Below are 72,089 nucleotides of genomic sequence, written 5' to 3'. Positions count from 1 at the left end.
ATGTGTTAAAGCTAGTGTCTCAAAGCTGTAAGCTAAAGAGGAGAAGATTCTTGTTCTTTGGCTAGTGGAGAAGGCAATGGTACCCCACTCCAGTACTCATGCCTGGAAAATCCCAGGGATGGAGGAGCCTGGTAGGCTGCAGTCCATGGGGTCGCTGAGGGTTGGACAGAACTGAGAGACTTCACTTTCACTTTTCACTTTCGTGCATTGGAGAAGGAAATGGCAACCCACTCCAGTGTTCTTGCCTGGAGAATCCCAGGGATGGGGGAGCCTGGTGGGCTGCCATCTATGGGGTCGCACAGAGTCGGACACGACTGAAGTGACTTAGCAGTAGCAGTGGAATTTTACCATTGAGGTATACTAAAAAATATTCCATTTAGGGTTGTCTCAGCCTGTTTCATTCAGTTCAGTTCAGTTCAGTTCAGTCGCTCAGTCATGTCCGACTCTTTGCGACCCCATGAATCGCAGCACACCAGGCCTCCCTGTCCATCACCAACTCCCGGAGTTCACTCAGACTCACGTCCATCGAGTCAGTGATGCCATCCAGCCATCTCATCCTCTGTCGTCCTCTTCTCCTCCTGCCCCCAATCCCTCCCAACATCAGAGTCTTTTCCAATGAGTCAACTCTTCGCATGAGGTGACCAAAGTACTGGAGTTTCAGCTTTAGCATCATTCCTTCCAAAGAAATCCCAGGGCTGATCTCCTTCAGAATGGACTGGTTGGATCTCCTTGCAGTCCAAGGGACTCTCAAGAGTCTTCTCCAACACCACAGTTCAAAAGCATCAATTCTTCGGTGCTCAGCTTTCTTCACAGTACAACTCTCACATCCATACATGACCAGTGGAAAAACCATAGCCTTGACTAGATGGACCTTTGTTGGCAAAGTAATGTCTCTGCTTTTGTTTCATTAGGACCTATCAAATGATAAACGATTATAGTTCTTAATAATAACACTCAATAATATGTTGGCTGTTTCCCTGGTGGCTCAGATGGTAAGGAATCCTCCTGCAATGAGGGAGACCTGGGTTCGATCCCTGGCTTGGGAAGATCCCCTGGAGGAGGGCATGGCAACCCAGTCTAGTGTTCTCGCCTGGAGAATCCCCATGGACAGAGGAGCCTGGTGGACTACAGTCCATGGGGTCACAAAGAGTTGGACATGACTGAACAACTAAGTACAGCACATGTTGGCTGTTGAAAATCAGACTTTTCAGTAGGGAACTAAAACAGTAAAAATTTTAGCTTGATTTATGGATCTTTTCATTAAAGAAAGAGAGACAAAGCAGTTTTTGTGTATGTGGCATATAAGATGGTGGATGGGAATTTACTTTCCCTTTCTCCATCCCTGTAGTAGTTTTAAGACTTTTTTTTCCTCCTTGGGCTATAATGTTTCCACTTCCAAATTTCAATGTAAGTTGTTTATTCCCCCATTATGTATTTTCCTTTATTATTTTCCGTGCATCCAATGCTAGAAAGTGTCAACATTGCTTTGAGTCCTTGTACTTGTGGCATAATTAGGAGAACTTGCATTTTGAGAGAAAGTGCAATTACTTTAATTGAGAAATTTTATTAATGGACTTTTATCTCATTTCCCTGGTGCAATGGTCCCTAAAGCTGGTTGATGATTAGAAAGCCCTGGGAAACTTTTAGCATATTTTTCACTGCTAATTAATTAATTTCAAGTACAAATGTAGCATGTACTTTTTAAAAAACAGTTCAAAAAGTGAAGAAGGGTAAAAAGTGAAAAGTAAATCCCCTCTTCTCCACTTTGAACTTCTTAGAATACTCCTGTTGGTAATATATTATTGTGTATTGCCTCAATGGACATGAGTCTGAGTGAACTCCGGGAACTGGTGATGGACAGTGAGGCCTGGCGTGCTGCGATTCATGGGGTCGCAAAGAGTCAGACACGACTGAGCAACTGAACTGAACTGAACTGATTGCCTTTCAAAAACTTTGGTACTTAATGCAACCATGAAAAGTGAAAAAAAGTGAATGTGTTAGTCACTCAGTCATATACGAGTCTTTGTGACTCCACGGACTATAGCTGCCAGGCTCCTTAATTGATGAAATTCCCTAGGCAAGAACACTGGAGTGGGTAACCATTCCCTTCTCCAGGGTCTCTTCCCAACCTAGGGATTGAGCCCCAGTCTCCTGTATTGCAGGTGGATTCTTTACTGTCTGAGATACCAGGGTAGCCCTGATACAACCATGGTGGTGGTGGTGGTTTAGGCACTAAGTCGTGTCTGACTCTTGTGACCCCATGGACTGTAGCCTGCCAGGCTCCTCTATCATGAGATTTTCTAGGCAAGAATATTGGAGTGGGTTGTCATTTCCTTCTCCAATACAACCGTTTGCATATTTATATCTACCCCCCACCACCACAAATGTGACCATTCTATATCTACCATTCTGTAATTTGCTTTTCCTGTCCACTGTTTCCTGGACACCTTTTTTGTATAACATGTGTAGTTCCACTTCAGTCTCTTAAATGGATATGTTTTTATTAAAATGATTCTGATTCATTCAATCAGGGAAGGATTTGTGCTTCTCTGAGAAGCTGCTGTATTATTTCTGATACAAACTAATCCATGAACTAGCATTTAGAAACCACTGTCTTAGCTCATATAGCAAAACATGTTTTAAGATATGTCATCTTCCACGTTTGGCTGAAATGTCTTTACATCAAGATTAGAAATGATGTTTTCCTTTCTACTTCCTGATAAGAATGAGAAATGCAATATACAACTGCCCCCTAAGAGATGTTTTTTAAAGACAAAAAATTCTCCTATATATACAAGGAAGAAAAGTTTCCTTGGCAACTGATGGCAAGTATAGAAGATAATGGGTGGAATTTATTGTAAGAACAAGGCAACACTTCTACTGAGAGAATGTCAGACTAAAGTAGTCTAGACAAGGTACTTATAGGTCTTCATGCAGAGCTAGGAATAAACAACTGAGAGTCATAGATAAATGGATGGAGTGGCCAAGAAGTTAAAATTAAATACCGCCCCTCCCTTTTTAAAGCTAAAAGTATTTTCCTTCTATCAAAATCATCTTTGCCTTGAACTTGAGTCCTGGTGAGTTGCCTTGACTAATGTTTCCTGCCGAGGGATGAAGACTTCATTTCTGAAAAACGCTATTCAAAGCTGTGGGTGGAGGTTTTGAGAAGTCTTCTAGGAAACAACTAGAAGTCAAAAGGCCTGCCAAGAAACTTCTCTGGGGCTCCCTGCCTGAGTGGCTTGTCATCGAGCAGAAGGGAAATGTGCTGTTCTGCAAGGTGAATCTTGGCAGGTCAAATTCAGACTTGATAAGAACACTAATTAGAGTAATGGAAGTTAGAGTTCATTTATCTCTTAGGAAAGATTATGAATGGTGTAGGGGTGGGGACTTGAGAATATAGTGTCCATTAAATTCCTTAGTTTAGAAGAAAGAAATTGCCCCTCCAAGCAGAACATCTCCCAGCTTGTGACAAGTGCTAGATGCAAGGAGTTCCCAAGGCCTGAAGATCAAGCTTTATTTTAATCACATCACAGTTTCCAAAATGAAAAAAAAATTTTAAACAGAACTCAAAAGATCTTTTAAGCTCAATTCCCACCCCTCCCCCGCCAAATATCTATAGAGACAATTGGAATAGAAGCTGAGCACTTTCAAAACACATTAGAAATTTCAGTTTGGTTTTAATCAGCCATGGGACTATCCCATTTTGGAAATTACCACTTTAAGAATTCAAACTGCCTGAGACTGCATTTCATAACTATGATAACTATGGAAAAGTTGCATATTTGTATTTCTAGGTTGGTTTCTGAAGAAGTATTCATTGACTTAGGTATTCATTAGTCACTCTACATTGCTTTGGTTATAGTTAGAAACCAAGTTTGCTTGCTAAGTCACTTCGGCTGTGTCTGACTCTTTGCAACCCTATGTACTGTAACCTGCCAGGCTCTTCTGTCCATGGGGATTGTCCAGGCAAGAATACTGGAGTGGGTTGCCATGTCCTCCTCCAGAGGATCTTCTCAGCCCAGGGATCAAACCCACATCTCTTATGTCTCCTTAATTGGCAGGCAGATTCTTTACCACTAGTGCTAGCTACCTGGGAAGCCAAGTTCAGATCAGATCAGATCAGTCACTCAGTTGTGTCCGACTCTTTGTGACCCCATGAATCGCAGCACGCCAGGCCTCCCTGTCCTAACTTGGGAAGCCAAGTTAGGTTAACTTAAAAAAATAGAATATATTAGAAGGAAATCACACTGCTTTAGAGAATCAAAGGAGGAATTTGTCATAGATAAATAATAGCAAAGTAGTTAAATTAAGAAAATGTTTTTTAAGCCAAGAGTATTTTCTTGTATCAACATCATAGTTACCTTGAATTTGGGTTCTGGTAAATTGCCTTAGCTATTTTAGTTAACAGCAGGCCTCGGGAAAAGGGATCCAGGGAAGAGATGGAGCTTCCACAAACAGGCTTTTTGGGGGCATTGCCATCAGGATAACTCAGCCCCAACTGCTTTCCATGCAGGTGAGCTTTCCATGCTCAAAATTCAAATTCTGGTGGAAGGATTGGATTGGCCTAGGTTGGATCACAGCCCATTTCTCAACCAAGTCTTCTCCTTCATGAGCTGTTGTGGCCCACAGTCCCATCAGAACCATGTTGAATGGGAGATGAAGAGTGTCCCAATGGGTTCTTGTGGTAAGAAGGGAAAAGACGTACTTGGTAGGTCAAAACTAGAGCAACCCAGAGGGATAAGTTGGGAGATTAGGATTGACATATGTGCTGTGTGCTTAGTTGCTCAGTCGTGTCTGACTCTTTGTGATCCCATGGACTGTAGCCTTCCAGGTTCCTCTATCCCTGGGATTCCCCAGGCAAGGATACTGGAGTGGGTTGTCATACCCTCCTCCAGGGGATCTTCCCATCCCAGGGATGGAACCCAGGTCTCCCAACATTGAAGGCAGATTCTTTACTGTCTGAGCCACCAGGGAAGCCTGGGATTGACATATATACTCCACTATATATAGACTAGATAACTAATAAGGACCTACTGTATAGCGAAGGGATTTCTTCTCAATACTCTGTAATAAACTATATGGGAAAGAATCTAAAAAAGAATGGATACTTGTGTATGCATAACTGATTCATTTGCTGTACAGTGAAACAAACACAACATTGTAAATCAACTATACTTAAAAAAAAAACTAGAGCAGCCACTGCTATCACCAAGTATATTAATTAAGATGATTTCAGTGGCAAGGAGGAATATCTAACTATTGTGAAAAGTAGAACTTTTATGGTCTCACCACCTTGGAAGAAGTCCAGAGGTCCCGGAAGATACTCAACAAATACTCATGATGAGTATACCGGGAGTTCTGGAAAGACAGGAGGTGTGCCACAAATGAGGGAAGTTAGAAAGGGTAGTAGGGGGATGGAATCAAATAGCAGAATTTATTTCTACAACAGAGGGAGATATTCTCACTCTGAAAGTCAGAGAAAAGGTAAAAACTGATGCTCTCTGTGTAAAAGAGGAACGTGATAAATGTGAGATGCCTTTTTTGATATAATAGGGGTGGAGTCCAAGGCACAGGTGGAAGGTGACCTACTTGCAGAAAAAGCACATATGGCAGCTTTCTTCAAGTGTGGTAAGGGATGGATAATGCCCTTCTTAATTTCTGATGTGTGTGACCACATACTGTGACTACCCTAGCAGCCCAACTCTGATAATAAAGCAAATGAAATAGAAAAAAGGTTGCTGATTTTTTATTTTATTTTTTGTAGTTTCTTTTTTTTTTATTTTATTATTTAACTTTACAATAATGTATTGGTTTTGCCATATATCAACATGAATCCGCCACAGGTATACATGTGTTCCCCATCCTGAACCCTCCTCCCTCCTCCCTGAAAAGGTCGCTGATTTTAAATGCCCTTATCATGCTTTTGCTGCCATAGGCTTTCTCCTATTAGATATAGTTCATTCTCAGTGATGTTGGTGAAGCATTTTTCAGCACCCTTCACTTAGGGGACCTGAGGGTCAAGTACCCACTTCTATTGGCAGAGCCTGAATTAGTATCATGTATGTCCTTGGCCAGCTATGGAGGATAAGAATTTCATTCTGTGCCAATAGGTGGGAATTATTTCCGATTTATTGCTCAGGGGAATTTAGGTCACGGTCTGTAATGGTTGATAAGAGCTCACTGGATAACACAGGGAACTCAAGTTCCAGGACTGGATTTGATAGGATGTGGGACTCTGAAGGATAGTTTCTTCCAGTGACTTTTCTCTTATTGGATATGCATTTCAAAAACAAGTGCTCCAAAGACTAAGAAGTGAAAAAGTAAGGAAAAACATCTTGATTTTTTGCATGAAATTGCTGTGGACAATCTCTGATCAGGTTGAGTGGCTCTTTCTTTAACAAGTTCTCCTTGACTGACTCCATGACTTAGTGAATATTTGTCCAGCATCCATCAGAGAAATAATAGCTTAAGATTACTGAGAGTTTGCCATGTGTTTAGCTATGCTCTGAAAATGGAAAGTTGAATAGAATCTTGACCTGTGGAATTTGTATTTTAGTATTGGTTGGGGGTGGGGTGATGGTGGATAAACAAGACCTAATGATATAGTATGGTAAGGAATGTGCCTGTGGTATAGTGAAAGTGAAAGTTGCTCAGTCATGTCTGACTCTTTGTGACCCCATGGACTGTAGCCTGCCAGACTCCTCTGTCCATTGGATTATCCAGACAATAACACTGAAGTGGGTAGCTGTTCTGTTCTCCAGGGGATCTTTCCAACCCAGGGATCGAACCCAGGTCTCCTGCATTGCAGGCAGATTCTTTACCCTCTGAGCCACCAGGAAAGCCCATGGTATAGAGGGAGGAGGAATTATTTCCTCCTGGGAAAATAGAAGAAGACTTGCTGAGAAGATAACATTTGATGGGCCTTGAGGATTGAATATGAAGATGTCAGAGAATGGAGGAGAGGGAGGGAGGTATGCCGGGCCGGGGCACCTGTGTGAGCAAAGGTGTGGTGGTGACAGCCTGTTTGGAGTGCTCAGAACACAGTGCTCAGGAAAAGGAGATGGAGCTACAAAGGTGGAAGAAGCAGATGATACAAAGGCTCTAACTGTCACCTAGAGAGCTTGGCCTTTGTCTTATTGGCAGTGAGGAGTCAACATGGGATGTAAAGGAGGGGAATGATATGATCAAGTGTGTTTGGACAGAAGGAAGCCTTGGCAGCAGTGTCGAGGATGGCTGCTTTCTCTCCTGGAAGGACCCCTTGTCTTCTCCATCCGGCTGGACCATTCATATTTAAAGGTTCAGCTCAAGTGTCACCCCCTTCAGAGCCTTCTCTGATCTCCTCCATCTGGAACACCATGGAACCCTATAAAATGTGTTTCATAGCACCCCCAAACACCCAGTGGCACATTTCTTTCCTGGTTAACCTGAGGGTTGTGAGGATTGGCCTCCTATCCACACATCCCTGTGTGGTCAGCACCTGGCACTGTCTGCGGCATTTCCTAATTGCTCACTAAAAATTTTATTGTTGAATAAATGAGCATAAGCATCCACTGTCTTTATATTTGCTGAAGCTGGTTATGCATAAAAAGTACTATCGACTGAATGCTTACTCTTTGTGAGATAATTGTGATCTCACTTTATTCTCACACAAAACTATTTGCAATAGTGAGAATAATGTTTCTTTTCCTTCTACTGCTACTACTACTATTATTACTACTACTACTGAAATTTCTTGCATGACTCTTACTATGTGCCAGACACTGAAGTGATTTACATATACTAACTCAATTCTCATGGCAACCTGCTGGTGTAGGTGCTAGTCCCTATACCCACCCACCTCCCTTTTTTTTTTTTTTTTACAAATAAGGAAGCTGAGACACAATGTGTTGAGGTAACCTGCTAGTCAGTGGTGAATTAGGATTTGGGCCCAAGCAGTCTGGCTCTAAGAATCTGTGTGCTTTCCATTGTTTAGATTATGTCCAGGACTTGCCTGGCAGTCCAGTAGTTAAGACTCCACACTTACACTGTAGGGGGCATGGATTCGATCCCTGGCTGGGGAACTAAGATCCCATGTGCCACGTCCATATATTAGGTCTAAAGCAGTTAGGAGGGTTTAGGTTATTCAGTTATAAATGTCAGGACAAAGAACTAACTCCATGTCTATCTGGCTCCAAAGTCCTAAGACTTTAGATTCCTGCTCTGTTTTATATTAAATATAATATGAGTGTTCACCAGGGTTATCACTAGGACATTCAGAAAACTGAATTTCTGCAGAGTTAAACAAAGCATGATAGGGAGAAGTCTGATTCCTAGAGGGTTTAGAAGTAGGGGAGGCTAGAGAAACCCAGGGTGGGTGGATTGAGTGTCTATAAGAAACAGGAAGTCAGAATTGCTTCAGTCTATGGACGGAGGAGCCTGGTGGGCTGCAGTCCATGGGGTCGCTAAGAGTCGGGCACGACTGAGCGACTTCATTTCACTGTTCACTTTCATTCATTGGAGAAGGAAATGGCAGCCCACTCCAGTGTTCTTGTCTGGAGAATCCCAGGGACGGGGGAGCCTGGTGGGCTGCCGTCTATGGGGTCCCACAGAGTCGGACACGACTGAAGCGACTTAGCAGTAGCAGCAGGAAGTTTCTAGACTGAGACATTGTATCTGAAATCAGATTTTAAGACCTTCAAGCTAGGAAACATCTAGTAGCTTAATAGATCTTTTGTGTGTGTTTTGGGCTGGGAGGTGGGGGGTGGTCATTTTTTGAAGCACTTAAAATCAGAAAAGAATGTACTAGTAATCTCTCTGAATCCTGAAAGATTTTCTTTACTAAAGAAGCCTGAAATTGGAAATCATGTTCTTTAGAAATCCCTTTGTGTCCAAACACAGTTCAATTTTCGTGTGCTTTAGCTAATGATTAAATATCTCCCCTTCACCCTTCAGTTCCTTCCCCCTTTTCCAAGCAATTTAATCTTAGCCATTCATATATATTGTTTAGTTAGTCATGGCAACCATGTCCTTTGGTAGGCAAGTGAGCAACTAAATTTAGACACAGTATTGACAGTTTGGCTGTATTAGCCAAAATTTCTAACATAAGTTTTGAGTGATCTACATGGATGGCCAATATCCTTGGAATTGATGATGCTACAACCAAATGGAAAAGTTTCTTTAGCAGGCTAGATTGGTATTGCTTTGTCTTTCAAATGCATTTGTAAGGAAAACATAAGAGGTGACAATGCAGCTCATTTGGTTTCATTTAAGGTAGTTGTTGAAAAAATAATACAGAGGGGAAGAAATTCCTTTGGAAGAAAAGGATTTTTCAGGAGAAATGTGGATGTGAGAATTTCAATATCAAGCTTCCTTTTATTTTCCTGTGTAAAGAAACAAGTACGTAACTATTAAAATCCCATTTTCAAATATTAACTTATAAATGACAGTCCATGGTAATGAAAACTTCATATAAATGCATCTAAACTGTCACTCTAAGTTTTCTCTAAGGTTTGATGGTGTTGTGTAATTTAAAATATGTGATCTTAACTGTAATTCAAGTGAAAGGATATTTACAAGTTTAACATTGTCAATGAATATATAACATTGGAAGTCTTACTTCCTGCTTTTTAAGCCATCAGAGATTATTCAACCATGTTTCAAATCTTAAAAAATAGTATGTAAAAAAATTCATTAAAAAAATTCAGGCAAATTACTTACTGCTCTTGAATTCTAGCTTGATGTCTCTTCAGTTCATCAGGGCAAGCTCGTCCACTCTCTACAGGTTAATAGCTGCTTTTACATCCTGAATGTTTAGCTGCCCAAGGAAAATGCTCACAGTTCCCTTTAGGAAATGAGAAAATGCTTCAGAGAAAATGACATGACATTTTTTATTTTACATGTGCATTAAATTTTCATCATGCTGCCGACCAGGCCTCAAGAAGCAGGATTGATTGCCCCTTAGCTCCAGCAAATTTTCCCCAGTATCTTCTCATTGTTATAAAAAACTATTGACTCCATACAGAACATTTTATTCTAGATCTCACTTGGACCTATTTAGTTTGTAAATTCATGGGCACGCCAGACAACATACAAGCTTTAATAATGTAAAAATACTATGGAATAACCCTAAATGTAAACTGTAATAGCATCTCCATTTATATGAAGTGCTCGGAATAGGCAAATCCACAGAGATGGGAAGTGGAGGAGTGGTTGCCAGGGGCTGGGAATAAAGGCGGGGGATGGGGAGTAACCGCTTAGGTTTCCTTCTGAGATGATGAGAATTGTTTGGATCTAGATAGTGGTGATGGCTGCACAGCACTGTGAAGATTAAATGCCACTAAAATGTATAGTTTAAAATGCTTTATTTATGTTATGTGAATTGTATGTCCATTTAAAAAATGTAGTAACATCAAATTAGGAGGACTGGCAGTGATACTTGGTAAGGCAAAGGGGTACTTAACAAGGAGGTTGAAGTCACATGCCTGTTTTTGCTCTGTGCCTCAGCCTCTTCCTTTAAAAACAGCCAAGTAATTAGACATCACCTGGAGAAAAGGAAGCAGACACATCGTGTGAGCTATAAAATGGGGACACCCCCTCCAAGATACTGCTGCTAAGTCGCTTCAGTCGTGTCCAACTCTGTGCAACCCCATAGACGGCAGTCCACCAGGCTCCCCCATCCCTGGGATTCTCCAGGCAAGAACACTGGAGTGAGTACTTGATGGCAAAACATTGGACCATATTTCCTGGGATCCTTTCTTACTCTGATGTTTCTCACACATTTTCTAGTGGTGTCCCACTTGCTCTTTGATTCTAAGACCTGAGTCTTGGAATCCTGAGGTGGTCATAGCTGATTAAAACACAAAGCAAAGAAGCTTTAAAAGCCTAGCTCCTTCCTAGAAGATACTGGAATGGGTGGGTAACCTTTCCCTGGTTGTGGATGGATTCTTAACCAGCTGAGCCACAAGGGAAGCCCAAGAATACTGGAGTGGGTAGCCTATCCAGTCTTCAGGGGATCTTCCCAACCCAGGAATTGAACCAGGGTCTCCTGCATTGCAGGCGGGTTCTTTACCAACTAAGCTATCAGGGAAGCCCAATCCTATTCTCAGGGGTTACCATAAATGTCACCATCAGCGTCTATGAAGCTCCTCCACTTGTATATTTAATTTCAACCTGTTGCGTGACTGAATCTCTTCCTTGCACTTACTCCAGCTAGTGATTTGAGGACATCTATTTGCGGGTTTTTGTTGTTGTTTCTTTGGGTTTTTTTTCAAACTGTCTCCTCTAGGTCAACCTCACAGTGGCGTGGATGAATGTTTACATATATTCCTGAGTGCCTGCTTAGGTCCAAAGACTGATTGAAGTGCTGGAGAAACAATGATTAACTCAAGAAGTTGTAAAAATAGCAAAGCAAACTCAAAAGAGATTAGAAAGAAGAAAATAATAAAGGCTAGATATAAATTGAAAACCAAACAAAAAAAGAGGTGGTAAAAAAATGAACAGTGGACTCTAAAACTCCAATAAAATGGACAAATCTATAGCAAGACAAATCAAGAAAGAAAGAAAAAGTGCAAATAAACAGCAAAAGTGAGACAGCAAAAGGGATCACATTCACAGATATAAAAGAGATCAAAATCACAAGAAAAATACTGTGGTCAATTTTATGCCCCTACATTTGAAAACATATATTGTACCAAACACAGATTTGGTTGCTATATCTGTGTTGCTGCTGCTGCTGCTGCTGCTGCGTCGCTTCAGTCGTGTCTGACTCTGTGCGACCCCATAGACAGCAGCCCACCAGGCCCCGCTGTCCCTGGGATTCTCCAGGCAAGAACACTGGAGTGGGTTGCCATTTCCTCCTCCAATGCATGAGAGTGAAAAGTGAAAGTGAAGTTGCTCAGTCGTGTCTGACTCTTAGCGACCCCATGGACTGCAGCCTACCAGGCTCCTCCGTCCATGGGATTTTCCAGGTAAGAGTACTGGAGTGGGTTGCCATTGCCTTCTCTGATATCTGTGTTATGATATGTTATAAAATGCTATGCTCTGTTTTGATATGATGTGGTATGGTATCATATACCTATTGGTATGTGATGATAACCCTAACATCTCAGTGACTTAAACATAACAGAAGTTTCTTTCTTGCTCATGCTGTAGCTCCACTGTGCATGTGGGTGGGGACCTGTCTGATGCAGTGATTTAGAGATCTAGGCTGATGGAGGATGAAACTCCTCTACATGTACCTCTAGGGTCCTCACAGCTGGAGAATCTAGCACTTGCAATCAAGAGTTTCTTCATGTGCGGCTGGCTTGGAGATGTGCTACTCAGATTTCCCTTCAAGAGAGAACTTGCTATGAGGGTTGAAGTTGGTTGACAGTCTCCAGCTCTTGGCATCTTCAAGATCTGCTGCTGTGGTCAAGCTGAGGTCAAGATCTCTCTGGAAAGCGTCCAGCCCAGCAGGGATCCTAGGACTTGGCCGTCTCTGCCCAGCATGGGCCTACCCTCGCAGCCAATCTACACAATCTGTTGCCCTGGCTAAGACTTTCTCAGAGCTGCACCAGTCTGAGCTTCTTCCTGCCCAGTCCTCCATAGAGACCTCTCTTCTTATTCTCCCCATGGATGACAGACCTGAGAATGCAGCCTGAAAGGCTTTCCCTGCCTACTTCTGATCCTTCTTCCCTATATCTTTCAGGTGTTTCCTGCAATAAATCTCTTGCACTCCTAACTCCCAGGAGACCAGAATTCATAGAGTCTCTAAGTCATATTTTGTATGACTTGTACTCCCATTTCATTGGCTAAAGCTAATCACATGTCTAATCCCATCTTCAAGGGTGTAGGGCATCTAATCCAGAAGACAACTAGATATTTGTAACATCTATGACAACTACTGATTAAGCAGCTATTAATTATCTCTCCCTTTTTTTGCCAGCAGAGCCCCCGTTTTGTTCAGGTATCTATCCTGCACTTTCTGTCATAACTCAGGGGCAAACTATAACTTACCAGAGCCAACGATTAATGTCCTATTTATCTTCCTAGGGATCAGGAAAGGGATGTGTGACTGATTCTGGCCAGTGAAATGGAGTGAAATTGCTCTGGGTACCTCCTGGCTTTACAAAGGGATGCAAAGAGGGGAAAGCCCTCTTTGCTGGGGGGGAGCGAGTTATGACAAAGCCCCCTCTTTGTTGCTGAGTATTTCTGTGTGTGGCTGAGCTACTCAGAGCTAAGGCAGCCATCTTGCAATTGGTCAATAGGGAAAAAGAAAAATAACAAAAATAAAACTCAGGTGTCCAACTCTTTATGGAAGACAAATCATGAAAACTGAGACTGACTGAGCTCTGTGTTCTCCTTGTTTTCTCTTTCTTGTCAGATCCATTTCAGTCACACACCTTTTCTCTCTTCTCACCACATCAGTTCTTGTTTAAAGAATGAAAACAACAGCTAAATGGTGTGATTTAAAACTGGCACAGAGAAAGAAGCTAAAATTGACCAGTCAGGAAATGAGGCATGCATTAATGATTTTCTTTTGACTCATTGCTTTTTGAAAACATCCAAATGTGGTTAGCCATTGTCCAGGAAATAAAATAAATTCCTAAAAAGGATAAAGGAGACACTAGACTTACTCTTTCACTTCACGTTAGGGAGAGGACTGACACTTATGGGGCACTTACTGTATGCCTGACATTTTATTAGGAAATTTTCATGTATTGTATCATGAAATGATTTTTCATTGCCCTTGGAATAAAATAATAACTTCTTCTTAAGCCCACCTACCCAGTGTGATGTGGCCTACCTCTTCAGCTAACTACCGCCATCTCAGCTCTAGCTTAGCTGTCCTGGCCTTTGTTGTTGTTGTTTATGAAGCATACCAACTTGTTCTTGCCTCAGGACTCTTGCATGTCCCATTCCCTCTGCCTAGAATGCTCTTTCCCTTATCTTCACACATCTGATTTCTTCCCATCAATCAGACTTCAGCTAAAATAGCCTTTCTTCAGAGAGTTTTGGGCTTCCCCAGTAGCTCAGTGGTAAAGAATCCACCTGCCAATGCAGAAGATGTGGGTTCAATTCCTGGGTTGGGAAGATCCCCTAGAGAAGGACATGGCAACCCAGCTCCAGTATTCTTGCCTGGGAAATCATTGACAGAGGAGTCTGGCAGGCTATAGTCCATGGGGTTGGAAAAGAGTCAGATGTGATTGAGCTACTAAATAACAACAATAGCAACAGAGGGGCCTTCCTTGACCATCCAGCCTAACACAGCCCTCCCCCTCAGGCATCTATTTTAGTTTCCTGCTTTATTTTTTTCCGATTGCACTCAGAGTATCTGAAATTATTTTTTATTTGATTTTGATCCATCTCCTTTAATTAGATTTTTCCTCTATATCTTGTTCACTACTGTATCTCAAGCATTTAGAAGAGTGGCTGGCACTAATGAGACATTCGATAGTGTTTGTTGAAAGAATAGACAGCATACTCTATAACCTTATAAGGCAGAGGACATATGATTAACAAGCATCAATGTCCTCCAGTTAAAGACCACTAGGAACATCCTGGTAGTTGAACAAGTTGAGTTTATCATTCATCACAGTGACAGAGAATGCACATCATGGGGAACAGAGTATTAGAAAAAGATTGAAAAGATCTGGGTTCAAGTTAGGTGATTTTGGTTGGGATTTAAGGAAGCAGGATTTTTTTCCTGGATTGGATATTGTCAGGAAGCATGGACAATTCTATGATGGGATATTCTTAATGAATGTCACCGACAAGGCAAGAAGACTAGAATGGTGCTAAAACTATAACTGGTAATAATAATAATAATAAAGTAACAGTCAAAAAAGTATTAGTCAGGTTTGGGTGGTGTCTTTGTGGTTTGCCAGTGAATTTGTGTTTGTTATATTTAGACAAGATTACTGAGTGATCTTTTTGGTCTTACTTCCTCATAGTTATCGAGCAACCATCACTGATATTGGTTTCTATGCAACTGTCTTTAATCAGAGAAGGTGAAGACCTAGCTGTGAATGTCAGATCATTTACTGGATGCCAGGGTCTGTTTTCCTCTTTCTGATGAGTGTTCTAGGGTTCCAGTGTCATATGGTGAAGAAATAAGTTAAGAGTGTTTCTTCTGGCTGTTTGATAATCCCCCACCTTTCTCCCTCATCAATTCTGTATTTGTATGGAAGTAACCACTGAATCAAGATGGTGGAGGCCAATGTAGAAAAGCAGTGCTTCTAAATGCCAAACAGCTCAAAAATGCATCATTTGCTCAAGAGTTTATATCATTTCAGCATGAGCCCAGGTATATCTAACTTTTAAAGGGGGCATGGTGTATCTTTTGTAACCTGAACAATAGGACTACCTAGTCTTCACTATTGGAGAAGGCAATGGCACCCCACTCCAGTACTCTTGCCTGGAAAATCCCATGGGCGGAGGAGCCTGGTGGGCTACAGTCCATGGGGTCGCTAAGAGTCGGACACGACTGAGCGACTTCACTTTCACTTTTCACTTTCATGCATTGGAGAAGGAAATGGCAACCCACTCCAGTGTTCTTGCCTGGAGAGTCCCAGGGACGGGGGAGCCTGATGCCTGCTGTCTATGGGGTCGCACAGAGTCGGACACGACTGAAGCGACTTAGCAGCAGTAGCAGTCTTCACTATTGTTCCAAAGATCATGTACAACCATCCACTGGGCCTTGGTTCGAGTTCAAGGTTTCCTCAAAACACAACTGTATGGTGTTTAGGAAGGTCTTTTACCAGTATCCCAGCACCCTCTGGGTTTCCTGTATTCCTCTGTTAGCATCCCTGCTATTTTGTAATTATGTTGCTTATAATCTATCTGCCTGGTTAAACTTTCTCCCATATGTTTGTAACCCTGGACCTTAATTTTAACAAGGGACTTGGCACAGGTTAGGTTCTCTATAAATATTAAATGGATTTAAAATGGAGATTTAATTCCTGGCTTGAATTTACCTCACACAACATTTATTGAGTCTGTCCAATGAGCCAGGAAGACATTTTGATAAATCAGATGTCCTTACTTTCAGGGAGTTAGCACTCACTTATAATAGATTTAAGAAAAAGAAGAGCTGTCATTTATTTAGGGTCAGGTACTATGTTAGGTGCTTTGCATGTGTCTGAATAATTATTGCCATTTTACTGGTAAAACAACCGATAAGTTGTGGGTTAAGTAATTTTGCTAAAGTCACACAGCTACTAAGTGGCGGAGCAAGGATTTTAACTCAGATAGTCTGGTTTCTTTTGCCTTCAATCCTTGCCAGCATCAGTCTTTTCCAATGAGTTGGCTCTTCGAATCAGGTGGCCAAAGTATTGGAGCAAAAGGAGAAGAGGGTGACAGAGGATGAGATGGTTAGAACATGAATTTGAGCTAACTCTAGGAGATAGTGGAGGACAGAGGAGCCTGGTGTGCTGCAGTCCATAGGGCTGCAAAGAGTTGAATGTGACTTAGTGAGTGAACAAAAGCCTGACTCCAGTAATACTTTCCCAACAATTAGGCTGAAAGATGCCACATAAATTCACAGTTCTGTCATTAAATCAGAGTTCAAGTTGATCTGGGGTGGCCTTGGCTTGCAATAGCTTGAAATAGGATCTCAGTTCTTGGACCAGAGATTGAAGCCAGGTCCAGACAGTGAGAGTGCAGAATCTTAGTCACGAGACCAAGAGGGTCAGTGGCTAGGTCCTGGTTCTTCTGCTTTGGAGAAACGAATTTCAACAAAGAGTTGGAAGTAGTGAAACAAGTGTTTTTTTAGGAGGAAAAAAGTATATCATGGATAGACATACACAGGTGGGCTCAGAGAGAGTCGTGCACCTTTGTGGGCATACTTCGTTGCTCAATGGTGTCCAGCCCTTTGCAACTTCATGACCTGTAGCCCTCCAGGCTCCTCTGTCCATAGGATTCTCTAGGCAAGAATACTGGAGTGGGCTGCCATTCCTTTCTCCAGGGGATCTTCCTGACCCAGGGATGGAACCCAGGTCTCCTGCATTGCAGGCCAATTCTTTACTGTCTGAGCTATCATGGAAGCCTTTCCGGTAGCTTCAGTCACTTATTTGAGGCAGTTCTTCTGAGTTTCCTCTGGTCAACCACCTTGCTTTGCCTGGCTCTGAATGCATATTTGGTATAATTTAGGGCCCTGCCCCTCTTGTATGCAAGCATCTTTTGGCTAAGATGGATTCCAGTGCAAGGGTTTCTGGGAAGTTGATGGAGTATATTATAGTCCAGCAACTCCTCCCTTCTCTGACTTCTGAGGAACCTTTCTGTGTACGTGCAGTTTGGGGGATCTCCTTGATCTTAAGAATGAGAAATATGTATGTAGTCTCTTTATCTTCTATCCAAGCAGGACTGGGCTCCTGTCATTGTCTTCATCTTGGAGCATCTGCCCACAGGGGACAGATGTCAGCTGCTCAGCCTGAAGCCCGTTTATCTCTTGCATCAAGGTTCTGGATCCAGGTTTTTCAAAATTGCAGCAGATACTTAAAGTCTAGTAGGTTAATATGACCAACATAGGGAAGACTTTATGTTCCTGTTACTGGCCAGTGTGGATGGGGGAGCAGAGTTGTATTGGCTTTCTGTTAAAGCAGAAATGGATTTCTGTTTATAGAAATATTATATATTTGGGGGAGGGGAGCGCCCTTTTGCTCAAAACAGGTGTTCCCCTCCACTTCCTCCACCGACCCCCTCCCGTCTCTCGCCCCCCCCCCCCCCCCCCCCCGCCCTCTCCCAAAACACACATCCTGTAGTAGGGAGGGGAAGCGGGGAAAGAGAAGAAAAGCCAAAGAGGATGTGAAGGGCCGCCAGGTGGGCATCCTCCACTGCCCTGCCTCACCCTCCAGCCCGCGCCGGCCACACCCCTCAGCCCCGCCCTCACCCCCAAACCCACTTTAAACTCCCGCCCCCTCTTAACGACGACCAATGTCCGGCCGGGGAGCCCTCAGGAGGCTGAGGATTGGCCGGCGCCGCGGTTGCCGAGGTGACGGGTGGGTCCGGCGGGGTCCCTGAGCCGGGTGCTGCGGGGGCGAGCATTGCCCGGCAGTTTCCGCCCCGGCCGGCCCAGGCCTGCAACGCCCAGGTTTGCGCTCCTGGGTAGCTAGAGGGGGTGGTCCCCGAGAGCCCCTCGAACCCATAAGTCCCCCGCCGGCCTCCGGCTCGGGGCGCGCCGCCCTCCGCCTTCGTCTCCGCCCCCAGGATCTGCGGCTGCCAGCTCCCGAGCGTGGCTTCCCCGGCCGGCGGCGCGATGGGCTGCGGGAACTCCACCGCCGCCAGCGCGGGCGCGGGCCAAGGTGAGCGCGGCGGGCGGCTGGGGGCGCGGGGACCGCGACTCGGGGGCGGTGGGGAGCTCTGCAGGGCTGACCGCCTCTGCGGGAGAGGCCAGGAGAGAGGCGGCGAGAAGGAAGGGCGCGGGGACCCGGGGCAGGGAGGGCGTGCAGCCCCCTCTCCCCGTCCCCGATTTCGGGACAGGAGCCGATCGTCCGGTTTAGGACAGACTGAAAACAGGGCATTTCCCCTCCCTGTGCGGGGGCGGTCACGCCTGGATGAGGAGAACCTGCAGGGCGATCCTGCGGAGGGAGCGCGGGGAGCCCTGGTGGCGGGGCTCCCCTGCAGCGGGTAGTCCCGGCACTCTCCTAGGAGAGAGGTTTCCTAGTCGTGGCTAGCGTCTGCTCCCTCTTTTCTCGCACTCGCTTCCGCAGGCCTCGGGCCCCAGCCCCTCGCAACCCAGAGTCTGCACCTGGAAAAGTGCAGCAGAACGATTCAGGACTTTTTTTAGGGGGAGGGAAGGTGCTAGTGGGTTGAGAACTGCAAACAGGGCGCTAAAAATTCATCTGAGTCTGTCTTGATGTTTAAGACCGGCTGGGCTGTTAAGATTCCTCTGAGAAGCTGCAGTATCGAGGATGCTTTAGAATATGTGTGACAGAGCTTTAATATTAGCAGTGATCTGTTCATATGTTTTTCATTAAAAAAAAAAAAATTGAAACCTCTTTTTACACTTCTTCATTGTGTTGATTGGCCGGGGAAGTCGTCTAGATTCCCCCTAGTCAGCCAGGCGTTGTATCAAGTGACTTATTCCAAAACTCAACCGTTCTCTTTGACTCAGCTAGTGTCTACTGATTTAAGAGTCTGGGTCTGTTTTGAGTTATACAGTATCTGCTGACCTATTTTGGTGTCTTTTGGATACAGAACTCATATCTCCTCCAATTGAGATCAATCAGACGCCACATCCCATCCCAACCAGCAAATGGGAAGGGCGCTCTGATGCTGCAGTGTTCCAAGGCGGGAGTGAATGCCCGCTCAATGACTTTGTGACCTTGGGCCTGTCACTTCCCTTGATCCAGACCTCCTGGAAGATGTAGTTTAAAATTCAAGCCTTTCCAGTTTATTTATTTTAAAGTTTATTTTGATGTTCATCTATGGGATCAGATGTGGGAATCTGCTCATTTAATTGGCGAAGTTTGTTATTCCTCTCTGGCTGTCAGTGACCAGACATACGGAATATTTTAGGAGAAGGCACTAAAATATGTGGGATTCTAGTCCCAAAGCTGTGAATGAAGCCAGGTAATGATTCATTGAAAAGTTTATCTCTTACAGGTCATCTTTACCATCTCGAATTAAATTCCCAATCTTGTGACAGGCAGAGAGCTCCTGGGGAACAAACCCTTTTAATTCTTGTAACAGAGTCAAAGGTAGTTAGCTTAATTAGTGCCTTAGCATAAGGACAGGAGTCTCACTTGAGAGTGGCCAGAGAGCTCTGTGTGGAAACCTGGAACCATGTCAAGACCACATTCTGCACCAGGAATTACAATTTACTCTTTAACAACTGAGGTTGAACTGCGTGGGTCCACTTATACATGGACTTTTTTTCAATAGTAAATGCTATAGTACTACATGCTCTTCAGTCATTTAAATCCAGGGGTGTGGGACTGCGGATATGGAGGGCTGATCATGAATTATACTCAGATTTTCCACTCTATGGAGGGTTGGTGCCCCTAATCCCTGTGTTATTCAAGGATCGAATGTATATCTGTCAACCTAACATGCACTGTGTCCCTATGCCTTCCACTGCATGTGTACCTTACTTTTAAAAAGGTTAAAAACCATTACCTTTAGTTTGGTACTTTTTCCATGTTATCATAAAAAGAAAGAAAGAAAAGAAATTGTAGGAAGGATTTGTAACCCATTTGCTTTAAAGTAGAGCTAGCTTACTTCAGGGTGTGTTGTCTCCCTGTCAGGGAATCGAACCCTAGTCTCCTGCATGACAGGCAGGGATACTTACTACTATTCTAATGAGAAGGGTTTCCCTGGTAGCTCAGTAGGTAAAGATTCTGCTTGCAAAATCTAGGAGATCTAGGTTTGACCCCTGGGTGGAGAAGATCCTCTGGAGAAGGAAATGACAACCCACTCCAGTATTCTTGCCTGGAAAATCCCATGGACAGAGGAGCCTGGCAGGCTACAGTCCATGGGGTACAAGAGTCGGCCGAGATTTAGTGACTAAACCACCACCACCAGCTTACTTCATTTATATTTTTGTTTGTTAATGAACTGCCTGTCAGGTTTGGAGATAGAGGGAGGTTTTCCATTGCTAAACCAGGACGATGATAAGTGAGCTCTGCAATGGTGAGGTAAGAAATAGAGACAACATGATTCTCTTTACAAATATTTGGTTGACCTTTATTCCCCCAATGAGCACATTCCTTTTTATGTAAAGGGAGATACAGTTATATTGAAAAAAACCACTCTGAGTGCATGTCTTCTGGATGAGTAGCCTCACTTTTATTCACGAAGGACAGCTCCTGTAAGAGCATGCTGTTCTCTTCTCAAGCTCGCTCTTTGCTAAAAATTACTGTATGTTCAGAGAAGAGGAAAATAGCGAGGGCAGAGTATAAAACACGAAGGAGAAGAAAACATGAGTTGGGAGTTATTGCGTCACCTCTTTGATGACTCTGCCCTTGTTTCTGAGAAGTCATCCCCCAAACATTTCTCTGCTGGTGAGTCCGGGTGCCTAGCCTCGGGCTTTGGTCATCATTATTTCGAAATTTTCTGTCACTTGATGTAACACCTTAGGTTCAGAAAGGAAATGCATCAAGAGGAAAGATGGAAGGGTAAGAGAATTAAACCACAGTGCAAAGGTTTCTTTCAATTGTGAACTTTGGCATCAGCATTAAATACGCTATTGCCCAAGCTGCAAATGCATGTCACTGAACCCAAGTAAAATGAAATGCATTAAATTGGTGTTGTCTCCACCCTCCAGTAATTACAGTGCAAAACTTCTGAAATGTCCCAGGAGTCTTACACTTCAATAGTCATTTTTAAGCTTTTCAGCCCAAAAAAAAAAAAAAAAAAAAAGAGAAAGATGGTGGGCAGGTGCTGAACTTGAATGTGGAGAGTGAGGCTCAAGCTTGACATTGGCACTGTGCTGGCTGCCACTGTGGGCATTTCACTTTACTTTTTTGAGCAACAGAATAGCACTCTACTGTAATTACTATATAGAAGTGGAGTAATACCACGTTGAAGGTGAAATGGTGTTCCCTGAATATTTTTCTATAAGAACACAGCAAATCTGCTTTCAGAGGATACATTAGCACTTTATAATAAGGACCCCCCGACCTGAAATCGCCATTGTAAGCCCTGTCTTACTCCCTAAGTAGTTCAGGTAAAACCAGATAATTGTTTCTTTTCCCTGGGCTATCTGGACAACAGCTTTTCTTGGCTTTTGGCTGGTGAAATTGGTGTATATGACAAATTGATATTTAATAGTGTGCTTCAGTAAATTTGATTCTGTATGTCCAATACATGGAGAAACTAAAATGCAGTATACAGTGATCAAACAGCCAGAAGGAATCCGCTCATACAGACCCTAGATAATTTAGGTCAGATTTCCTTTGCAGTAGATTTCTAAGTGTAAGCTAGTACATGGTCCACCTCTGTGTGCAAAGTTTTGTACTCCGTTAGGGAATTTTAGGGCAAGGGTAGGGGCAGCCAGCAAGGGATGACTGTAGAATGAAATAAGCTTTCCCCTTCTTGAGAAATTGGTTGTTGAAGTAGGAAGATTCACCATTTGAGAACACCTGCAAAGCAAAGTGTAGTCAAATATACAGTGAGCATCCAAATGCCCAAGAGATGTGGAATAAATCATAGTTTATTCAGAGAAGTCTTCAGGGAGGAGTCAAAGTATCCATGCTATCAGGGTAGAAGGGGACACGAGAACCACTTTGATTATACGAGTGCAGTCCCCATCTGATGTGTTAGCACCATCACTGTCTCAATGTAGGAATTTGATTTTTTCCAACCTAGAACTATACAGGACTTCTTTTTTCCATTCAGTGACAATTCAATACGTTTTCCCCGCATAGTGTAGTGTCTAGACTCGAAACTTTAGAGGAACGTCTGGGTTTAAGAGCCCGTCTTTTAAACATTGAAGTATTGTTAATTTACAACATTGTGTTAATTTCTGCTATATAGCAAAGAGATTGGTATATATAGTTTTAAAATATTCTCTTGGTTTATCGTACGGTATTGAATATAGTTCCCTGTGCTATGCAGTCAAATCGTGTTCTTTTTCCATCCCATGTATAGTAGTTTGCATCTGCTAACCCCAGACTCGCAGTCCATCTCTCCCTCATCCCCTCTCGCTCTTAGCAACCACAAGTCTGTTCTCTGTGTCTGTGAGTCTGTTTCTGTTTCGTAGACACGTTCATTTGTGTAATACTTTAGATTCCACAGTGATATTGTGTAATATCTATCTTACTTTGATAGATAAAAAGAGTCCATTTTGAAAGGGTTTCATTTGCTACAGGGCAGGGAGCTGTTGCTTTCTCTGTGTTTTTCTTTGCTCTCCGTCTCCACCACTCTCTCGATCAGCAACCAGATTCTCTATTCCCTTGTTTTTCCTTGAATAGTCCTTAATTAGGCAGAGACATGAACACTGCTGCATTTGAGCTGATGAACCGTAGCAGGTCAGTCATTTCCTGTGTCTAGTCATACATGTAGATTGTTGCCTGAGTCTGTAATGTAAACCAGGAAATCCTATTTTATGTGAACCAGAAAAATCCCTTCAAAGTTTGGATGGTTCCAAATGTGTACAAGAGCCTGGTTCAGTGTAGACTATTTTGCAGGCTGTGAAAAATATTTGCAGCAGCAGAGTCATTTCAGAAGTATCCTGCTCCTGGTACTTGACTGAATTGTTGAGTTGCTTTTTCTACCAGAGATGTGTAAGTGGCAGCTATCTGACCATAACTTAGTTTATTACTAGACTCTTTCTATAGTGGTTCTTCTATTTTATTCTATTTTATCATTGTACCCAGGGAGTTACTATAATTCTTTTGGGTCCAGTTACTTAGGTTAGTTATCACCTTATCCTCTATTAGATACATAATCACATTTTCTTCTGTTGCTGTAGCTATGTAGTCCAGCCTTCATCGACATCTGTAGATGGTTTCAGTCAGTTCAGTTCAGTCACTCAGTCATGTCTGACTCTTTGTGACCTTATGAACTGCAGCACGCCAGGCTTCCCTGTCCATCACCAACCCCTGGAGTTTCAAACTTATGTCCATTGAGTCAGTGATACCATCCAACCATCTCATCCTCTGTCGTCCTTTTCTCCTTCTGCCTTCAATCTTTCCCAGCATCAGGGTCTTTATCAGTGAATCAGTTCTTTACATCAGGTGGCCAAAGTATTGTAGCTTCAGCTTCAGCATCAGTCCTTCCAATGAATATTCAGGACTGATTTCCTTTAGGAGTGACTGGTTTGATCTCCTTGTAGTCCTAGGGACTCTCAAGAGTCTTCTCCAACACCACAGTTCAAAAGCATCAATTCTTTGGTGCTCAGCTTTCTTTATAGTCCAACTCTCACATCCATACATGACTACTGGAATGGTTTGGTAGTTCTGAAATTCAGCCACTGTGCTCAGCATTAGTCCAGGCTGTGTAGTGGTAATAATATAAAATTTTGCTGATATCATCAAAGAAGTCATTAATATCTTATGTGCTTCTTACCCCCAGCTCACTTAGGCACCCCCCCCCCACCCCCAGCCAATCTGTCTTTCTATTCTTTAAATATGCTCCACTCATTCTTGTTCTCTGTCTATTTGAAATACTCTTTCCTGGAGAGCTGATATTTTGTTTATTTATTGTCATTTTTGTTCCCCTTCCCCAAAGGTAAGCTTCATGAGAGTCTTGTCACAGCTGGACGCTCAGCCTCAAGACCAATATTCAGTCTTTCAGTGGAATTTTTTGGGTCTTAAAAATTTTTTTGTTGAATGGATAAATATATTGGGGAAACAAAAAAGATATAAAATTAAGTCCTAACTTGTTGTAGGCACTCTCTGACTGATATAGCACTAGATGAATTAAATAAAACCTTAAGCAACCAGGGAAGCCTGCTGGAAGAGGTGGGACTTGATTTGACTTTGCAGAATAGGTAGGATTTGGATAAGCAGAGAATGGAAGGGAGGGCACTTTTGGAGCAGTATGAAAACACAGGGACAGAAACGGGCTCGGTGCATTTCAGGGCAGTGAGAAGTCTGTCCTGACTGGGTCAGTAGTTCACATTGGTTGCAGAGTGTTGGAAGTAAGAACCGTCAGGATGGGAGTTGGGGAGGACAGAGAGGCAAGAAGGCCTCAGAACTGAGAGGAGGCTCTGGAGCCCAAAGACCCCAGTTCAGATCCTGCTTTCATCATTTATCAGCTGCATAACCTGGACAACTTGCTGAAACGGTCTATATCTTAGTTTCCTCAGCTGTAGAATGGAAGAGTAGTTATAGAACCTACTCAAGATTAAATGAGTTAATATATATAAAGTGCTTAGAGCACTGCCTTATTGTCTAAGTACTTAATGTGCTATTATTAATACAGGGAAAGACTGTCATAGACTGGTATAGAAGGAAGGAGCCAGCAGTAGAGTGATGTAATTTAAGGCTGTTGTCAGGAGTCCGTGAGGTAAGAGGGTTGTTGGTGAATGATGGAGGCATTGACATCAAGGACCCCTGGAAGCCAGTTAGGCTGAGGACCGGCTATATGTGAGGGAGGTAGGAAGTGGAAGTGAAGCTGCTCAGTTGTGTCCAACTCTGTGACCCTTTGGACTGAAGGCTATCAGGCTTCTCCGTCCATGGGATTTTCCAGGCAACAGTACTGGAGTGGGGTGCCATTGCCTTCCCCAGGGGATCTTCCCAACTCAGGGTCAAACCCAGGTCTCCCGCATTGCGGGCAGATGCTTTACCATCTGAGCCACCAGGGAAGCCTGAGGGAGGTAGTGGGAGGGAAATGAAAATGTACCCAAACTGTTAAAGCCTAGGAGACAGGTGGCACTAGTGGGAAAGAATCTGCCCACAATGAGGGAGACCTGGGTTCGATTCCTGAGTTGGGAAGATCCCCTGTAAGAGGGCATGGCAACCCACTCCAGTATTCTTGCCTGGAGAATCCCATGGACATAGGAGCCTAGTAGGCTCCAGTCCATGGGGCTGCAGAGTTGGATACAACTGAAGCGACTTAGCACAGCAGCAAGAGACTGGAAGGAGCTGCTACTCCCTTAAAGGGAAGGCTGGAGGATGCAGGTGACCCATTATTCTCTTGGATGGACTGCATTTGACGTGATGTGAATGACAAGATGTGTGGAAACACCTCTGCGCAGACAATTATCTCTGGCATGAAAGGATTAGAAGGTTCACTTGTTCCAGCCCCCCAGGATCCATGTTGCAGCCATGTGACTGGTTCATGAAGGTGACCCAAGAGAGTTATTCAACTCTGCCATGAGCCTCTTACAGCTCAATAGAGACATAGCTTAAATTACAGCAGCTAAATGTCAATGCATTTCCCTATGTCTGTACTTATACAGCTGTGTTTATTAATTTTTATCTACTGAAAGCATGGTATTCGGCAAGGGCAACCTGTAAGCAAAGAGGTTTTCTCTTAAGAACATCCACGTTCATTAACATGATTTTATTTGCAACAACATGGGTTGGACCTAGAGGATATTAAGCTAAGTGAAATAAGTCAGACAGAAAAAGACAAATACTGTGTGTTTTCACTTATATGTGGAATCTAAAAAATGACACAAACAAATCACTATAATGAAACAAAAACAGACTCACAGGTACAGAGAGCAAACTAGTGGTTGCCTGGTAGTGAGGGGGGCTTATGGGTGAAATAGGTGAAGGTATTAAGAGGTGTGTGTGTGCCAAGTTGCTTCAGTCGTGTCCAGCTCTTTGCGACCCTATAGACTATAGTCTGCCAGGCTCTTCTGTCCATGGAATTCTCCAGGCAAGAATACTGGAATGGGTTGCCATGTTCTCCTCCAGGGGATCTTCCTGACCCAGGGATCGAACTGGTGTCTCGTACGGCTTTTGCATTGCAGGCAGATTCTTTATCGCTGAGCCACAGGGAAAGCTCCATTATTAAGAGGTATAAGCTACCAATTATACAATAAGTAAGTCTTATGGATGTAAGTCAGCACAAGGAAAATAGTCAATAATGTTTTAATAACTTTGGTGCATAATCTATAAAAATGTTGAATCTTATGTTGTACCTGAAATTAACGTAACATCGTAAGTCAACTATACTTTAAAAAATTTACCTTTTTAGAATACACTGATCTGAAATTTTTTCTCCACTATTGAAGAAATGACTTATGATTCTGTGTCTCTTATTGGCTTATTGAAAAATAGACATTGCTGTAGATGAACTAAAGAGCTGTTGTTCTACTTCTTTTGGCCAATTGAGCTGATGACATAGTTTTAGAACTATTATGGGTCAGAGGAGACATAGCAAGCTGTCAAAATTAGAGGGAGCTTTGTTTTTTTTTCTACAGTTATGTTTATACAATTCTCAGAGAGACATTTTTCTTTCATAAAACAAATAAAGAGTAAAACGTTCCTGCATGTTTTTATTATTTCCTATAAGAGCCATAATCATTTATGTTTCTGATTAAAAGAAGAGTGATTTGTGCATCTTCAGTGCCTTTTAGAAATTCTTCATGTGCATAATTTTATTTTCTGGTGTATGTGTTTAAGTTATCACTACTCAGTCTGAACAAAGAGATACAATTTGCTATGTAATTTGTTTGTGATTCATTTGTTTGTGAACAGTTCCAGTATGTTACATCAGCGCTATGAAGTGCATAGAGAATAGGGATGAAAAAGGCATTAATAGAGTGTTTTTTCAAATGTACATATGTATGTGACCTTTCTTTTAAAAGAGGTAAATATTTTCTTTTTGTTAAAATTTGGCATGTGTAAGAAAATTCATAAAAATAAATATATGACTCTGAACCATATTGAAAATGTACTGGGCAGTACAGGGCAATCTTTTAAAGTTATAAGACTTATTAGATTGCCAATAAACATCTGTCTATAGGAACAAAGATGTTACAAATATCTGCTTAATATCACTGAACTGATGTATATTGCAGCTGGCTTTATCATGCACTAGGAGTAAAATTTTGTCTGTGTTTGCAGAATATGTGACATGTCATATTAAATTTAATTTTTCCTCAATATTAATTTTGCTATGTATTTTTTTTCAAAAGGGAATTTCTGCTTTTGGAGAGGTGGAGGAGCACAGGAATGAGAAGTGTATTGGGTTGAATGGTGACCTCTAAAAAAGATACATTCTCATCCTAATTTGGAATGTGTGAATATCGTCTTGTTCGGAAAAAGAGTCTTTGCCAGTATAATTAAGGATTTTGAGATGAGGACACCATCTTAGATTATTTGGATAGGCTCTAAATCCTAGATGATGAAGCGTCTTTGGAAGAGGTAGACAAGGAGAAGACAGATATGGAGAGGAGGTGATGTGAGGACAGGGGTAGAACAGAGAAAGTACTATCTGGCCACCAGCCACAGAGTGCCAAGGAAGACCCACTGTCCCGTGATGCTAAGAGGCCTGGACCGTGTTCTTCCTGCAATCTCTGCAGGGTGTCGGGACCTCCTGACACCTTGATGTTGTACTTCTGGCCTCCAGAACTCCGAGAGCACGTATCTCTGTTGTCTTAAGGCATTTAGCTTGTGGTGATTTGTTACAGCATTCCTGCGGAACTAACACAGAAGACATTTTTGTAATTATTCCTGGAATGGGATATAATCAGAAAATCAGAAAATGAAGAGTTTACAAACAATACCTGCGGTGTGAATAATCATTTGCTGAAGCAGATACAGCACCGTTCAGTCTTGGTGTGATTCATACAGCATTTCAAAGCTGTTCAGAGCCTCAGTTATTTATGGGGGTGCCCAATTTCTATAAAATGTGAAGGTTATCTGAGAGGTTTTTCCTTCCCGAATGCCATCTGCCTCTCCAGTTCTCTGACACCATCCAGTTCAATTCTGATGCTCCTATGTGTAGTTATTGTCTATCATCGTAGGTTTGAGGGCTGAGTTGCCTGAGATGGTCTCACTTCAGACATCAGTATCAAGTATTGGGTCCCCAGCTTACTTGTACTGCTGTCTGACTTGATAGCAAATTTGGGGGTTCTCACATCCCCCCTCCTCAGACCTGACAGTTTGCTAGTATGACTCAGGAAGGTACTTTCCTTACTGGATTAAACGTACTAGTTTATATAAAGGACACAAATGAACAGCCAGATGGAGAGGTACAGAGGTCATGTTAAGAGTCTCAGGCATAGGGGTCTCTGTCCCCATAGAATTGGGGTGCACACCCTCCTGGCACATGGATGTTCAACTCAGAAACTTTCTGAACCCTGTCCTTTTAGTGGTTTTTATGGAGGTTTCAATGGCAGCCCACTCCAGTACTTTTGTTTGGAAAATCCCATGGATGGAGGAGCCTGGTGGGCTGCAGTCCACGGGGTCGCGAAGAGTCGGACACAACTAAGCGACTTCACTTTCACTTTTCACTTTCATGCAGTGGAGAAGGAAATGGCAACCCACTCCAGTGTTCTTGCCTGGAGAATCCCAGGGACAGCGGAGCCTGGTGGGCTGCCGTCTATGGGGTCGCACAGAGTCGGACACGTCTGAAGCGACTTAGCAGCAGCAGCAGCAGCATGGAGGTTTCATTACATAGGCCTGATTGATCAAATCATTGGCCACTGGCGATTAACTTGATCTCCAGCCCCTCTCTTTTTCCAAGAGGACAGGGAGTGGGGTTGAAAGTTCCAAGCTTCTAATCAAGCCTTGGGTTTTCTGGTAGCTCCCATCCTGAAGCTACCTGGGGTCCTGCCAAGAGTCACCTCATTGGAAGAAACAGGCTCCTATCACCCTTATCTCTCAGGAAGTTCCAAGGGTTTTAGAAGCTCTGTGCCAGGAAGAGGGAATGAAGACCAAATATCTTTCTATGATTCGTCAATATCAGATTAATTTTTTTTAATGTTTGAATAAATTGCATTTGCTGTGCATTTTTAAGTGACTGAGACTCTTGGCTTTGGGACTCATGAATACAATTTTAAAATCTTTTGACGAAAGTAAAAGGTATAGACTTTGGTGGCAGTCTGGTGGTTGAGTGCATGCTTGCACCGCAGGGGGTGTGGGGGTCAATCCTTGGCTGGGGAATCCTGCATGCCTCACAGTGCAGGCACTTCCCACCAAAAAAATATATATGTATACACAATCACGGTGAAATGAGGCAATATTGTGAACAATAATCTTCTAAGTGTTAAAGAAACAGTTGTATTCAGAAGGAAGTGTTTGTCACTGGAACTGAATAGGATACTTTTCTGAGAGCAAACCTTCCCCTCCCACTTCCCTTTTTTAGGAAGATATTTAAAATTATAATGATCAATAATATAATTTTGGAAAATAGTCATTAAATCTTTTGACTCACAAAAATTCTAATTTAGGTCTATAGATTTTGTGGTGCTTCTATCCCACAAGAAACATGGTTACCTGCCTTCCCTTGTGTTAATGTACCATAGCTATGTTTAAACAGTAGAGAGGCATTTTGGCAGGAAATGAAGTGGTACCAACAGGGAAAAATGTTCTACCCCAGGGGCCTTGAAAGAAGTAGCTATACCACTATAAATATTTGTTTAATAAATGATGAATCTCATGAATCATAAACACAACTTAAAGCAAATGGGATTTTGCTGCTATTTGAATTGTTCTAGTCAAAGTATGGGAGAAGGCAATGGCACCCCACTCCAGTAGTCTTGCCTGGAAAATCCCATGGACAGAGGAGCCTGGTAGGCTGCAGTCCATGGGGTTGCGAAGAGTTGGACACGACTGAGCGACTTCACTTTCACTTTTCACTTTCATGCATTGGAGAAGGAAATGGCAACCCACTCCAGTGTTCTTGCCTGGAGAATCCCAGGGACAGGGGAGCCTGGTGCGCTGCTGTCTATGGGGTCGCACAGAGTCAGACACGACTGAAGCAACTTAGCAGCAGCAGCAGTCAAAGTATCTTTTGCATAAATTATCGAGAGAAGAACTCTCCATCTGGTTAACTGTAATCAATGTCTAGATGAAATATGATTAAAATGTTGCACTGAGGGTAACCAGAATTTTTCTTCTCTTTCTAGTAATTTTATGATTTTATACTTCTGCAAAACAAAGATATTTCATATTTTATATACCTAGAAATTCTGATATTTTTGCTGGGAGTTTCAACAATTACAAATTTTGTTTTTCTTTTTCTCTGAGAAGTTGTATGTCAGGGAGTCATGTTCTACCTGCGCTGGTTATAAGCTTATCATTAATCCCTTGCGCCTGTGAAGGTGTATGCTTTCTTCCCTTTTAGAAAGATGAATGTACATTATAATCATATCTATAGGCTTGATGTCTATACATCAAGTCAGTGTTTCTGACTTCTTGGCCTCCGCACCACTGCAGTTGTTAAATAGATGGTGCCCTTTAAGAGAGGTACATTTGTGAACATAACAAATGGCCTGCTGATTTCCTTCTGGAAGGTAACACCTGGCATCTGCCTTGGGCCTGCTGGGAAGTTAGATGGTGAACCCAGCAGGAAAGAGGCCGTGGGGGCGCCGGAGTCAAGGTGAAGTGGATGCAGGGTTTCTGGTGACTGATGAAAACAGGTGCTGAGGAGACAACATGTGACTGTTTTGAAATGAATTTCACTCACACACTTATTGTGGTTTGTCTTTTCCGGTGCCTTTGTCAGCCCAGGATTAGAAGCTGAAGCAGAGGGATCTAGGGACTGTCAAATAAAATACTGGAGCAGGAGTTTTACCTGGCTCTTCTGCCTTCCAGTTCCATGCTGTTGTTTCCCTACCATCCTGCTGCTGTCTGTCAGATGCAGTGAGGTGGCTTCTGTCCTCTCTGCCCTCCCCTTCATCTCTAACGGCTCAGCGCTCGTGACCCTCACATCATGACCGCCGTCTTCTTTCTGTATGACGTCCCAGAATCCATTCTGATGCCTTCTGCTCTCTCCTACCCTGAACACTGCAACCCCCAATCATTCCCCATCTTTTTCCATGAAAATGAAACTAAGAAAACGAGGATATTTATTTTCTTTTTAGACTTTCTCCCAGATTCTCATGCTTGTTTTGATTCTGAAATTAAATGTCCATTTTTATGGGTTTTTGGTGGCACTAAATCTTTTGTTTATTTTTTCCTGTTGAACTCTCCACTGTTATTATGTTTAAGATTTTTTTAAATTTTAGGATTTTTTTTTTTTTGGTTTTATGATCTCAGATTCCAAAGCCATTTTTATTTATATAATCTTAGTGAGAGTTGTGAAACAGAAATATTACTCTCCCCTGAGTAAAGACTCTTAAGTTTGTTACAAAGTTCAGGTTTGGTCAAAACCTTTAAAGAATTTATTTGAGACATAGTCTTTTTAAAATTCATTTTAAAATCATTGTATTTATTTTTTGGCTGTGCTGGGTCTTCATTGCTGCTTGGGCTTTTTCTCTAGTTGTGGCAAGCAGGGGCTTCTCTATAGTTGTGGTGCATAGGCTTCTCGTTGCAGTGGCTTCTCTTCTTGGGGAGCAAGGGCTCTAGGGCACCCGGTTTTCAGTAGCTGTGGCTCCAGGGCTCTGGAGCACAGGCTCAGTAGTTGTGGTGCACAGGCTCAGTTGTTCCACGGCGTGTGGGATCTTCCCAGGTCAGGGACTGAACTCATGTCTACTGTACTGGCAAGCAGATTCTTCACCACTGAGCCATCAGGGAAGCCTGACACATAGTCTTGATTATCTTTATTCTTTTCTTTGAATTTGCAGTATTATAGGTCCTAGATTAATATCTCTCGGATAAAGTTCTTACAATTTTGGCAATAACTCTTCCTGCAGACTTGTTTTTATTTTGTACCATGTTTTCCTTTATTTTCATACCTCTGTGACTTGTACAGGAGTTAACTCCCACTTCATAGATAGGAAAATTGAGATACTAAGGAAAATGTGACTGCTAATAACAGTGATGCAGTGCAGGAGATCCAGGTTCGATCCCTGGTTTGGGAAGATCCTCTGGAGAAGGCAATGGCAACCCACTCCAGTACTCTTGCCTGGAAAATCCCATGGATGGAGGAGCCTGGTAGGCTGCAGTCCATGGGGTCGCTAAGAGTCAGGATACGACTGAGTGTCTTCACTTTCACTTTTCACTTTCATGCATTGGAGAAGGAATTGGCAACCCACTCCAGCGTTCTTGCCTGGAGAATCCCAGGGACGGGGGAGCCTGGTGCGCTGCCGTCTATGGGGTCGCACAGAGTCGGACACGACTGAAGCGACTTAGCAGCAGCAGCATGATAGTTCTATTTTTAATTTTTCTGAGGAACTTCTGTACTGTTTTCTGTAGTGGCTGCACCAATTTACATTCCCACCAAGAGCGTGCACTGGTATCCTCCTTCTTCCACATCACTTGCCAACAGTTGTTATTTGTTGTCTTTTTTGAAAGTAAGCATTCTCACAGGTATGAGGTGATATCTTGTGGTTTTTTGATTTGCATTTCTCTGATGATTAGACATGTTGAGCATGTTTTCATGTACCGATTGGCTATCTGTATGTCATCTTTGGAAAAATGTCTATTCAATTATTTACCCATTTAAAAATCTAGCTGGTTTCTCTCTCTCTCTCAACCTCTCTTTCTCTCTTGCTATTGAGTTTTATGAGTTCTTTATATATTTATAATATTAACCTCTTATATCAGATATGTAATTTAGAAGTGTTTTCTTCCATTCAGTAGGTTGTCTTTTCATTTTGTTGATGGTTGCCTTTGCTGTGCAGGAATTTAAAAGATTTGATGCAGCCCCACTTGTTTATTTTTGCTTTTGTTGCCTTTGCTTTTGGAATCAGATCCAAACATTAATTTCTAAGATCAGTGTCAAGTAACTTACTGCCTATGTTTTCCTCTAGGAGTTTTATGGTATCAAGTCTTACATTTAAGACTTTAATTCATTTTGAGTTAATTTTTGTGTATGATGTAAGATAGTTGTTTAGTTTCATTTTTTTGCATATGACTGTCCAGTTTTCCCAAGACAGTTTATTGAAAAGACTATGCTTTCCACGTTGCATCTTCTTGCCTCATTTGTTGTAAATTAATTGAGCATGTATGCATGGGTTTATTTCTGGGTTCTCTATTCTGCTCCATTGATCTCTGTGTCTGTTTTTTTGCCAATAACATACTGTTTTGATTACTATAGCTTTGTCATGTAGTTTGAAATCAAGAGCATGATACCTCCAGATTTCTTCTTTCTCAAGATGCTTTAGCAATTCATGGTCTGCTGTGGTTCTGTAGACATTTTAGTATTATTTGTTTTATTTTCTTGAAAAATGTCATTGGTATTTTGATAGAGATATATAGATTTTAAAGAACTTCATGGTAACTTTTGAGAAAGATATTTCTATTTTCCTCATTTGACATGAGGGAAGTGAACGTATAAGAGGTTAAATGATACTTAATTCCATGTAGCTTTTAAGGTTGGAACTAAGTTCTGTTTGTTTAGGTAAGGATATTAGGGGGCAGAAGTACAGATGGAACTGTGTTGTGTGCGGAGAATCTGTGATAAGTGAGAGGACTGGGGTCCAAAAGAGACAGGTTGTTTTTGACATGTGGGTGGGAAGCAGAAATGAGAGGGTTCAATAGCAAATAGGATAAGAGTTGGAAATGAATGTTGCTCCTTTTGGAGTTGGGCTGGCATCTTTGAGACTTCCCAGTTCATGTAGGATGTCTTCTCCATTTTGTCATGTGACTTTGCTTTACTTTTTGCTTAGTGCATAGTGTAACATAACAGTTCCATGTAGGTACCAGCTTAGAAGTCGTGTGGCTTAGAAAAGAAAATATTTCTCAAATTTGTTACTGTATCTGTAAAATTAGCAGATAAGATTGGGCCCATCTTATAAAATTCCTTTCAGAATCAGGACTTTATAGGAATTGTTAAAAATGGACAGAATAAATTCTAAACCTAAGATTTGGCTTTTTATGATTTTTCTGCTCTCCTTTTTCTTCTTTTGTGAGATGATCTTTCAAAAAATCATATTCTCAACTCATCTCTTGAAAAAGTTATTTTAGTTGGATATTGGGCTTAAGATTTTTGTACCAGTGTTATCAAGATAACAAGAAAATATCTTTTTTTTTTTCTTCCAGGCCCTGCAGGAGCAGCTAAAGACGTGTAAGTACTTAATATTATGATTTTCTAAACTGTTTCTGAGGAAGACACTGTTTTCATGATTATGACCTTTAGATATGCAGGTTTGGCTGAAAAGACATGGAAGTACTATCTGTACTGAACACAAATCAAGGCTCTCATTTGATTTGTAACTAAAGTGCTATTTGAATAAAGGGATTATTTGTGGCTTTTTATTTTAGCCTTTCAGTTGCCCTAGCACTTTAACCCAGAACTTTATGAAAGGGAAATGTTTAATTGTGTTTCCATCCTAGCTTGTGTAGAGATTTCTTCTAATTGCAAGCCTGTGATTACGGCAGAATTAAGCACCTAGCTTCTATGACTATGCAACATCTTAGAGTTTAGCCCGTTGAGAGGGATGCGAGCCAAGCATTTACTAAAGATGCACTGAATTGCTTTGAAGTGATAAATAGACATTTGAGTGAATGTATATGTCCATTCGAGGTAATCAGTGTTGAGTTGAATTTTAGACCACAGGACCCTTTGAGGGTTTCCATCATGCATCTTCTTTGTATCTTCCTGCCTTGAATCTAGGTATAGACAGGACATTGCAGTAGTTCACTATTTAAGAGTGTTTGTGGCACTGGGAACTATATCCAATATTCTGTAATAAACCATAATAGAAAAGAATATGAAAAAGAATATACATATATGACTGAATATATACATATAACTGAATCATTTTGCTGTATTATACATTAGAAACTAACACAACATTGTAAATCAACTATACTTCAATTAAAAAAGAGATAAATAAAATGCAAATATTCTGGAAAAAGAAAGTGTCATTTAGGGAGCTGGGTAGTGAGGGTGGTGTAGGGAAGGGAGAAGGTAGGGATGAAGAGCCCCCAAGGACAAAAATAGAAAAAAGAATGTTTGTGGTCACTCCATGGATTGTGGGACCAACCTCTGTCCAAGCCACTGCAATCGGTTTGGAGGTCAAGACTGATGGTGCCACACACACAGACCAAGAGGGCAGGAGAAGATGTGTTACTCACATAATGAGGCTTTCTAGAGAGTGCAAGGTGGTCTCCTAAACTGGTCCATTCAGTTTGCATGAAGGAGGGGTTAAGTGGCTTTGTTTCTTATTATGAGTGGTGCTGAAGGTGGGTGTGGGTGGTGGGCAGAGGAGTGTCTGGCTGTCTTCTCCCTGTTGGCATACATGGAGGAGTTCACAGGTTTTTTTAGGCTTGCACAGTTGTGGGGCAAAAGGATCAGTTGGACTTGAAAGCTTTTGCCACAAGCAGAGTCAGGCATTTATATATATATATTACAAAAAAGGAATCCAGAGAAGATTAGATTAGGGCTATAAAGTTTTGGGGGGATTAAATAAGCTTTTTGTATGGAACTTGAGGTACAAAGGAAGCAGTGTAGAATACTTCAGTCTCCTGGTTGCAGTGGTTGAGTTTATTACCAAAGCATCTAGCAAGAGTGCGTTCAGCATCCTTATGTGTTCCTGGTATGGCAGTGTCTCCGTCTCTCCTTCAGTCTCTCCCTTCCTTTTCTGTACGTTGTTGCCAGGTTAATCCCCTGCCCTTTCAGGATCTCTGCTCCCAATTTTAGATTAGTCTCCATTGCCCATGGGATTGAGTCCAGAATCCTTTGCAAAAAGGAAAAGGCCCTTTAGGTTTCAGCCTTTAGGAGAAGGAAGCCCTGCAGTCAGGGAGTGACAAGGTCAAGGGCCCAGCGGGGAGCTGGGTGCTCTGAGACCACTCTCAGGGTCTCACATTGACTTCCTGATTTCTGTCTTGCCTCCTTGATTTTTTTTTTGCTGTTCCCTCTGCCTGGAATGGCGAATTCTGTCTGTAAAAATTCTGTCTATTCTTCTTGGCTTATATCTTATCCTTTATGAGAAGAACATCCCTGATCTCTCTGTTAGTTGTGTTATCTCCCTCTTCTGAACTCTTACAGCAGTTTGGACTTTTTTCCATTGGGAATTGAGAGAAGTCCCCTCTAGTTCGTAGTATCATGTTGGGAACATAGCTAGTGTGTAACAAATGAATCTCATAATTTTTCTTTAAGGAGAGATTGGTTGCATGACTTCTTTCTTTTAAAGGTATGAAAATTTCTAAGAAGATTTAGTGATGGCTTTTTGGATGTTTTTGTCAATATTACCTTCTCCAGGACATGAGATGCCATTTAACCATAACTACTTTTAAATTGTTTATTTTTTATTTTTGACTGTGCCAGGTCTTTGTTGATGCTCTGGCTTTTCTTTAGATGTGGCAAGCGGGGCCTACTCTCTAGTCGAGGTGCATGGACTTCTCACTGTGTGGCTTCTCTTGTTGCAGAGTACAGGCTCTGGGGCATGTGGGCTTTAGTAGTTGCAACACATGGGCTCAGTATTTGCAGCTCCCAGGCTCTGGAGCACAGGCTGAATAGTTATGGTCCATGGGCTTAGTTGTCCTGTGGCATGTGGGATCTTCCCAAATCAGGGATCAAACCCATGTCTCCTGCATTGGCAGACAAGATTCTTTACCACTGAACCACTAGGAAAGTCCCTTAACTACTTTTTAAAATCTTGAATTCACTAGATTTAAATGTCCTGTGACTTTGTGTACCTTATAAGTCCTGTAACTAAAAAGATATAATTTTATTCAATAAAGAAAGTGAAGTCACTCAGTCGTGTCTGACTCTTTGCAACCTCGTGGACTGTAGCCCACTAGGCTCCTCTGTCCATGGGATTCTCCAGGCAAGAGTACTGGAGTGCGTTGCCATTTCCTTCCCCAGGGGATCTTCCTGATCCAGGGATCGAACGTAGGTCTCCTGCATTGCAGGCAGACGCTTTAAGCTCTGAGCCACCAGAGCCCTTCAAAAGTAAATTGGTAGATTTAATTGGAAAAAGTTAAAGAAAAGTATAGTATTTTTTCCTTGCACAAAAGATATACTCAAACCTTTTTTTTTTTTAAAGCAGAAGCTGTAGATATATAAATCTTGACTGTAATATTAGAAGGTGTCATGAATGAAGGAGGAAACCAAGAAATTAAGACAATTTAAACTTTTATTATGAAGATTTAAATTTTTTGTTTTTGTTTGTCATCTAAAGAGACTGATCCCAAATTAAAAGAAGTGGCCAGACTCACGTCATGGATGCTGAGAGTACAGCACTTCAAATAGGACACACAGCATATTATATAGACCACATAAAAGTCTTTTGAGGGGGGTTGTGATTGTTTTTATAAGTCAGAATCATTATAATTACTCCTTTAATATATAACAAAAATCAGTGTTCTAGGGATGGTTTGGGATTTTTACAGTATCTCCCTTTCACTATTATTTGCCTGCTTTCTATAGGCAAGAAACCAGGATATAATAAATAAAATGATGTTTTTGCCCTAGAGCAGGTCAGTATCTACTGGGGACCAAACTACAGTATTATAAGTGCTAATTATTAAAATACTCAAAATTTAATGCTAGTCTGGGTCTTGAAGGGTGAACAGGAGTTTGTGTGGGGAGGGGAAGAGCGGCAGGGCAGGGGAGAGAACACGATAAGAGGCCCTTGGGTACCAGAGAGCCTCATGCTCTTCTGGAAAGTCAGCCAGTGTTCCCGGAGCCTGTGGCACAGGCTCCGACACGTGGAAGATGAGGCTGATGGGCCGGAACCAGCTCTTGAAGGGCCTTTGGTGGCAGCCCGGTCATGGTACTTGATTTTTATATGCATTCAAGAGCCATTCAGAATTTTAAGGTGGGGACTTCCATGACTGTGCTTGGGCTTTAGGGCGATGACTCCCAGGGCAGTGGGCTGTGTGAGATGGCGGAGGGGTGGAGGCACAGAGCAGTAGTGGGGCTGAGGCCACGAGAAGGGCAGACAGCAGACAGGACACAGGAAAGGAGCAAAGGTGATGATGCATTCAGGGCGCACCTGGAAATGTCATTGATAAGACCTGTTGAACGACTGAATAGGGAAGGAAAGGAAAGGAAAAGCTGAGGTGAAACGATAGCTCTGTGGTTTCAAACTCAAGCCAGGGGAAGGGATGGCTGATGACCCAAAGAGGTCACATGAGCTAAAGGGAGAAGAGAAACCATTGAATGCGACGTGATGGCCACACTAGTCACTGGGGGATGTGGTTTCAGTTGAGTGGAGTGAGTACCAGTAGAGTCAGTGTGGCAGTGAACTAGGAGTGAGGAAGTGATGCCTGGTCTTTTGTTTTACAGTATTAGACAGTAAGGGATGGAAAAATGTGGTAGCTTGAAGAGGAAATGTATTTTAAGAAATACATTTCTGTTATAAAATAAATACTAAGGAAATTTGTAAACCACAGAAAAGCATTTTAAAAAAAGAAAAAAGTCAGCTATTATTCTACCATGAGAGACAAGAGACAATCAGCATTAATATTTTACATTATTTTCTTCCATTTCTTTGTGATTCTTTCTGCCTGATTATGTGTATGGGTGATTTATATATTGAAGTTTGGTTTTCTTTCTCTATTTATTTTTACAGAGGAGACAGAGGGTGCACTGATAGGTGAGAGTATAGGAACCAGTAGAGCAAGAAAAGCTGAGGGTGGTTTGGGGAGGGGTTATCTGTGTGAGGGAGAGAATAATTGATGGATGTAGATTCTAGAACATGCAAGAAGGATTAAAAACATAGAAGGTTCACCTTACCAGCTTGAGATAAGGAAGAAAGTATGAGTAAAGATATATAGAAATTTAATCATCATAAGACAGACCTACATGTATATCAGGGAGTGAGACTTTTGTTTTTCTCACTCCCTCTCATCAAAATTGAACCACAGAACCCTCACATGCAGAACGAAATAGAAGTGAATTCAACTTGATGACATTCGACTGTTTTCACAAACCTGAAAGTCAACCATGCTTTTATTTCAGGGAATTTATCTTAGCTATTTGGCACAGATAGGTTGTGTTGGGATATTTTTGGTTGGAAATGGCAGAAGCCCAGCTTAAACTGGCCTAAACAAACAAACATAAAGGAATTTATTGGCACGTGTAACGGAAAAGCTCCAGGGGTTCAGCCATAGTCACAGCTGGATCCAGGTGATCGAATGACAGGAAGAAACTCTTTCATCTTTGCTTTCCTGTGTTTGGCTGCATTCTTTCCACTGAGGCAGCTTTTCCTCAGTGGTGATGGAGATGGCCAGTTTTTATCTCATTGGCTTAATTCCCATGAAAAAAGAGCTTCTCTTTCCCTGAAGATTGATCAAGTCATAGCGCTAGGCTCTCCCTGGCCAAGACATGGGATCAGGTGCCCCTCTCTGAACCAGTCAGTGGGCCACAGGGACATGGTTTCTCATTGGCCAGGCCTTGGTCACGTGCCAACTGCTGGAGCCAATCAGTGTCGTTAGCCTCACCTAACCTTAAATAGTGGGAGAGCAGTGGTTCCCACACCAAAGAAAAATTGGGATGCTCTTACCAAAATGGGAGAGAATTATAAAGGGGCAGGCAGAAAAAAAGCAGGTTCTTCATGTAGATCAACTTTTATATTATTTCAAAATAATCTTTTGATTTAATTTTTATTGGAGTATAGTTGCTTTATACTGCTCTGTCAATTTCTGTTATATAGCAAAATGAATCAGCCATATGCATACATATACCCCTCTTTTTAGGATTTCCTTCCCATTTAAGTCACCACAGCGCACCGAGTCGAGTTCTCTGTGCTATATAATAGGTTCTTGGTAGTTACCTATTTTATTAGTGTATATAAGTCGATTCCAGTCTCTCAATTCATCCCACCCCTTGATTTACTTTTCAGTATGTGTGTGTGTTTTACAAATATATTTTGAATAAGAAACAATATTAAACAAGTTGAATCAAATTTAATGTTTGCTGTTGAAAATAAAAGATCATAGCCACTCAATTTAAATAAGGTTATTCAAATACTTCTTTCACTTAAAACTTGTAAAGTGATATTTCATTAAGATTTTTCTTGACAAAGCAGTTTTATTGTTATGGAAGGTAACAGCTATAGAGAAAAATATCTTGGAATGAGTTACCATAAAACACATCAAACCTCAGTCTTTTTAAAAAGCTGAAATTACATATCTCCAGTCTTGAGTTTCCTTGGAATCCTTTTTAAATTTCCCATGTCTAATACATCTGTGTCAGCTGAGCTTTCTTCTAATTAAAGATCTGAGTGTATCTGATAACTTTGTTTCTCCTCTGTGAAGTGGCATGCAAGGCTGTTTAATGAGGGTGAAGTAGCTTGCTGCTGCTGCTGCTAAATCGCTTCAGTCATATCCGACTCTGTGCAACCTCATAGACGGCAGCCCACCAGTCTCCGCCATCCCTGGGATTCTCCAGGCAAGAACACTGGAGTGGGTTGCCGTTTCCTTCTCCAATGCATGAAAGTGAAAAGTGAAAATGAAGTCGCTCAGTCATGTCCAACTCTTCAAGACCCCATGGACTGCAGCCTACCAAGCTCCTCCATCCATGGGATTTTCCAGAGTACTGGAGTGGGTTGCCGTTGCCTTCTCTGGGGAGGTAGCTTACTACTCAAAAATTTTACCCATTTTCTGGGGTAGGAGAGTATTTAGCATTGAAAAAACCTGCATTTTGGAAGCAGAGAGACCTGAGTTTAAACTTCTCTCCACCCTTAACTGTGCATGCGTGCTCAGGTGTGTCTGACTCTTGGCGACCCCATTGACTGGCTCCTCTATCCATGGAATTTTCCAGGCAAGAATACTGGAGTGGGTTGTCATTTCCTTCTCCCAGGGATTGAAACCGTGTATCCTGCATTGGCAGGTGGATTCCTTACCACTAGTGCCATCATAACACTGGGATGATATTAACTGTTCAGGGTAGCCATCTTCATCATTAGCATCATCATTCTCAACTTTAATAGCTTATCTTTATTGAGAACTGCATACCATAGAGTGGATTCCGGTACTTGAAGTATATCATCTCACTCACTACCCCCGACAGGGTGATGAAGACAGTAGTTCTTTTTCATTTTACAAATGGGGAGATGGGACACAGAGAAGTTAAGCAACCTCTTAAGGGTTATGATGGTTATTGATACAGTATATTTAGTATCCTAGCATAATACTTGGTATTATGTGTTGTCCCCTCCCTCATAAATTGTAGCTAGAATTACTAGGTGGTTTAAGGGTTGTTGAAAAGATTTGGCCAGTGCTTCTGTCAAGAAAGCCGAGTACCAAAGAATTGATGCTTTTGAACTGTGGTGTTGGAGAAGACTCTTGAGAGTCCCTTGGACTGCAAGGAGATCCAACCAGTCCATTCTGAAGGAGATCAGCCCTGGGCGTTTTTTGGAAGGACTGATGCTAAAGCTGAAACTCCAGTACTTTGGCCACCTCATGTGAAGAGTTGACTCATTGGAAAAGACTCTGATGCTGGGAGGGATTGGGGGCAGGAGGAGAAGGGGACGACAGAGGAAGAGATGGCTGGATGGCATCACCGACTCGATGGACGTGAGTTTGGGTGAACTCCGGGAGTTGATGATGGACAGGGAGGCCTGGCATGCTGCGATTCATGGGGTTGCAAAGGGTTGGACACGACTGAGCGACTGAACTGAACTGAACTGAACTGTCATGAATCACTGATGGGAGAAGACCCAGTGCATCAAGGGCCTCGCCGTAGTTAGAAATCTCACATTCCCATTGTTTGTCCATCAACATGTGATTAGATTTTCCTCTGTGGAACGCTGTGGAATAGGAACAGGCAGAGAAGCAATTGGGCGTGTTCATTCAGGGATAGAGAGGGATTGGTGACCAGCAAGTATTGCTGAAATGTTTGACTACAAGGCACTTGCTGGAGGCGGGTGGGGAGGGGAAGCACTAAGTGGCTGATAAAAGGGTAGAGCCGAGAGGTTGTGTGGACTGGAGGCTTCTTTGGGGTTGGGCGCTGGGGATGGGAGATCAAAGGAAGATTGTTTTCCCCCCTAGGGAGTGGAATTGTCTACTCTAAAATATGAGAGGTGAAATAGTTGCCGGAACTAAGCTCTGTGGAGCACCCATGGGAGTAAGTTATTAGAAGAGCAGTAAAAATTGCTGGGATAGAGGAAGTTAGCAAAATGTGAAGCAAGAGGTCGACTGAATGGTTTTCATGGGATTTAAAATTGTCCAAGATAATGATGGTGAGAAAGAAAACCTTTGAGTCAGGGCCAAAATCTTCAGTGCATCTGGGGTCTGTTATGGCAAGGTTCTGATGCCAAAGAGGAGAATTTTGGAGTGAAAATAAAATTGACCTCAGCTGAAAGAGTGCTTTGGAGAGGTTGGAAGTATTCTGGCTCCATCTCCTGTTTGGAGACACTGGGACAAGGGAAAACTAGCTGCTTATTCCCTAGGTTTTGAGAAAAGTGATACATCAGGGGAAAGCAAGGTTCCTTAAGGAGGAGAGAACATTCCTGCCTGCCTTGTAGCAAAGGATACTTCTACAGCCAGTATCGAAATAATCCAACACTATGAGCGACTTCACTTTCACTTTTCACTTTCAAGTATTGGAGAAGGAAATGGCAACCCACTCCAGTGTTCTTGCTTGGAGAATCCCAGGGATGGGGGAGCCTGGTGGGCTGCCGTCTATGGGGTCGCACAGAGTCAGACACGACTGAAGCGACTTAGCAGCAGCATGTGCTTCTTAGAAGGAGAGCAGGAGAGGGGTAGGGAAATTGCAATTTAATTCTTGACCCATTAAACCCTATACAAAGAGCAAATGTTACTCAAGTTCTCCGGTAATATTATACATTCTGGAAGAAAGAAAGGGACCAACATTGGCTAAGGGGTCTGACCGAGGAAAGAGACTGAAAGCTAACTACTGTCCTAAGGCGTTTTGAGATTGTGAAGATGTGAATGATATTACATATAGGCCCAAAGAGTCAGTGATAAAACATTAATTCTGTCCAAAATCATTTGTAATTGAATGCTTGGTGGAATTGATTTGAATTTCCCTGAAAAGCAGGAGTCATCGTAAAAACCTCTTACAGAGAAAATTGAATGATTGCACTTTATTTGGAGGACTGTAGAGTGGGTAGAAGGAAACACTGTCCATTAATAAGCTTGTTCCAAAGTCGATCATGAATGGTTGCTAAAACTAGATCATTGGAGCTACACAAATGATCCCCCAGAGGTTCATATTGAAATTGTACTGTTTACAAATCACAGCAAGCTTGGCCTCTTTTGTTACACTGCAAATAAGGAAAAAGAAAAGACTGCAGGCTGTTTTCTACTTCTTAGATCATCATTAATAAGAATAACGCTATATTTAGAACACTTTTCTTGATGAATAAATGAAAAATAAATAATTTCTTTGCCACGGAACTATGTTGTTCTGGAAGGCTCGGGAAATAAGAACTTTATGAATTTTAAGGCAACTGTAGCCACCATGCTTGAGGAGATATTAATTGGAGTGGCTGGCGGCTGCCTGATATTTATCATCTGTGTTTGTTCTGGCGAATGCACCTAATGTATCCATGCTGTGGGTTCATTATTTTACCTCTGAAACCCTTCTGTTGGTCCCTGAGGACAGCTATTTTATGCAACCCAGAAACTAAGCAAATATAGTGACGAAAATATTTTTATTACCAAGTGCTACTGAGAAAGGAAAAAAAGTAGTGGTTTGTATTTGCTGTAGTAATTCAGAATAAGGTCTCTACATGATCGTTGATAAATGGACATCATAGTGGAATAAGAAGGGGCTTCTCTGGTGGCTCAGATAGTAAAGAGTCTGGCTGCAATGTGGGTGACTTGGGTTCAGTCCCCTGGAGAAGGAAATGGCAACCCACTCCAGTATTCCTGCCTGGAAAATCCCATAGATGGAGGAGTCTGGCAGGCTACAGTTCATGGGGTCAAAAAGCGTCATACACGACTGAGCAGCTTCACATAGTGATATAAACTGATGAAAGGGTTTAGGTATTTGGTGTGGCTATTTAGTTTTATATAGGTATATGCACAAAATGGGCTTCCCTGGTGGCTCAGTGGTAAAGAATCTGCCTGTCAATGCAAAAGATGCAGGTTCGAACATCCCTGGGTGGGGATATGGGGAAGATGCCCCTGCGGGAGGGAATGGCAACCCACTCCAGTATTCTTGCCTGAGAAATCCCATGGACAGAGGAGCCTGGTGGGCTACAGTCCATGGAGTCGCAAATAGTCAGACATGACTTAGTGACTAAACAACAATGCACAAAATACATTAATGAAGAAAGAACAGGCAGAGGAAAACCAGCCAGCCCCAAAGAGCAACCACAGACATGGAGCTGGTTGGAAGGCAGCTCACCTTCTGGAACCTTGACTTAAAAGCAGTCCGAGCTTATTTATAATTAGAGAGAAAGTCAGTGTCTCTGGTTCATTTCGAGAAGGTGTGCAAAGCTAATAGGAAGCAGACAGGTGTGCAGTGACTAGCAAATCTGGATCAGTATAGACAGTCAATCTGAGAAGGGTTAGGAAAGAACCATGCTGGTTTCACCGGAAGTGGGCTAGAAGTATTTGGTGGAAATTAGATATAAGAAAGTAGTTTTGAAACTAACGGTTGCTTTTTCTTTTTTTTTCTTTTTCTCACATGGCCTCAAATTGGGGCAACTTTGGTGAGACAGAAATCACTAAACACTATACCACTCTGCAAGGATGTGTCATTTTTAAACTATCAACTGCTAATTTAGCTTTTCAGCAGTCCCCAAAGTGGGGGAGATGATAGACTAGTAGTCTACCTTCAATCATGCTTGACTATCCAAACATTTTTATTGATGTAGTAGCTGAGAATCTGAGTCAGAGCTTGGGAGCGGGTGACCTTACTGCAGGAGCTTATGGTAAAACTCAGTGGGTGGCTTTAACCTTTTCTTTCTCCTGGAACACCTGTCCTTTGATAAAAGAAACTAAGTCTTTGCTAACAAAAAGATACCCAATGGTAATTAAATGTCCAGTGTATTTTTATAAACCTAGTCCAAAATTATTAATATGTGTTCCATGGTTCTTAGGAAGTGTGTTTTTTTGTGTGTGTGGTTAAAAGCTTTTTTTCCCCTTACTATGGGATGTGACCTTTTGTTTAAGTAATATGATGCTGTTACATTTTTTTCTCAAATATGATGTCACTTTCCACAAATTTTCAAATGCTGGGTGTGTGTGTTAGTTAGTCGCTCAGTCATTTCCAGCTCTTTGCCACTCCATGGACTGTAGCCCGTCAAGGCTGTGTCCATGGGATTCGCCAGGCAAGATTACTGGAGTGAGTAGCCATTCCCTTCTCCAGGGGATCTTCCCAACCCAGGGATCGAACCCAGGTATCCTGCATTACTGGCAGATTCTTTACCATCTGAGCTACTAGGGCAGCCCACTTCAAGTACTGTATATGCTCAGAAATAAGGCACTGTCTTGAAACTAGAGAAAGCAATATACCAATAGGCTTTTAGTCATGCTTCTGGAAAAAGCAAGTTTATCACATAAGTTTACTCTGTAGAGTATTAGCTCATGGGGATTCGAAAATGGAGGAAACTACTTGCTACAATTAATCCAAGTCCTTTAGTACTATTTTGTTCTTTTACTCTTTGGACCCAGGAAGTATGTCTTCTTCTACTATGCATCCTGGGCACGACCATAAAATGGACAGTGCAACCCCAGCTCTTAGTTCCAGCTCCTTCCTTGGGGCCTGGCCCCCTTTCTCACACGCCTTTCCTGTCATTGACACTGAGGCACACCTGACCAATAATAGAGAATTTGAATTTGTAACTTTTGCCCCCAGGTAAAATCAAACTATATTTAAATCATGGCCTTTCCAGACCCTTAAAATTATTCAAATATGTGGTTGCCTACACCACTGAATAAAAATGCCAGCCACCTGCTTCTCCATACTCCCGCCTCTTCTTCTTCACTTAGTTGTGGAGGTCAGAAATCGGGGGGCGAGGGGTGTGACTTTCTCAACCTGCTGCATTTGTCATGATATTAAGGCATTAGAACTGTGTTAGTGGGCAGGGCTTTCTGTTAGCTGTTTTAGGTTCAGTTCTGCATTTCCGGGAGAAGTCTGTGGGCACCTGGTTAGATTAGAGACAGCTGTTGTAGCCTCTTCTATTTCCCATTTCCTCTCTCTCGAGCAGTAGACTGGCGTACATTAGAATTGAGGTGGAGCTAACGAAGAATTGACTTGCTCTCCGGTTGGGGGCCGGTGTGAGGCACTCCGCCCATGGCAAAGGTCATGAGGAAGGAGGCTCGACATACGCAAAGGCGGGATCGAGCCTCAGGAGTCCCCCTGGAAATCCTCGAGCATCTACCCCCATAACCAGAGCCTGCCTACTTTACTACTTTGGGCTCTCACCTAAACCTCTGACTTTACGGGGGGCTGTCCCCCACCACCTCTTTCGGAGAAGGAGTTAACCTAGAGCTCCAGTTAATAAAAACTCCTGGGTGTGACAAGAGTGTTTTAACCTACAAACTCCTCTGAAGGTTCTCTAGCCTGCCTGACAGGCTTGTCCGGCCACATGTGATTGCTCACAGCCTCCCAACCGTGAGAGGCACGAGATGCTTTAAACCTTCTAAAAACAGGTTCTTTAGAGAAGTTAGAAAACCATTAGTATAAGTATAGTGGGCTGATTAGAAATTGTATTGGTGAAGGGTTTTTCATTTGTTGAGCCAATGTTGCTAAGTCTCCATATCCCCTGCCCTTACACACATTAATAAATATATAGAAGAAATAAGTATTAACCTTTGATATTAATCATGTTCGACCTTAGGCTAAGTAAATTCTTTCCTTAACTAAAACCCACTACACCCTCTCCCTATAGGAATGTAACTTTATTTGGGTGGCATCTGTTTAAGAATAATCACCCCTGGAGAAATAAGTGTCCTGGTTGACTGACCGCTGTCACAAGGAGAGGGTCGTAAATTGTCAGCAGGCCCCCTGGCCAGAAGATGATGTGACACCCCTAAGACCTCTGTATACATTTGTATGAAGCACCTGACTTTGATAAAAGTCAGGACTGCTGACCCCACGTGACTTTTGCATAACATCTCAGTGTGTAAAAGTAGACCATGGAAAATAAAGAATTGGGATCGGTTCCTCGAAAGACTGGTCTCCCCCTGTCTCTCTCTCACTCTGGCTGAGTCTCCATCTGGAGCGCAGAACCCACCATGCTTACTAATTATGCCTGGGCTTCTAAGATCCGACCGGGGAGGCCTCAGTGTCTCCTCTCCTTCGGGAGAACGGAAGGACGCCTGTGGCCTACGTAAGTGGTGCAAACTTCTTGTCTTGAAGTTTTATTGGTCTCCCGTGTAAACCAAGCTACTCAGCCTCTTTTCTCCACTGAATTTTCCTACTGAGCTATCCTTATTCTATTACTCTTTATATCCTTAATTAACGTTTAATTAAGCAGTTGTTTCCTGACCCTCGCCTATGCCGTGTCTCCTTCGAATACCCTGGATCAGCCGGGGCTGGACCCCGGCACTCTCCCAATCTTTGCCAGCCAGAAACTGTTTTCCTAGCAGAGCCTTTGGAATGGAGTAGACCAGCTGGGTAGGAGGCATGGAGTTGGGTCCCCTTGCCTGGGTGGTTGCCTTGTTAGGGGGTGGTTGTCTTACTCGGACCTGCTGCAACCAACCCTTACTGTTTTTGTACCCAAAAGTAGATCAGATCTCAGGGTGCTCCCACGGACGAGCACAAAGTCTGGCCTGGGAGGAAAGAGCTTATACTGCTAAATAATTGCAGGATTTTGTAAGTTTCTTTTACCACAATCCTTGGGAGCATGTGTAGAAATGGCTTAAGGATGTGAGGCCAAGGAGGAAGGAGTGTATAAGGAGATTGAATTTATTATTTAATAGATTCTAGACTTAATAATTCAGTTGCATGGCTGGGACTCTTAACAGTTTAGTCAACTTGGTTGATGAACTTTAACTGAAGGAGTTTATACTCTCACCAGGGGAGAACTTTCCTGGTGTGATAGGGAGGAGGGAATCCAAAGGTTTGAGGAGATAGGAATGCTGGTGTGGATTTTTCAAGTGTGAGCTGCTCCCCACCACAGAGGAGAGCCCCTTCCCCAGGCACTGAGCAAATTGAGAAACACATAGTGAAGGGAGTATCCAGGGGGATCATTCTCTGTAACGTGGCTGTGACAGTGGGAGATGCTGCCTTTGAGATGGGTTCTTTGTTTCCTTGAGGGGACAGGGTCCCAGAGAAGCAGAGGTCAGGAACTCAACCACCCAATCAAGAGGGAGGGGATATATGTATACTTATAGCTGATTCACATTGGTGTACGGCAGAAACTAGCACAACATTGTACAGCAACTATGTGTGCATGCATACTCAGTTGCTCGGTCGTGTCTGACTTTTTGTAGCCCACCAGGCTTCTCTGTCCATGGGATTTCCCAGGCAAGCATACTGGATTGGGTTGCCATTTCCTCTTCCAGGGGATCTTTCCAACCCAGGGATCAAACCCACGTCTCGTCTCTTGTGACTCCTGCATTGGCAGGTGGATTCTTTACCCATGAGACACCTGGGAAGCCCCAAAGCTACTGTACTCCAATGAAAAAAAAATCAAGAACTTAATCACCCAAGACAAGATGGGCATACTCACCATCATGGGCAGCAGGATGAAGAGGCACATTGTTTCATCTTGGAAGGAATTTTGAGAATAGCTAGTTGATTACGCTCTCCCTAGGGATAAATGAGAAACATGGCCTCAAGGTTCCTTTTCTCCCTTTATGTATTTTGTAAGAGGGAGACTTCTGGTGTGTGAGCCAGAAACTTGAACTGAGATCATCACAATGGAAAGGCATGGCTTCTTAACCCAGTTTCCAGACTCAAGTCAGATTCAGAGTGATTAAGGCCACATTCTCTTGAGGGAATTTTAAACATGGCTGCATACATTCATGGTAGAGATTCTTTCATGTCTTCTTAGAGTTGTGTTCATTCATTAGAGCACCTGTGCCCAGAACAGAAGGAAGTACCTGGACCTTCTAGAGATTTCTAGGGCTCTGGTTGATATTAATGCCTGAGGATGCAATATGCCACTCTGGGCCATCAGCCCATGTGTGGGCTTATAGTGGTCAGGGAAACAATGGAATTTTGACTAACCTGAAAACTGTGGTGAGTCCAATAGTCTGCAGATCCCAGGCTCTGGTCATTTCCTTTGTTTGTGAGTTCATAATCAGGGTAGATGTATTTGGAAACTGAAAGAATTCCCACATTGGCTGTCATGGTAGGAAAGGTCAAGTAGAAGCCCATCGAATTTCCCTTCTGTACCAGAATAATATACAAACAGGAACACTGAATTCCTGGAGTTGCAGGAATTAGTGCCCCCACCAAAGATGTGGAAAAATGAGAACATGAAGACACTTCTCATATCTCCTTTTAACTTGTCTGTTTGGCCTGTGCAGAAGGCAGATTTATTTTAGAGAGTGACTTTGGATTCTTGTTAAGTTTAATGAAATGATCATTCCAACTTCAGCTGCTGTTCAACATACGGTATCTTTACTGAAAACAATCAACATAGACCCTAGCTTCTGTTATGCAACGTTTGTCGAATGCTTTATCTCTGAACCAGTTTGCAAGGACTACAGAAGCAGTTTGCTTTTACCTGGTAGGGTCAACAGTATACCATTGTAGTCTTGCCGCTCATTCTGTATTCTGCAATATCTTGATGTTATTGACACCTTATAGCACATCATACTGGTCTAGTACATTGATGATGTTATAGAGATTAGACCTGATAAACAGGAAATAACACATCCTTTAAATACTTTAATGAGACATGTTCAGTCCAGGGGGTGCAACATTAACCTCACTCTTGCTACCGAGTAATATATCAGTGTCCACTTAGGGTAAAGGAAACCACATTAGCTATGTTAGCAGAGAGAATTTACCATTAGGAATTGGTTAAGCAGGTCATGGAAGATTGAGGATGTTAGAAAGGAAGACTAAGATAATAAGGAACATTATATCAGGAAGTGGCTACCACTCCTAGGGAAGGAGTGACAAAGGAAAAAAGGTTGGGGTTGCCAGAATCTAAGAGCTGGAGGAGGAGGGGGTTCTCTGGGGCTGGGATGCTAACTTCTGGGGAGAGGGCACTGCCAGGCTGGTGTCACATCTGAATTTTGTAATCCAGCAGGAACCACAGCTGGAGGCCACATAGTATCCATGGCCTGCCCACTTGAGCTGTGATGACCAGAAAAAGAGTGTCAACAAGGCTGGTCCCATGAACCAGCTCCTGGGCTACTGCAGGCAGGAGCAGCACGCAGAGCTGGAAAGGGCAGTCCTTTCCCCTCTTCCTGCACTTTATGTCTCTTGAGCATCCCCTTTGGTGGAACCTAACGGGGAGCCAGGTGGCAAAGGAGGATGTTGCTTGAGTCCTTGTCCCCACATGGCAGTGTGTGGGGAGGGAGGGTCCAACACAGCTTCCCTGCAAGAGCAGATTTTGTCTGGATAGGCCACATAGTTGTTTCCAGCTGTTGACCCCTTGGTATTAATAATTTGTGCAGGTTTTCCTTCCTCCTTATTGACGTCAGCCTCCATCGTGGTGAAACTGGGGCTGGGGCAGGAGAAAAGGGAGGGAAATGGGTGAAAGTTACCTTTCCATTTTTGTTTCTAGGCAGTTTGATTTATGGTACGTGGTCCCTTACCTCCTATACCCCTGTGTTTTGGTTCTCTTGGTAGAAGCCTTATTCTCAAGGTTTCTTCTCCATTTGTGGTAAATTCAGGGGAATTCTTGTCCCTGAATGCCTTCAATCACATTTCCCATCTTCAGTGTCTCTGCTTGTAGGCACCTGGGCGTTGACTCCTGAACTGTTTCAGAACTGTTATTTAGAAGTGGATTACTGCCCTAGGAGGTTTCTTTTTCTTTTTTTAATTATTTTTTAATTGAAGCATAATTTTGCTTTATAGAATTTTGTTGTTTTCTGTCAGACATCAACAAGAATCAGCTGATTCACAGTACACCCATGTCCCCTCCCTCCCGAAGCTCCCTCCTGTCTCCCTCCCCATCCCACCCTTCTAGATTGTTACAGAGCTCCTGTTTGAGTTCCCTGCGTCATATATAGCAAATTCCCATTGGCTATCTATTTCACATATGGTATTGTAAATTTTCATGTTACTCCTTCTGTACATCTCAGCTTCTCCCTCCTTCCCTCCCGCCACATCCATAGGTCTGTTTTCCATGTCTGTTTCTCCACTGCTGCCCTCCAGATAAATCATCAGTGCCATCTTTCTAGATTCTGTATATATGCATTAGTATACAATATTTATATTTCTCTTTCTGACTTATTTCACTCTGTATAATAGGCTCTAGGTTTGTCCACCTCATTAGAACTGACTCAAATGCATTCCTTTTTATGACTGAGTAATATTCCATTGAATATATGCACCACAGCTTCTTTATCCATTCATCTTACTGGCCATCTAGGTTGCTTCCATGTTCTGGCTATTGTAAATAGTGCTGCAATGAACACTGGGGTACATGTTTCTTTTTCAATTTTGGTTTCTTCAGGGTATATGCCTAGTAGTGGGATTGCTGGGTCATATGGTGGATTGATTCCTAGTTTTTTAAGGAATCTCCAAACAGTCTTCCATAGTGGCTGTATCAATTTACATTCCCACCAGCAATGCAAGAGGGTTCCCTTTTCTCCACACCCTCTCCAGCATTTATTGTGTGTAGACTTTTTGATGATGGCCATTCTGACTGGTGTGAGGTGATATCTCATCGTAGTTTTGATGTACATTTCTCTAATAATGAGCAATGTTGAGCATCTTTTCATGTGTTTGTTAGCCATCTGTATATCTTCTTTGGAGAAATGTCTGTTTAGGTCTTTTCCCCAATTTTTGATTGGGTTGTTTGCTTCTGTGGTATTGAGTTGTATGAGCTGCCTTGTATATTTTGGAAATTAATTATTTGTCAGTTGTTTCCTTTGCTATTATTTTCTCCCATTCTGAGGGTTGTCTTTTCACCTTGTTTGTAGTTTCCTTTGCTGTGCAAAATCTTTTAAGTTTAATTAGGTCCCACTTGTTTATTTTTGTTTTTATTTCCATTACTCCCAAAGAGATTTCTGCTGGTTGATGTATGTTCACTTGCTCCTTGTCTAAGGGAGCAGGATTATGGGCTGAATGTGTGGAGATATTTGGACCAGTGAACTCCTGAGCAGTGTTGTCAGGACAGGCAGAACGGTTTGGCCTCTTCCGGCTCATCTACTGTGAATCGGCTTCCTTTTTACTTTGTCGTTCCCAGCATGGATTAATTCAATCTTCAGTTTCTCTTTTCTAAACAAAACTCCAGGGTGAAGTCATCTCATTCTTTGTCTTTAGTGCTGGCAGAAAATAGAGCTATGATGGCCATGACCAAGGGCTTTCTAGGCTCTGTCAGTGGCTGCTTTCTCTCCAAGCCAGGGTTTACATGGCTTTCTGTCCTGCTCTCCCTCCTCACTTCCTTCCCTGCTTTTGGGAACAGATCTTGTGATGCATCAGCAATCACAGCTGCACAATAGTCACTGCCCTTGCACTAAAGCTATAGTGACCAGGAAAGAAAAATGATCGAGTCCTCCATGAAGATCAGTGGCTCCTCCAAGGGCTCCGTGGTAGGGTGGTGCCCTGGCCCGACCACAGGCTATTTTCATCACTTTAGAAACTGAACAGAAATCTGCATTGCATGTGCCTACAACGAGGCTGCACGGGCTGTAGGTTAGCAAAACATAAGGTTTATTTGCCTTTGATTCACATTCTACACATTCCCTGTGGGAATCATCCCATGCTTCAGAGGCTTTGTATGTCTTCGGCACTTGTATGTCTAGGAAAATTGTCAGTAAGTGAGTTACTAAGGCCAGTTGGTAACAGGATCTTTCAAAATACACTCAGTGAGGGGAAACAAGTACAATGATTCTTTAAGATGGTGCACAGGTGGGGCAACCCAGGTATTTGGACAGCCAAGGCATTATCCCAAACTTGTCAATCTTCCCAGGTGTTAGAATTCTGAAGACTAAAGTTTCTTGCTAAGTTGCTTAGCAGTCAGATAAATTTATCACCCCAGTTGTTTTGAACTGCTCTGAGATAATGTCTACTTTTCATCAACAAGAAAGGCCCTTTCAAAAGAAGCTGGCCTTCACACCAAAGGTGTATTTTTTTAGATGCTTAACGTCTCTAGATCTTCCTCTTACCAGGAATGTTTATTGCTGCTTGATGAACCATTTCTTTTTCTGAAGGCTACAGCCAGTGCAGGCGGGGCAGGACCACGTCACCATAGCTGAGAGGCTGCTGTCCTCTCGAACAGGACAGGGCAGCACTTGGCTCTCAGGCAGCCAGAGTGGCTTGGCCCTCTCTGTCCACAAGGAGATTTGGTTTAGACCAGCCACTATTTTTTGATTTAACTTTGATTTGGACCTGGTTGTTCAGATGAATACAGTCTAATGTAACTGCTGATCTGGAGAGGTTTTCTACCAAGAAAACTTCAATACATGACTCATAAAATGAGTTATGTAGCCATTTAACAAGTTGTAAAAGATTGCTTGCCCCTAACAGCATAGAGGCTTAGGTCTAATGCTAATGAAACATTGACTAAGATCCTTCTGCCACCTTGGTTCCCTCTTATAAATGGGATGATAAAATCAGAGAGATCCAGCTTGGGAGATAGAGGTGTTTCTCTGATACAAATTAGCATGGGCTCACAGTTTATGAAGCAGGAACTGGAATCACACACACACAAATCACACACACACATACAGATTTTTATTGGAGTATTAACCTAGTTAATCTTAAGGGAAATCAACCCTGAATACTTGTTGGAAGGATTGATGCTGAAGCTGAAATTCCAGTATTTTGGTCATCTGATGCAAACAGCTGACTCTTTGGAAAAGTCTCTGATGCTGGGAAAAATTGAGGACAGAGGAGAGGAGGGTGTCAGAGGATGAGATGACTAGATGGCATCACTGAAGCAATGGACATGAACTTGGGCAAACTTTGGGAGATGGTGAGGGACAGGGAGGCCTGGCATGCTGCAGTCCATGGGGTTGCAAAGAGTCAGACACGACTGGGTGACTGAACAACAACAACAATAAAACAACATAGTTGCTTTACAGTGTTGTATTAGTTTCTATTGTACAGCAACCTTTGTTTTGAATTCTGGCTCTATTACTTGGCCATGTGACCTTGGGTATAGTACTCCACCTTTCAGAGTCTCAGTTTTTCATTTTTAAATGTGACTAATCCTCATTTTGGGCTTCCTGGGTGGCTCAGTAGTAGAGAATCTGCCTGCTAATGCAGGAGAGGCGGGTTCGATCCCAGGGTCGGGAAGATTCCCTGGAGAAGGAAATGGCAATCCACTCTAGGATCCTTGCCTGGGAGATCCTATGGGCAGAGGAGCCTGGTGGGCTACTGTCCATGGGGTCGCAAAGAGTTGAAAACAACTGATTGACTAAACAACAACAGCAACAACAACAAATCCCATTTTTCAGGATTGTGATGAGGATTAAAGGAAATAGAATCGCAGGAGCAAAGTACCTGGTGCAGTTACACAAGCAGGTTGTGAGACAGGGATGAGGCTCAAAGCTTTTGCAGAGTGGTGTGGAGGCAGTGCCCACTCTAGGGGAAGCCACCGTGTTGGTTTGTCGCAGGAAGTGTTTTTCACTTTAACATCTTCCTGTTTGAGAGGCAGAGCGGTGAATTGGAATGTGGAATGTGGTTTTGGTGTCAGGTGGGTGGGGTTTCAATGTTGGTCTTACTTGTTGGACTTGCGTATTTGTTCATTACCTGGCTCTCTGAAGCTATTTCCTCAGAACTGTTGGGAGAAATCGCACTGGTGCATGTGGAACGTCTGGCATATGGAATCTGACACACGGGAAGGACTCATTGATGATGCTGCTTTTACCCATGTAGTCTTTAGTCTCCAGTCTTTGTATCAGAGAATAATCATTTGTGGAATGAAGGGAGCATGTAGATAAAGGCAGGCATTATAACTTACTTGAAGGTTTAAAAAATGGCTATCTGGTAAGTCTTTATAAATGGTATTTTTAAAGATTTAATAATATATCTGAAGCTTAATTTATTACCCCCAAAATATGGCAGCTACATTATCATTTCATGCAAATTAGATGCATAAGATATTGATTAATTTTATACAGAGAATGCAAGTTGGGTTTTAGGGCATTCAATAATTTATGAGGTAATAGATTAAAAATAATTCACTATTTTCTTACATTTGGGGAAGTTAAATATATTTTAAAACATTGAATATATCCTTGAGCTGAAGCACACAAAAGGGGAAAGACTTAAAATGCACACATATGTCACTGGATAGGAAAAGAATATCTGTAGCAAAAAATGAGGCATTCTGTAGGTCCGTAACTGCCAGTTACAGCTTCAAAAACAATTTCACGGTAACGCTGGCCATTCAGACCCGGAGTAAACGGCTCTGATAATCTTGAACAAGTTTGTCACCATCATTCTCCTAGTGTCTGCACTGACGGGCTATGAATCCATTCTAATTAAAAGCTGTAAATAGCACCTAAAAGTGTTATACCACTGCAGTAAGCATAGCACTGGGTCTACTACAGTATGACTTTGACACCTTTGAATTAAAAAATGATCCAACTGAATCAAGAGGTAGATGAGGCTGATCATTAGCTGGTGAGTTTAGATTATGGGCTCAATTTGGACAAATTAGATCACAGGGTGGTTTTTGCCCTCTATGGATGTATTTTCTGTGTGTGTGGCCAGTGTTCAGCAGATAAATTCCAAATCTCCACTTCCTTTCTTTGTAGAGGTAGAGAGAGCATACTGTGTTACTGAAATACTCGATGGAAGAACTTGAAAGAAACAAAACTGGTCTTTAACTTGTCAGTCCCCTTTTGCTCAGAACTAAAAATGAAGTCTCTGTGTAACCAAAGGGCTCATGTCAAATGTTTTTGATCTTTTAGAACAGAAGAATCGATAACAGAAGATGACAAGAGGAGGTATGTTTAGTGTTGAAGCTTCCTTTAATTTGAGTAATTTTGGCCACACCTCATGGATTTAATTTAACACAAATTAATTTAACTCACAAATTTAATTGACCCCTGGGTAGCACATTGCCAATAATACCGATTCCTCCAGGGAAACTTTTGGCACAGACAGTACAGGTGGGAGCAGGTAGTGTGATAAAGATCTTGCCCAGAGTTCTTCATTATCTTTGCTTCTTCCAAACAAGCGTGGTTTGTCCTGTGCACACAGTCTGTGCTAGCTTCCACTTGTGGACTTTGGATGAGCTGTTCTCTCAAATAGGATGACATCTCTTCATTTCCTCTGCCTTCTCTGTCCTTCCATCCTCTGATTAACTGCACTTCACTCTCATTACTCCTTACCTCTCTCTTTCTCCTCACTTTATATCTGCTGCTGCTGCTAAGTCGCTTCAGTCGTGTCCGACTCTGTGCGACCCCATAGACAGCAGCCCACCAGGCCCTGCCATCCCTGGGATTCTCCAGGCAAGAACACTGGAGTGGGTTGCCATTTCCTCCTCCAACACTTTATATCTACCTACACATAAAGTGTTTTTGTGTGTTCATAGCACCTACTACCACATTAGGTGAATTCTTGATAAATGTTGACTGATTAACTGTAACATGTCATGCCCCTGTTATTTATTACTCCACTGAATTCTAAAAAAAATCCCAACTCCTTCTTTCTCATTGCAAGTAAAATATCTAAAAACGACAGTTTTCTTTTTTTATATGTAGCTTTTATTTAAACATAGAAAAACAATGATCTTCCAAGGACAATAGTATTCTGAATTCTACTTTTGAAAAGTCATAAATTAGTTTAATAATTCTATAATTGCTTGAAAGTTCCCATGATATCACCACTTTCTGCAAATGTAACCACGTAGTTTGGTCTGATTTTTCTATCTCTGCTTCTTTCTCATCAAGAAACTATGGAGGAGTGTATGTTGGTCTACCATCTGAAGCTGTCAATATGGTGTCCAATCAGACAAAGACTGTGCAGAAAAGTAAGCAAAACTCTGTGATATTTACTGTTTCTACATGTTTAATTTTTTGTTTTGTGAAAAAAAAATGTGAAATTGATATTTCCACTTGCCTGGCTCACCCTAAATATTACTGAGTTTCAGTGAACCATGTATAAGAACCGTATCTGGGACTTCCTTGGCAGTTCAGGGTTGAGACTTCAACCTTCCACTGCAGAGGGCATGGGTTCAGTCCTTAGTTATGGAACTAAGATCCCACATGCCACCAGGCATGGCCTAAAAAAACAAGCAACAATAGTAACGACAAAAACCCATACATGCTCATTGTAATCATTTGTTGAAACTGCCACCCACACGATGAGAATAATTCCAGAGCAACAGTTAGCTTCTGTTTGTGGTTGATCCATGAATATTTTAAATTTCATCTTAATTTCAGTGATGATCAGTGTGAAAGCAAAAGTTATGGAATTTTTGTAGAACATAAAGGTGAATTCTTGTAATACCTTATAAATGTAACTGGTAAGTAGCCTGATGATTAGAAGAAAATTAACTGCCTTTTGTATAACGAAATGAAGTGGAGGCTCCTTTTTCTGAGTTTTAGTAGTTAGTAATTGTGGGGCTAATGAAGTCCTTTTGATAATAGGTATGATTGCAACTTTGTAGATAGCTTCTTGCTAAAGTAAAGTTTTAATGTGGCTTGTAAAGAATGCTGATTTACTAATCACTATACAGTTGTCTAATATATGGTTTTTTAAAGAATTATTGATATGTACACATATAATTATATAGATGTAACATGTAATTTAATTTGTACACAAATATAATAAAAATATTATATTATTTTTAACATACCATGGTTATTTGTTCCTCATTGCTTTTTCTCTACTTGATGATTTAGACTAGCAAATATGTATATATCCCAGCTATTTGTAGTTCTATAGGTAACTGGAATAAGTTCTTTATAACTGAATATTTAACTGTTCTTAATTTTCTTTTTTAAGATTAGAAGAAAAAAATATCATGACTCAATAATCAAGAGGTACTGTATATTTTTCTAAATAATTCTGTATATTTAACCTTGATGAATGAACTGTAATATTAATAATGCTTTGTATAAGATTAGGAGGGATCTCATCTTTCAGTTAAATCTATGGAATCAAATATGTTTTATTGTAAAGAAGTCTTTAATGATTAGATTGATTTTCTCTGCAGTTACCTTTTTTCACTTAATTTTTTTCAACTGCAACTTAATTCATCAAATAAGAACAAGCTACATGTTTGCCTAGACTTACTGAGGTTTCTCTCTTCATTGCCAAAATCTTTGAGGGGCTATGACCTTGAAAATGATAGACAAGGAAAGACTAGAGAGGCTGGGAATTAGATTCGGATCAATATTAAATGTTTTGCAATAGCCAGGAGTACTTGATATACAGAGAGAAGATTTATCAGTATCAAAACTCCAATAGAGATAGATAGTCATCAGTGTGCAAAGATGCAGTTTTGCAGGAAGGAATAGTAAAATTATAGACCAGGTTTAAAAGGTGAAGCACTGTTCACCTGGTGAAGAATGTGGAGTTAGAATTATATTGATACGATGAACAAGAACAAGGATACAAGAAAAATAGCTTTCATTAACGACCCTCTGGGTACCAGATACTCTAAAAGATACTGAGCAACCATAGAGCCAAAGAATTTCAGTTCACCTGGTCCACAATGCATGCAGTGCTTAGATCTTGCCTGTCTTTCAGTCTTGCTGAATATCCAATGATCAGGAATGCTCTGTCTCCTGAGATAGCCCGTTCTCTTTTGGGAGTCAGACAACCTTGGATTTGAATTCAGGCTCTTTCCGTTACTAGCCTGGCAAGTTACTTCCCCTGATATTTATCTTGAAGGGGTCTTGTTAGGATTAAATATAAAGTCAATGGTACCTTCTGCTGTAATTGTCACTGTTTTCATCACCATCATCATCGTCATTGTACCGTCATCCTTTTTTGTAACTAGAATCCAGCCCTTGGTAGACCAGAAGCAAGACTGATTTGATGTTGAACCAACTTCTTGCTCAGAGCCAGTATGGGTACTGGTGTCTGGGATGATATGGGATGCAGAATAAGCTCACAAATGGAGACAAATAAGCTTTCCTATTGGAGGAAAGGGACATGGAAGCTTTAACTGGTTTCTTTGGGATAAGAAATACAACAATATTAGGCAGCTTCTTCAAAGACTTTCTCATCAAGGCTACAACATTATGGAGCATTATTCCCTAGTGCTCATATCCATATTAGGGTGTTGAGAACTTGCTGGAGATTTTCTATTTCTAGTATTTTTAAGAGTTCTAAATCTCATGTAGATTTCTAAGTTCCCTGCTGCTTTTTTCTGATGTGACTGTATTTTTTTTTTTATTATTTGCATCAAATAGAAAAGATAATCTAGTTGAAAATAAGCATAGTGTTTACCCTCCTGAAAACAAGATATATTTCAGAAAGCATCTGAATAGAGTGGGAAGCAGTGCTGTGTAGACAGAGATCAGGAGACTTGGCAGGTCTGTATTAACACAGGATCTTAGATGAATCCCTCACTTTCTCCCAGCTTCACCCAATTTCAATTTTCACATGTGAGAGTTAGACAAGATGATTGTGGAAGCTTTGTATGTGGATCTGAAATTTCCTGATAACAGTGGAGCCACACTGCTGGTGAATCAGCCAACATCAGCCAATGTTAGACGGTGAGCTCGAATATTTCCCTACTGCCCATGGCTATCGGTATGAAAACAGACCCTATTTTATTGCCATCCCTCTCTCCTTTCAACTTTCCCCATTCTTTAACTCTACTGGTGACCAATCAATTTGCCTCTTTTGAATTATCTGAGAAAATTTCTACATTGAAAGGCTGTCCGTTTACTCAATAGTTAAGCAGCCTCAGTAGTACTTATCATGAGGTGTCGGAGCTTAAATTATCGGGCAGAAATGCTGATGAGAAGAGACGTTTATGGAAGAGATTGGAGATGCTTTTGTTTTTTGACCTAAACCAGAAGATCAAATTGCCAACATCCATTGGATCACAGAAAAAGTAAGAGATTGCCAGAAAAACATCTACTTCTGCTTCTTTGACTACGCTTTAGCCTTTGACTGTGTGGATCACAACAAACTGTAGAAAATTCTTAAAGGTGATTAACAGACCACCTTACCTTCCTCCTGAGAAACCTGTATGCAGATCAAGAAGCAACAGTTAGAACCGGACATGGAACAAAGAACTGGTTCCAAATTGGGAAAGGAGTACATCAGGCTGTACACTATCACCATGCTTATTTAACGTCTATGCAGAGTTAAGTTCAGTCGTTCAGTCATGTCCGACTCTTTGCGACTCCATGGACTGCAGCATGCCAGGCCTCCCTGTCCATCACCAACTCCCAGAGCCTACTCAAACTCATGTCCATCGAGTCGGTGATGCCATCCAACCATCTCATCCTCTGTCGTCCCCTTCTCCTCCTGCCTTCAGTCTTTCCCAGCATCAGGGTCTTTTCCAGTGAGTTAGTTCTTTGCAACAGGTGGCCAAAGTATTGGAGTTTCAGCTTCAGCATCAGTCTTTCCAATGAATATTCAGGACTGATTTCCTTTAGGATGGACTGGTTGGGTCTCCTTGCAGTCCAAAGGACTCTCAAGAGTCTTCTCCAACACCACAGTTCAAAAGCATCAATTCTTCGGTGCTCAGCTTTCTTTATAGTCCAGCTCTCACATCCATACATGACTACTGGAAAAGCCATAGCCTTGACTAGATGGACCTTTGTTGGCAAAGTAATGTCTCTGCTTTTTAATATGCTATCTAGGTTGGTCAAAACTTTTCTTCCAAGGAGTAAACGTCTTTTAATTTCATGGCTGCAGTCAGCATCTGCAGTGATTTTGGAGCCCCCAAAAATAAAGTCTGCCACTGTTTCCACTGTTTCCCCATCTATTTGCCATGAGTGATGGGACCAGATGCCATGATCTTAGTTTTCCGAATGTTGAGCTTTAAGCCAACTTTTTCACTCTCTTCTTTCACTGTCATCAAGAGGCTCTTTAGTTCTTCACTTTCTGCCATAAGGTTGGTGTCATCTGCATATCTGAGGTTATTGATATTTCTCCTGGTAATCTTGATTCCAGCCTGTGCTTCATCCAGCCCAGCATTTCTTATGATGTACTTTGCATATAAGTTAAATAAGCAGGATGACAATATACAGCCTTGACATATTCCTTTCCCTATTTGGAACCAGTCTGTTGTTCCATGTCCAGTTCTAACTGTTGCTTCCTGATCTGCATACAGATTTCTCAAGAGGCAGGTCAGGTGGTCTGGTATTCCCATCTCTTTAAGAATTTTCCACAGTTTATTGTGATCAATACAGTCTAAGGCTTTGGCATAGTCAATAAAGCAGAGATAGATGTTTTTCTAGAACTCTCTTGCTTTTTCGGTGATCCAGCAGTTGTTGGCAATTTGATCTCTGGTTCCTTTGCCTTTTCTGAAACCAGCTTGAACATCTGGAAGTTCACAGTTCATGTACTGTTGAAGCCTGGCTTGGAGAAATTTGAGCATTACTATGCAGAGTACATCATATCAAATGCTGGGCTGGATGAAGCACATGCTGGAATCAAGATTGCTGAGAGAAATATCAATAACCTCAGATATGCAGATGATACCATCCTTAGGGCAGAAAGTGAAGAGGAACTAAAGAGCCTCTTGATGAAGGTGAAAGAGGAGAGAGAAAAAGCTGGCTTAAAACAGCATTCAAAAAATGGCATCCAGTCCCATTACTTCATGGCAAATAGATGGGGAAACAATGGAAACAGTGACAGACTTTATTTTTGGGGGCTCCAAAATCACTGCAGATGGTGACTGAAGCCACGAAATTAAAAGGTGCTTGCTTCTTGGAAGAAAAGCTATGACTAACCTAGACAGCATATTAAAAAGCAGACATTACTTTGTCATCAAAGGTCCATGTAGTCAAAGCTATGGTTTTTCCAGTAGTCATGTATGGGTATGAGAGTTGGACTATAAAAAAAGTTGAGCACCAAATAATTGGTGCTTTTGAACTATCATTTTGGAGAAGACTCTTGAGAGTCTTTTGGACTGCAAGGATGTCATACCAGTCCATCCGAAATGAAATCAGTCCTAAATAATCACTAGAAGGACTGATGTTGAAACTGAAGCTCCAGTACTTTGGCCACTTGACGTGAAGAGCTGACTCATTGGAAAAGACTGATGCTGGGAAAGATTGAAGGCAGGAGGAGAAGGGAACGACAGAGGATGAGATGGTTGGATGGCATCACCGACTCAAGGTACATGAGTTTGAGCAAGCTCCGGGAGATGGTGAAGGACAGGGAAGCCTGACGTCCTGCAGTCCATGGGATTGCTGAAGTCAGACATGACTGAGCGACTGAACAACATATGTGTAAAATCTTAGTGACCCAAGTTCATGGTCAAATTGGTTACTTTGTGAAGCTAGTGGCTCAAATCGTAAAGAATTTGCCTGCAATGCAGAAGACCCAGGTTCAATCCCTTGGTTGGGAATATCCCCTGAAGAAGGAACTGGCAACCCACTCCAGTATTCTTGCCTAGAGAATTTCAAGGGCAGAGGAGCCTGGTGGGCTACAGTCCATGGGTCGCAAAGAGATTTGGACACGACTGAGCGACGGACACTTTCATAATCTCTGAAAATTGGCTATATCTCCAGATGTGTAGTTTCTTCTACAGATGACCCAAGGGTGGCAGTTTTGCCCGTTTAGATGTATGGAGTGCTGCCAGCGCAGTACTGCTTCTCAAATGCCAGGGGATGGGCTTGCTACATCAGATCCCCAGGGAGACAATGTGGATAGCTCGCCCCCTCCCAGGAGTGTCTGACTGAGCAGGAAAGGAGTGGGGTTGTGGCTGAACAATCTGTATCTTTGTGCTGTTGATGGGTAACTAGGTTTGGGCATCATCCCATTGGTGTATTGGGCCGGCCAAAAAGTTCAATTCATAAGATGTTGTGAAGAAACTCAGAGGAACTTTTTGACCAACCAATAGTTTAGTTATAAGTTGAGAAGTCTCTTTGTCCATCCAGCTTTCTCTCTATATAAGTGTCATCAGCGCTTCCCCCTATGCTGGCCACGTTTTCATTCTCAGATCGATGTTAAACGGTTGTTGAATGTGTGTTTTACTGAAAAGAAAAATCAGTGAATAATTTGCAGGCTTAATGCTGATGTATTTTTATCTAAGTATTGCCTTTCATGCTTCCTAATAACTCTTTCCCCCTTTTTTTGTTTGTTACCCTCATAGCCTGTTCATCAAGATCTGGATGAAATTTTCCTTCATGGGATTTTGTAACGTGCACAGACATTTCCAAGGAAATTCTAAACAGTCGCCGCCCCTCCCCCCAAATTCTTAGTTGATAGTTGAAACCACGGGTACATACTGAAGGTTGTGGTACCAGAAGGGAATTGGTTAAACAACATGCGTGGATATGGAACTTTCTGTGATCCACCTGCAGAAGTCAAACTTATGAAGGGTTCTTGCCCAGCCGGTTGCTGTGTCCCTGCTGGGTTCTCACCTGAACATCCCCACAGCTCATGAAGATCATGTCTTTTCACTGATGCTTTTTTGATAGTTTTTATAAATTAAAATCCTTCATCTATTTATAACTTAAAATAATAAGGCACTATCAACGAGTTACCCAAAGTAATATATTTGTCTGTTATTTTTCACTATTTCTACTTCATGTTGATTTTTAGCTGTAAAATTGATTAAATTGATAACTTCCTGCTATCTCTTTCCCTTTTTTACTATTGGTTTTCAGCTTTATTTAAATGTCAAAGGAGTTTCTTTATTGGGAACAACACATTACATGGCAATACTTCAACTGCTGAGGTTTGCATGCCGTATGTACATTTCGATTAACTTCCTCTTTTCTTTAGTTAAAGGCTTATGTAACTACAAGTACTTCATAGCCATCAAGTCTCCCATTCTACTTGTGTGTGATCAAAGCATCTTATCATGTTAATTCTGTACTGTTTTCAAGGACTTGTCACTGATGGTTAGTGGGATATTTGGAAAGTTCTTAATTTGATAACGACCTTGTGTATCCACTTAATACTTCAATGTAAATCACTCAATTGTATTTCAACAATTAAAACATTTTTATCCCTCTTTACCTGGATTTCTTCATTATTTTTTGGAAGAACACTTTCAAATAAGTCACATGTTGTGATATGTAGATATAATATATCAGTATAAAAATAATAATGTATAAATGGATTGCTATGAAAAGAACAAAATCTTTCATAAGAAAATCATTACCTTATGTATTCCATACAACTATCATAGGGACTTCAAATGGATTTGAAAAACAAACAAACTGAAGGTTAGAATCACTGTGAAACGATTATGGTACATGTACTCCTGTCCCCTATCCACACATCCATAATGGCATTTGGGTGAAATATCATGTTTATCCCATAGAGATAACAGATAGATTAACTTTTGAAAACTTTTAATTTTGAAATAAATTTAGATTTAAAGAGGACTTTAAGGATGGTACAGAGAGTTCTTAAATGCCATTCTCTAGCTTTCCTTAATGTTAACATCTTACATAAACATAGTATATTTGTCAAAACTGAGAAATTAAACATTGGTATAATGCTATAAACTAAACTACAGGCTCTCATTGGATTCCATTAGCTGTTCTGTTAGCATCCTTTTTCTGTTCAGGGTCCAACCTGAAATTCCACTGCATTCTTTTTTTTTTTTTAATTATTTGTTTGGTCACACCAGGTCTAGGTTGTGGCCTGTGGGATCTAGTTCCCTGACCAGGAATGGGACCCAGGCCGCCTGCATTGGGAGCATGGAGTCTTAGCCACCAGACCACCAGGGAAGCCCCAGATTCCACTGCATTCTGTTGCATTTGTCATCCTGACTCTCCTCTTCCTGGTGTTTTCTCAGAATTTCCTTATTTTTCATGACTTGAGACTTTTGAAGCCTACATATTTTAAGTATTTTCCTCAGTCTGGATTTCTCTGATGTTTTCTTATGGATGGGGGTTATAAATTTGAGGGGAATTCCACAGAGATGAAGAGCCCCCTTCAGCACATCATAATATCTTATGACTTCAACATAATTTGTTATTGGTGATATTAACTATGATCACTTGGATAGGAGCATCTGTCAGGTTTCTCCACCGTAAGGTGTCTTGTGTTCTGTTTCCATCCTCTGTTCCTTATAAGTGAGTCAGACGTTTAGACCACACTCAATAAAAGAAAGTGAAAGTTTAGTTGCTCAGTCGTGTATGACTCTGTGACCTCATGGGCTGTAGACTACCAGGCTCCTCCATCCATGGGATTTTCCAGGCAAGAGTACTGGAGTGGGTTGCCCTTGCCTTCTCCAGAGGATCTTCCCAACCCAGGGGTTGAACCCGGGTCTCCCAAATTGTAGGCATATACCATCTGAGCCACCAGGGAAGTTTGACCACATTCAAAGGAGAGGGGAATTAAGCTCAACATCCTGGAGAAAAGAGTGTCAAGGAATTTTTGAGAAGCATTATGTATTACTTGCCATAAAAAAATGAAATCTTGCCATTTGTGATAACATGGATGAACTTATTTATGTTAAGTGAAATAAGTCAGAGAAAGACAAATACTGTATGATTTCACTTATACGTAGAATTTAAAAAACAAAACGAATGACTAACAGAAACAGTCATGCAAACAGCTGTTTGCCAGAGGGGAGGATGGGGGCAGGAATGAATAGATAAAGCGGATTAAGAGATATAAACTTCCAGTTACAAAATAAATGAGTCATGGGGATAAAATGTACAGTGTGGGGAATACAGTCCATACATAATAACATAGCATCTTTGGTGATAGATGGTAACTAGACTTATGTGGTGATCATTTTAAAATGTATAGACATATCAAGTCATTATGTTATGCACCAGAGTTTACAAAAGAGGTCAAATATACTTCAATTAAAAAATAAAGCGAAAGGGAAAGAAAAGGGAAAATCCACGGTAATTATTAAGTATTGGGGGAGACACTTTGAGACTCTGAACATGTCTTGTTTTTAAAGACTTGCCCACTAATTTTAGTGTTCATCCTTGGACCCTGCTGGCAGCATATACTGTGGCTTCCAGGGCTCATGTTCTACTTCCCTTGTTCCTTCACCTGTGTTACTTGGAATCCTTCTCTGAAGAATACTTGTCTCTTCTCTTACATCTGCCTTTCCAGGTGACTCAGTGGTAAAGAATCCATCTGCAACGCAGGAGAGGCAGGAGACTTGGGTTTTATCCCTGGGTCAGGAAGATCCGCCTGAGGAGGAAATGGCAATCCACTCCAGCGTTCTTGCTGGGAAATCCCATGGACAGAAGAGCCTGGCAGGCTACAGTCCATGGGGTCACAAAGAGTTGGACACAACTGAGCGGCTGAGCACCCCCATTTACTTTTTATTCAATTATTTATTTATATCCATAGGACTCATGGATACTACGTTCTTCTTTAGGTTATAGTCTAGCACTATAATGATACCTATTTTATTGCTCACATTGTTCAAGTTTTGCTCATTGGTTGTTTTTTCATGTTAGTTCTTGAAAAACCCCATCCTTTGTTCTTCTTAGGTTGACTTTTAGCAAGCAAGAACAAAAATCCAATTCAAAAGTTAGTTTAAACACATTCCTAAAACTCCATCAAATTTTATTATAAATGAACAGTATTTTTCATATTATGACAAGTCTTATCATTTTCCTTCAACTAGACATTATTTAAATTTAGAACCTTGTGATTCTTACAAGTTAATAACACCACCCACTTACCTATGTCTTACGTCTGATTACCATTTTTATTAAGTATTGCAAGAATCTTGAGTGAAAGTCTTAGAGAAGAGTAATTACTAATGTTAAGAGCTTTCTAAGAGCTTTCTAAAGCAAGAGATTGGAGAAACCTTTCAGTTCAGTTCAGTTCAGTTGCCCAGTTGTGTCCGACTCTTTGCAACCCCATGGACTGCAGTATGCCAGGCCTCCCTGTCCATCACCAACTCCCAGAGCCTACTCAAACTCATGTCCATCGAGTCGATGATGCCTTCCAACCATCTCATCCTCTGTTGTCCCCTTCTCCTCCCGCCTTCAATCTTTCCCAGCATCAGGGTCTTTTCAAATGAGTCAGTTCTTTGTGTCAGGTGGCCAAAGTATTGGAGTTTCAGCTTCAGCATCAGTCCTTCCAATGAATATTCAGGACTGTGCCCAAAATTTGAGAGTTAAAAACTCTTCAAACAATGTATTCTGGTTCTTTGTAAGACTGTTACTGAAATGTAATGTATACTGGAGAGATGAGTTTCAGAGAATTTCTGACTAATAAAATTATTTTGATTGGAAAAGATTTCTTAAGAAACTGTCTATGCTAGGAGCATTTATTTCTAGACTTGGTTTTAGGAGACTGCTTGAATTTAGTTTTGGAAAAACTGTTTCAATCTCTGGAATGTAGATGTCTGGTTTTGGCAAGTACAACTAACTTCTGGGGTTTTATGGAAGAGTGGCTGCCTCGATGAACTGAATTCTCAGAAGTGATCTGGAGGAGGCTCTAGGGAGAGGAACAGAATGATAGAAGAGGCTAAGTTAGTACTTGCCTGGAGAATCCCCATGAACAGAGGAGCCTGGCAGGCTCCAGTCCATAGGGTCACAAAGAGTCGGACATGACTGATGCGACTTAGCACTAGCACAAGTTAGCACAACTGGGAGGTTATCTCACTGGGCTTTCCAGTTGAGGAGGACTTGAAGAGGAAGAGGAGAAGGTTCTGTTTTGCACATGGGAGCTTTATGTAGTCTTATCATATCTGTGTCGAAAGTTGTGAAGAATTTCAGGAGTGAAGAGTTATGTAAGGAACTCATTCCCAGGAAGATAGTTTACATTTTCTTAGCTTACTTTTACTTAATGAACATGATAAATCCAAGCAGAACAAAACGATGTGCTTTCCCATAGATTGGTTTCTGATACCCCATTCTGATTCTTAGTTTATCGATCATCACCAATTGAGTTCTTGCTGTGCCCCATATGGACACTAGTCACCGAGGACACTGCTGGAAGACCCAACCCCTGCATTTGGGGCTCTTTAGAATAGTGGGGGAGAGGGCACTGGGTAACCTGTATTAAGCAGAGAGCAACGCCCAGGGGAGCCTGATGGCTTTGGGAGCACAGTGCAGGGGCACCCATGTCGGACTTCTGGTTTAGGATAGACTTCCCAGAGTGCAGTTCCTGTTGAGCCATAAGGGGGAGCACCAGGTAAACAAATATGGCAGAAGAAGGCAAGAAAGGGTAGAGAACTGCAAACCTGGAGCCCTGAAGACCCTCAGTGTGTCCTGGGAACTGCTGGGAGCTCATCCTGGCTGGGTGGGGGTGGTGGGAATTGCGGGGGAGAGGTGGGGCAGGGTGACTGTGGGAGCTTCATGGGGGGAGGTGGAGCTTCATCTGAAGACTGTGGGAAGCCACTGTGGGGGGAAGCAGTTGTGGGGTTTACCTGCTGGGTCGTCACTGTCACCTAAGGGCCATCAGAAGGCTTCGTCTTTCGTTCTCTTCCAACCCCTGGTTTGTGAGTCTCTCTGTAGAGGCATGACTAATACTTGCAGTTCTAGTTTGTGAAGATGGGCCTTTCCCATTTAATGAATAATGCAAAAGACTTGGAGTTCTTAGACACAGGGCAATTTGTGGAAAACGTTGTTAAACAAACAATAACGTCTATCTCCTACACAAGACGTTCCTTCAAGACTAGGAGGGGTGGTTGGCTCTTTAATGCACAAAAACTGACACAGAGAGTCAAGGAAAATAAAGAAACAAAAGTGTATGTTCCAACCAAGACATTCTACTAGGAAGGTCAGAAACATTTCATGGGGCAGGGCCACACCTCCCCCAGCACCAAGTATAACCAGCTGCTTAGTAATTGGGTTTTTCATAATATTGAGGCCATCCTGTTACTTCACATCCCTCTCCCACTTCTTTTTCCACTAAAGCAATTCATTAAATGAAGACAAACTTCTCTTGCCACCAGTAGAGTCTGTAACACTAGAGGATGAGATGGTTAGATAGCATCACTAACTCAATGGACATGAGTTTGAGCAAACTCTGGGAGATAGTGAAGGACAAGGGAACCTGGCATGCTGCAGTCTATGGGGTCGCAAAGTGTCAGACACAACTTACCCACTGAACAACAACAACAGAGTCTGCAACTACATGTTACATGATAATTTAGCACTTCTTTTATTTATTTTGCTTATTCCATAAGTATTTAATGTTAAAGTGCTGCAGACTCCCTAGGAGGCAGGCATCTTGTATATTCTTTTCCATTCTTCTTAGCATTGAGTCTAAGGGATCTACTATGAAAAAATGACTTTGTATTGATATGAAAGCAAGAGAATTTGTGACTCTCAGACAGGGTGTGTTTTCTCTAAAGCAGTAGTATCTTTGGGACAGATTTAAGGCCTTTGGTAAATCATCTGGCTGTTTCTGTGCCTTGAAAAATTTCAGTAAATAGGACAAAATCTATTCTAGTTTTCTTCTAAGATTGTTATTAGAAGGATTCATTAATTCACTGATTCATTCATCCAATAATTATTTCCTGAGAGTCTACTCTAGGTCTGGCATTTATTTTTTAAAAAATGTAACAAATTTTATCTTTTTACTCATCCTGTGGATGTGTATTTTTTAAAATTAATGTATTTGGCTGTGTTGGGTCTTAGCTGTGGCACTGGGGATCTTCACTGTGACCAGCAGGATCTTTTGTTACAGTGCATGGGCTCTGTAGTTGCGGCAAGCAGGTTCAGTTGCTCCAAGGCATGTGGGATCTTAGTTCCTCATCCAGGGATTGAACCTATGTCCCCTGAATTGGAAGATGTATTCATAACCACTGGACTGCCAGGGAATTCCCTACTCAAAGTGTGAAAGTGTTAGACATTCAGTCGTATCTGACTCTTTGTGACCCCACGGACTGAAGCCTGCCAGGCTCCTCCATCCCATAGGATTTTCCAGGCAAGAACACTGCCATTTCCTTCTCCAGGGGATCTTCCCCACCCAGAGATAGAACCTGTGTCTTCCACATTTGCAGGCAGACTCTTTACCATCTGAGCTACCTATCAGGATACCTCTATCTCATCTAATTCATTAGGAAGTTTTTATTTTTTTTAATTTCTTTAATTTTTATTAATTTTTTTCTGGCCATGCTGGGACTTTGTTGTAGTGTGTGGCCTTTCTCTAGTTGTGGAGCTTGGGCTTGGTTGCCCCACAGCATGTGGGATCTTAGTTTCCTGACCAGGGGATCAAACCCCTGCATTGGAAGGTAGATTCTTAACCAGGGAAGTCCCACTGCCCTTTTGCTAGGAACAATCACTAGCTGGAGGCCTGGTATTGTTTTAGGCATTGGACATGCAACAGTGAGCCAATCAGACAAAAGTCCTTGATATCAGGTTTATGTTTTACATGAGGAGATGCACTAAGTGAATAAATATTATATATGTGTTACAGTAATAAGTTCTGTGGGCGAAAACTAAGCCAGAAAAGGGAATAGAGAGCTAGTTGGGCAGGTGGGTTTGCAATTTTAATCTTGAATAGGAAGATCAGGGAATTACTCACTAAAAAGACATTTGAAGGCAAAGAACTGAAGGAGAAGTAGCTACCCATGTGGGTTCCAGCAGAACATTTTAAGAAGTGGCAAGCTAAAATACCTCATGCAAAAATATGTCTAGAATATTTAAAGAAGAGTGAAGAATTCAGTGTGGTTGGAAAAGGATATGGCAAATGGGAGAGTTGTTGGAGAGGTTAGAGGGTCACGGGGGGCGGGGGGTATTTTGGAGAAAGACCAGGACCATTATAGACTTTTAATTCTTTAAAATGTACTTTAAAATAAAAATTGTATATATTTATTGTGTTCAACATGACTTGATATACATAGTGAAATGATTACTACAGTCAAACCAACACATTATTTCCCATATGTGTCTGTGATGAGTTCACTTGAGATCTACTTCCTTAGCATATTTCCGTTATTCAACACAGTATTACTAACTATAGCCATCATGCTGAGCCTTGGCTCTTTAGACTTGTTCATCCCACATAATTGCAACTTTTTACCCTCTGACTAGCATCTCCCCATTTCTCTCACTCTCCCAAACCCTGGTACCCACTATTCTACTCTCTGTTTCTATGAATTCATTTCTTTATAAAATTTTTACTCACAAGTGTGATCAGACAATATTTCTCTTTGTCTGTCTTATTTTACTTGGAATAATGTCCTCCAGGTTCATCCATGATTTTGCAGATGGCAGGATTTCCTTCTTCTTTTATGGTTGATCCAGAAAAACATCTATTTCTGCTTTATTGACTATGCCAAAGCCTTTGACTGTGTGGATCACAATAAATTGTGGAAAATTCTGAAAGAGATGGGAATACCAGACCACCTGATCTGCCTCTTGAGTAATTTGTATGCAGGTCAGGAAGCAAGAGTTAGAATTGGACATGGAACAACAGACTGGTTCCAAATAGGAAAAGGAGTACCTCAAGGCTGTATATTGTCACCTTGCTTATTTAACTTATATGCAGAGTACATCATGAGAAACGCTGGACTGGAAGAAACACAAACTGGAATCAAGATTGCCGGGAGAAATATCAATCACCTCAGATATGCAGATGACACCACCCTTATGGCAGAAAGTGAAGAGGAACTCAAAAGCCTCTTGATGAAAGTGAAAGTGGAGAGTGAAAAAGTTGGCTTAAAGCTCAACATTCAGAAAATGAAGATCATGGCATCT

The 72,089-nt window shown here is 41.9% G+C and overlaps 1 protein-coding gene across 2 annotated transcripts; it reads left to right on the top strand.

Moving 5' to 3' along the window:
* The first annotated feature begins 17,921 nt into the window (after positions 1–17,921).
* C4H12orf75 (chromosome 4 C12orf75 homolog) lies at positions 17,922–64,463 on the top strand. 2 transcript variants are annotated; one of them, XR_003108778.3, is made up of 7 exons: positions 17,922–18,257; positions 34,446–34,470; positions 56,268–56,303; positions 57,252–57,331; positions 58,309–58,346; positions 59,894–60,029; positions 63,593–64,463. XR_003108778.3 is itself a non-coding variant. In XM_025283589.3 (6 exons), exons 1-5 carry the CDS (start codon positions 18,212–18,214, stop codon positions 58,311–58,313), a joined length of 192 nt encoding a protein of 63 aa, XP_025139374.1. In that variant the 5' UTR covers positions 17,932–18,211; the 3' UTR covers positions 58,314–58,346; positions 63,593–64,463. The 2 variants fall into 2 exon arrangements, 1 of the variants encoding a protein (XP_025139374.1); XM_025283589.3 differs by lacking the exon at positions 59,894–60,029 and having other exon boundaries at positions 17,932–18,257.
* Positions 64,464–72,089: the final 7,626 nt, after the last annotated feature.

The sequence above is a fragment of the Bubalus bubalis genome, chromosome 4 (genome assembly GCF_019923935.1).
Source record: "Bubalus bubalis isolate 160015118507 breed Murrah chromosome 4, NDDB_SH_1, whole genome shotgun sequence".
NCBI lineage: Eukaryota > Metazoa > Chordata > Mammalia > Artiodactyla > Bovidae > Bubalus > Bubalus bubalis.
The sequence above is the reverse complement of the archived record's forward strand: the minus strand, read 5'-3'. Positions and strand labels throughout refer to the sequence as shown.

What these genes read in the sequence shown, in the direction of transcription:
- C4H12orf75 (XM_025283589.3), top strand. Translation starts at nt 18,212, where the DNA reads ATGGGCTGCGGGAACTCCACCGCCGCCAGCGCGGGCGCGGGCCAAG. An exon ending in CAGCGCGGGCGCGGGCCAAG is followed by an intron (nt 18,258 to 34,445) that starts GTGAGCGCGGCG and finishes TTTTTCTTCCAG; the next exon opens with GCCCTGCAGGAGCAGCTAAA. An exon ending in GCAGGAGCAGCTAAAGACGT is followed by an intron (nt 34,471 to 56,267) that starts GTAAGTACTTAA and finishes TTGATCTTTTAG; the next exon opens with AACAGAAGAATCGATAACAG.